Source organism: Leopardus geoffroyi, chromosome C3 (assembly GCF_018350155.1).
Source record: "Leopardus geoffroyi isolate Oge1 chromosome C3, O.geoffroyi_Oge1_pat1.0, whole genome shotgun sequence".
Classification (NCBI taxonomy): Eukaryota; Metazoa; Chordata; class Mammalia; order Carnivora; family Felidae; genus Leopardus; species Leopardus geoffroyi.
In genome coordinates this window covers 3,565,787-3,637,875 of record NC_059338.1, presented here as the reverse complement: position 1 = coordinate 3,637,875, position 72,089 = coordinate 3,565,787, and the positions used below count along the sequence as shown (strand labels likewise).

General features: G+C 42.3%; 5 protein-coding genes across 5 annotated transcripts; 2 read left to right on the top strand and 3 right to left on the bottom strand.

Moving 5' to 3' along the window:
- Window positions 1-9,484: 9,484 nt before the first annotated feature.
- Window positions 9,485-10,438, top strand: LOC123586462 (olfactory receptor 6P1). Its single transcript, XM_045455700.1, has one exon. It carries the CDS (start codon window positions 9,485-9,487, stop codon window positions 10,436-10,438), a length of 954 nt encoding a protein of 317 aa, XP_045311656.1.
- Window positions 10,439-19,649: 9,211 nt separating this feature from the next.
- Window positions 19,650-21,181, top strand: LOC123586444 (olfactory receptor 6Y1). The gene has a single exon (XM_045455668.1). The coding sequence runs from the start codon at window positions 19,650-19,652 to the stop codon at window positions 20,625-20,627; it is 978 nt and encodes a 325-aa protein (XP_045311624.1). The 3' UTR covers window positions 20,628-21,181.
- An 11,592-nt stretch (window positions 21,182-32,773) lies between these two features.
- On the bottom strand, window positions 32,774-49,421 carry LOC123585781 (olfactory receptor 10R2-like). The gene is given in 5 exon segments (XM_045454248.1): window positions 32,774-33,267; window positions 33,270-33,654; window positions 33,657-33,744; window positions 48,770-48,842; window positions 49,199-49,421. Coding segments are annotated over 5 exon segments (1,263 nt in total).
- Window positions 49,422-51,963: 2,542 nt separating this feature from the next.
- LOC123586774 (olfactory receptor 10R2-like) lies at window positions 51,964-52,906 on the bottom strand. The gene is given in 4 exon segments (XM_045456151.1): window positions 51,964-52,316; window positions 52,319-52,730; window positions 52,732-52,809; window positions 52,811-52,906. Coding segments are annotated over 4 exon segments (939 nt in total).
- A 6,702-nt stretch (window positions 52,907-59,608) lies between these two features.
- Window positions 59,609-60,550, bottom strand: LOC123586041 (olfactory receptor 10K1). The gene has a single exon (XM_045454853.1). It carries the CDS (start codon window positions 60,548-60,550, stop codon window positions 59,609-59,611), a length of 942 nt encoding a protein of 313 aa, XP_045310809.1.
- Window positions 60,551-72,089: the final 11,539 nt, after the last annotated feature.

The following is a 72,089-nucleotide window of genomic DNA, read 5'->3' as shown; positions in this document are numbered from 1 at the left end:
CACAATTGCACCAAGAAGCATAAAATACCTAGGAATAAATCTAACCAAAGATGTAAAAGATCTGTATGCTGAAAACTATAGAAAGCTTATGAAGGTAGTTGAAGAAGATATAAAGAAATGGAAAGACATTCCCTGCTCATGGATTGGAAGAATAAATATTGTCAAAATGTCAATACTACCCAAAGCTATCTACACATTCAATGCAATCCCAATCAAAATTGCACCAGCATTCTTCTCGAAACTAGAACAAGCATTCCTAAAATTCATATGGAACCACAAAAGACCCTGAATAGCCAAAGTAATTTTGAAGAAGAAGACCAAAGCAGGAGGCATCACAATCCCAGACTTTAGCCTCTACTACAAAGCTGTAATCATCAAGACAGCATGGTATTGGCACAAAAACAGACACATAGACCAATGGAATAGAATAGAAACCCCAGAACTAGACCCACAAACGTATGGCCAACTAATCTTTGACAAAGCAGGAAAGAACATCCAATGGAAAAAAGACAGTCTCGTTAACAAATGGTGCTGGGAGAACTGGACAGCAACATGCAGAAGGTTGAAACTAGACCACTTTCTCACACCATTCACAAAAATAAATTCAAAATGGATAAAGGACCTGAATGTGAGACAGGAAACCATCAAAACCCTAGAGGAGAAAGCAGGAAAAGACCTCTCTGACCTCAGCCGTAGCAATCTCTTACTCGACACATCCCCAAAGGCAAGGGAATTAGAAGCAAAAATGAATTACTGGGACCTTATGAAGATAAAAAGCTTCTGCACAGCAAAGGAAACAACCAACAAAACTAAAAGGCAACCAACGGAATGGGAAAAGATATTTGCAAATGACATATTGGACAAAGGGCTAGTATCCAAAATCTATAAAGAAATCACCAAACTCCACCCCCGAAAAAACAATAACCCAGTGAAGAAATGGGCAGAAAACATGAATAGACACTTCTCTAAAGAAGACATCCGGATGGCCAACAGGCACATGAAAAGATGTTCAACATCGCTCCTCATCAGGGAAATACAAATCAAAACCACACTCAGATATCACCTCACGCCAGTCAGAGTGGCCAAAATGAACAAATCAGGAGACTATAGATGCTGGAGAGGATGTGGAGAAATGGGAACCCTCTTGCACTGTTGGTGGGAATGCAAATTGGTGCAGCCATTCTGGAAAGCAGTGTGGAGGTTCCTCAGAAAATTAAAAATAGACCTACCCTATGACCCAGCAATAGCACTGCTAGGAATTTACCCAAGGGATACAGGAGTACTGATGCATAGGGGCACTTGTACCCCAATGTTTATAGCAGCACTCTCAACAATAGCCAAATTGTGGAAAGAGCCTAAATGTCCATCAACTGATGAATGGATAAAGAAATTGTGGTTTATATACACAATGGAGTACTACGTGGCAATGAGAGAGAATGAAATATGGCCCTTTGTAGCAACATGGATGGAACTGGAGAGTGTGATGCTAAGTGAAATAAGCCATACAGAGAAAGACAGATACCATATGGTTTCACTCTTATGTGGATCTTGAGAAACTTAACAGAAACCCATGGGGGAAGGGAAGGGGGAAAAAAAAAAAGAGGTTAGAGTGGGAGAGAGCCAAAGCATAAGAGACTGTTAAAAACTGAGAACAAACTGAGGGTTGATGGGGGGCGGGAGGGGAGGGTGGGTGATGGGTATTGAGGAGGGCACCTTTTGGGATGAGCACTGGGTGTTGTATGGAAACCAATTTGACAATAAATTTCATATATTGAAAAAAAAAAAAAAAAGATGACTAACTAGATGGTGTCAGCCATATTGTGGGCCATTGTTTCCAGACAAGACCTCTCTGCCTCAATGTTCCCACATCATGGAAGAAGCCCCTGAGAAACATGGGAAAGAGCCAGGCAGGAGGAGTCCTGGGAGTCAGAACAAATCTCCAACACTGGCCGCTGGAGCTGTCCCTTCAAAGGAGCCCGGATTTGTTACAATTCTGTGGAGCCTTGTTTGTTTCCAGGCAGGTTGAAAACAGTAGAGCAGTCGGGAGCCTGAAAGCTGGGCGAGGTCAGGAAAAGGACAAAGTAAGAAAACGGGGTGTCTTGGACCCCGCAACAGAAGCCTTATTTTGAGGATGGCGGAGCCAATCCCCCCACCGCGGCTTGTACAACCTTGTGAAGCCGAACTGCCCAGCCAACCCTGCCGATCACAGCTGCCGGTCACCGTGCTGTTATAGGAGAGAGAATTAAATTCTTTCTTATTGAAGCCATTTTAATTTGGGGGTTTCTGTAGTCGAAACTGTAGCCACATGGTATCGTTAATATAATTGAGCTTTGACAAAATGCCTAACGAAGTGCCCACTACATAGTAAGTGCTCTCTACATGGCAACTGGGCATTTTTTCCCTGATCCATAGGAAAAAGTGTAAGAGCACCTCATTCCATTTCTTTTCACTACGAAAAGTACTTTCTCTGGTTTTTCCTCACCCCTCCCCTTTCTGAAACTATCTGGCCCCTTACCCTCCAGAACTGTCTGCCTGTGATTCCTTTCCTGGCCGGGTTTTTGGTCTCTTTCCTTCTTTGGTCTGCCAGTGGCCATTCCTCAAGCATTTCTGTTCATCTTCCTTTCTTTCTCTAGATTCTGTTCCTCTGGTTAAATCTATCAAATGTATTTCTATCATATTTATGACTGACTTTTATTACTTCCAGGTTTATACTCTAAAGACAGACGTAAAGACAGCATTTCTGTCTAAAGACACTATTTCTAATATTGCCGCCTGTACCTGCCTTTTAGAAGGAGAGATCTCTTTTCATATGCTAAAGAGGACTCGTAAGATGCCAGAGGGCTTGCTATTGTCAAGCTAAGGTTGTTTTCCCTCTAGTGAGGCATTAACATTAAGACCAGAGGGGGTTCCTGGAGAAATGTTATACTCTGTATTTGCCTCAAGTATTTGTCAATGGGCTGCCTGCAGGTCCTAAAGAAATTTAATTTTGCCTGCCATTTCCTTCTTGCCTTTGTTCCCCACAACACTATGGAAGGGAGGGTGACGCTGGGGCTCCAGGAAACTGAGTTTGTAGGTTTCTGGAGATTCCGCTGTTGATGAGATTGCCTTTTCCTTGTAACTTACGAAGACATTTGCAAGCTGATGGAGACTCCTATCCCTCATGACTGAGATCTCTATCAGTTAGCCACTTGTTTTCTTTCCTTTCCTTTGTTCTTGGACACTGGGAGTGTCTGAGAAATGTCACGTATATCCCACCTGCAGTGCTGGTGTTTGCAGATGTCAGCTCACCTTCTGCTCCCTTGTTACTTACAGCATCATCTGCTCTTTCTTTAATTTTTTTTTAACATTCATTCATTTTTGAGAGACAGAGACAGTGTGAGCAGGGGAGGGGCAGAGAGAGAGGGAGACAGAATCTGAAGCAGGCTCCAGGCTCTGAGCTGTCAGCACAGAGCCCCACGTGGGGCTCGAACCCACAGACCGCGAGATCATGCCCTGAGCCGAAGTGGGACGCCCAACCGACTGAGCCCCCCCCCCCCAGGTGCCCCCAGCATCATCTACTCTTTTGCAAAGTACTGTTGTTTGTAACTCTACTGATTTGCAGGGAAAAGTGGGAAATATTGCAGTGTGCTCCTTTCCCAATATCGCATCCTGAACAGAAGGCCCCTTGACCTCTGCTGGAACATTTCCAGTGAGGTAACCTGTCCCTTTGTGACAGCTCCAGTAGGCAGAGAGGCTCAGGAGCTGCCTGGGCATGAAAGGCAGGCCGGAACCCAGAGTTGTGGGACAAGGAAAACCCCTCATTTTCAGAAGCAGATACGGATTTGAGCCCGGGATTCCAGCATCTGAGATGACTCCCCTGCACGGCCTTAGTCCCACCGTCTGGCGGTCTCCCCTGTGGCCTCTTCTAGCCCAGTGCTATTCACAAAGGGACATAAAAAGGGACGAGCGGGGAAAGTTGCTTCCCCCATTGGAGCTTGGGGATTTACGGACCAGAGACGAAGCGTCTCTTCCTCGCACATTAACAGACAAGTGATACTGAGGTAGAGGTTGTCAGAGTTTGACAAATTCTCCAAAAAAAAAAAAAAAAAAAAAAGCCTCTAGAAAAGAGTCAATCCATTTGTCTGTAGCTTTCTTACTTTATTGTTCTATTTCCTCCACGGAATTTTAAACTTGAATTATCATTGTATCCACTGTTTAGACAGACAGCCTCCTTAGCTCCCCCGAGAATAGGGGCAGTACCTGGGTGAACTCAAGAACTTTATTCTGCTTGCCTCCAGGGCTCTGCCCTGCAGACGTCCCTCTTTCATTGTATCATGTATGGCCTCTGACTGACTTGGACCCAGTCTTGTTAGGGAGACTCAGGTCGCCATGACAATGTGTCCTAAGGGGCTATGTCTCCAATGATGAGGTAGATAAGGGCTGGTTACGGCTGCCCCCATCTGCCTCAGGGCTCATCTGCCAAGCCTCTGTCCTGTCACACCACAGAAGACGCAGGGACCAGCTTTACTGACTCTGGGGCTGACTGCACCTGTCCAGAAGCAACAGGTAACCAGCCCGACAAACATCCAAAGAAAGAGCAGATGAATGGATGCAGAGGTCAGGCAAGCAAGGAGCTAGGCAAACCTCCATGAGAAATTTTTGCCTCATCCAGGTTAGAGGTGCGGGATCCTTCATTCATTTCCTATGGCCTCCAGATCCCTCACAATCCTGAAAATCTCTGCATTTGTTCCATTGGCTTACCATCTGAAAAAAGAAGTGTAGCCACGCAAACATCTCATATTGAGTCCCCTGCTGTTTGAATCATACCCAAATGTTTATGGTTATGGAGTTGACGCCCGAGAAGGCCATTTAAAATGTTCACGAGTATAAGGAATGTTACTCAGTTCCATTAAAGTGACATGCTAGGGCTCTGTGGATGTGTTGGAAAGGACAGGAAACTGTCTGGAAACGGGGAATCCTGAGAGCAGAGGCTGACGGGAGGACAGGTGGGGACCTGTCTCGTATGTTTGGAGAGTAGTCCTCTCCTCACCCTACAGCAGGACCAAAGCTGTAGCTACCATATTCCGCCCAGAGCTTCCCAGCCCAAGTTCAAATGATGCTTAGAAACTATTGTTTGAATTTGACTGCTCGAGCACAGATGAGCCAATACAAACTTCTGTGTTTGCCCAATCGAGCCCCTCTGGCCGCACCAGTGGACAGTCACTTAGACCCAGGGGGCGTGTGCGGGACGGTGACTCAGTCTGCTGCCGTATCTCCGTGGCCAGATTTTCTGGGTGTATCCTATCCCAGCTCCACAATTTCCTAGATCTGTGATCTTGAAGGAAAAAAAAAATCTCTCATCTCTCTGTGCCATCTATCAATGGGGACAAAGATGCTTGCACTCACTGGGACTGTTGGGGGGACTAAGCCAGCACACGGAAGGTTCTCAATGCCTTGCACATCCTATCAGTTTTGTTATATCTTGTCTACGAGTCATGTGGACACAGACTGAGACAGGAATTACGATTCCAGACGGAACTCAGCTTTTGATTCACCAAATTCTTTACTAAGTGAGTTATGGTTATTCAATCTGTGATAATCCAGTGGATTTCAAGGAAAACAGAAGAAAGAATTTTCTCTAAAAATGGGAGATGGCTGTGTGCAGGGCCCTGGCCGATGGTTTGTGTGGCTCCCTAGGGGGGCCACTGGGGACCAGGCAGGTGCCAGTCTGGCTCCACGTATATAGCACCGAGGAGGTGGTGGGGGGGGGGGGGGGGGTGGGGGGCCGGGGGTAGCCAGGAGTCCAGACAGTGATGCTGCTATAAATAGCCAGTGGGGTTGTCCCAGTGATGTCTGCATGGTTTTAAGCCCACAGACCTCTGGAATCACTAACGTGTTTTAAAATACTAAGTATGTTTCACACTGTGGGCAGATCCTTCTCACACAGATCATGTCTTTGACTGTCACACAGCCTAGCAAAGTCAAGATGGCAGATATCACCAGCAGGAGATACCAGCATCCCTGTTGGATAGACCAGAAAGCAGGTTGAGCCTTCTACCTCCGAAACAGAGAAGCATCAATTTCCCAAGCTCCTAAACTATTACTTTATTTATCTACTAACTCGTTCAATAGAGATTTATTTGTATCTTTTATGTGCCAAGTACTGGACTTAATGAGGGTAGAGAAGCCAGTGAGAGTTTCTGCTCTTGAGGAAGGAGAATCCAAGTAAATGCAAAACGAGCCCAATCTGTTAGTAGATCTGGCCATAGATTTGTAGTCTCCATAGGAGAAGTGAGGGACTCCTGGACAAAGTCTTCACAGAATAACTGATGTGAATGGTGTGTACTCATGTGCAAAAGACCAGAGGTAGAGCTCACAGGTGTCTTAAAGGGCTCTGGCTTACCTGGAGGGGGTGACAGGTGCTGGGTGAGGGAGGGGACGTAGAAGGGATCAGAGGAGCAAAGGGAAGATGAATGTACAACGTCACCCAGTTCTGAGAAGATCGATGGTAACGAGCTAATCTTGGTTCTAAGGGGAAATGCAATGGAATCCTCCTAGAGAGCTTCCTCATTAGTTATTTTCTGGAAGCTCTGCTCTAGAACTTCTGTTTAACTTCTGCTCTAGAAGTTCTGTTTAAAGAACTTATCGCTGTGAACGCTGACATTTCGGGCTCATCTGTTCCATTCTGTCTTCATGGTAGAATGCTGCCCTGACCTCACGAAAACATGGAGATAGCAGCAGAGGAGGACAGTTGTTCCAAGACTCACCACGGGGACAAGACATAGCCCAGAAGTCAGAGGAAAAGGGGTGGGGAGGTAAGGGAACAAAGGACACAGGAGATCAGTGCACACAGCACACAGGTAACTCAGAGCTACCTGAGAAAGCTGAGGGTCCAGAGTCAGAAGCCGTCAATGTAGAACAGCCTCCTCGGAACGGGAAGGCAGGTTTGGAGCAGGGAACAGAAGGGTGGGGTCCTGCAGGGATGAGGGGCCAGAGTTGCTCTGGCTGCAGGAGAAAGTCCTTGGCAACAGCAGGCCGGTCTGCGGAGCAAAGAGCATTTTGTTTCCATCCTGGAAACCAGGATGATGGGAGTGATATTGAGGAGTGGGCAGGAACTAGGGTCTGGGCACCTCTGGAGGCAAGAGGCACAACTTGCGGGCTTGTGTTGGAACCAGCAGACAGCTTAGGACTGCAGAGCAAGTCTGGCCTCAAACATACTTGAAACCAGTGTATTTTTCAGCCTGCCCCCCGCTCTGCACCCCGTTTCTAACCGCTTCTTTCCCAGGACCCTGAGGTGCTGCAGCTAGAAAGAACTCTAGTTTGTATTCAGTATGTGTACGTTACAAAATACGTATCCAAACGGAGTAGATGATTCAAGGTCATACAGACCAAGGCTGGAACTTAGTCCACTGATATTTTAGGGTTCTAGGCACCGCCCTGTCTACTGAGAAGAGAGGGTGAGGACAGTTTCCTTTTCAGATTCTCTGTCCTTGCTCAGTCTAGGGCAGCATCTAATGCCCTTGACTTGGTCCTCGGGCATTTCCAGCCAACCCGTTTGAGTTTTCCCCATCCTCTATTACATTTAGCCCCGGGGCTGCTGCCCTTCCTTCCTGTCCTGCTCCCCTCCCCTCCCCCCTACTTGCTGCCCAGTCCTCTGCAAACTTGCTCTCAGAAAAGTCTCTGACGCATGAAGTCCACTTCTCAAACCCAGGTTCATGTCCGGGAGAGTACAAAAAGGCTTTCCAAGATCCAGGTTGGAATCGTTCGTTCTAAAGGGATCAGTCCCTGGTCCTCAACTGTCTTATCAGATCTTTTTAGAATTAGTCCACTAGTCAAAGTACTTTTTTTCTCCTTTCCCACTCTCCTTTTCAAACCCTCTGTGCAAGGCGAGGCACGGCCCACTCACTGTGCCAAAGTGCCGCACAGGGAAGTTAGTGCAGGTGCCAGCGTCCGACCCGCGGGGAGACGGAGCGACCTGTCCTGGGCCACACGGCCTCTTCAAAGTCTGCCGTTTCCAGCCGGTTCCTTTCAGCACAACTGAATGGACGCTGAGTTGTCAGCTAATAGATCAATAAAAATCATCTCGAGGAGAGATGACTGTGCAATTTCTGGCACATAACTAGTAGAAAGTGCACATAATTTAGCGTTATTGCTACAACAAAGCGGCTTCCATTCCCCGAGCGGCGGTGTGTCAATGCCATTTATTTCTGGGAACTGGCTTCCTCAGTGTTTATCTCTCCCAAATAAAAAAAAGAGTGGATGCTGAAGCCACTCTCATTCTGATGATAAGTAGTCCTCACGGATGCACACAAGAATTGAGAACAAGGGCAGTACGTGTTATAAAACCATCCGCAAAAAAACCCCAACATTGTAAAATTTGTCACGTATTTTTATTGCTTTGGTGAAATGTATGCTGATTACCGAATAAAATCTAATAGAAAGTCTTTTCAAAACACAGCCTCAAAAGTACAGGAAACCCCAAAACATGCAGATAGATACAGAGAAGTCAATAAAAGGCTTGTAATTATAAAAATATATTACAATACTTTGAATTACGAGTTCAGTGAGACAATGTAAAATGTCCATAGTTTGAAGACATATGTGCTTATATAATTTTTGAAACAGGTACTGGTGGGTATCATAGCACCAATATTTAGATTTCACTGAACATACAAAAGAGTGACATAGGAATTTCATTTAACACGTCAGTACTCACACACAGTGAAAATTAGATTCCAGGCAACTATTTAAATGCATGACCAAAAGTACATGTCAAGTTTACACTATGCAAGCTAATGTATTGTTATTTTATTTTATTTATTTCATTTTATTTTATTTATTTTATTTTATTATTTTATTTTATTTATTTTATTTATTTCATTCTATTTTATTTATTTTATTTTATTATTTTATTTTATTTTATTATTTTATTTTATTTCTTTTATTATTTTGTTTATTTTATTTTATTGTTTTATTAATTTTATTTTATTAATTTTATTTTATTAATTTTATTATTTTATTTATTCCATTGTATTTTATTTTATTTTGTTTTATTTATTTTATTTTATTATTTAATTTATTTTATTTTATTTTATTTTTTAATTTATTTTATTTTATTATTTTATTTTATGTTATTATTTTATTTATTTCATTTTATTTTATTTTTATTTTATTTTATTTTATTTATTATTGTATTTATTTTATTATTTTGTTTATTTTATTTTATTGTTTTATTAATTTTATTTTATTATTTTTTATTCCATTGTATTTCATTTTATTTTGTTTTATTTATTTTGTTATTATTTTATTTATTTCATTTTATTTTATTTTTTAATTTAATTTATTTTATTTTATTATTTTATTTATTTCATTTTATTTATTTTATTTTATTATTTTATTTTATTTATTTCATTTTATTTCATTTTGGGTTTTTGTGTGTGTGTGGTTGGGAATGGCTTTCTCGTTCTTCCTGTTCTTTTTTCAGGTGGTCACGTGGACAGAGACAATGGGAAATTGGAGCAGAGGCCACATAGCAGAGTTTGTGTTGGTGGGCTTCCCTACCTCTCCGCCCCTCCAGCGCCTCCTCTTTGTCCTCTTCCTGGCAATTTACCTGTTGACATTGTTGGAGAACGCACTCATCATTTCCACAGTCTGGCTCACGCCAAGCCTTCACCGCCCAATGTACTTTTTCCTTGGCCATCTCTCCTTCCTGGAGGTGTGGTACATCAACGTCACAGTTCCCCGGCTTTTGGGAGCATTTCTTACCCAGGAGCGTAGAGTCTCCTACGTAGGCTGCATGACTCAGCTCTACTTCTTTATTGCCCTAGCCTGCACCGAATGTGTCCTGCTGGCGGTCATGGCCTATGACCGCTACCTGGCCATCTGTGAGCCCCTCCGTTATCCCAGTCTCATGCCATCCAGCCTGGCCATTCGCCTCGCTGCTTCCTCTTGGGGTAGTGGCTTCTTGAGCTCCATGATGAAGCTTCTTTTCATTTCCCGGCTGTCCTACTGTGGACCCAACATCATCAACCACTTTTTCTGTGATATCTCCCCACTACTCAACCTCACCTGCTCTGACAAACAGCAAGCAGAACTAGTAGACTTCCTCTTGGCCCTGGTGATGATTCTGCTCCCTCTGTTGGCCGTGGTTTCATCATATGCTGCCATAATGGCTGCCATCCTCAGGATTCCTACTGCCCAGGGACGTCGCAAAGCCTTCTCCACCTGTGCCTCTCACCTGGCAGTGGTTGTTATCTACTACTCCTCCACCCTCTTCACCTATGCACGGCCCCAGGCCATGTACACCTTCAACCATAACAAGGTCATCTCTGTGCTCTATACAGTCATTGTACCATTCCTCAATCCAGCCATCTACTGCCTGAGGAACAAGGAGGTGAAGGATGCTCTCAGGAAGTCAGTCCTGGGCAGATGCCACTATCCGAGGGATGTCCCAGATTGATGTGCAGCAGAACCTAGGAGGCAGGAAGAAACAAGGTGGCAATAATACCACCTGAAAGAATCATAGAAATAGGCTCAAAGAGAACATACATATCAGTTAGTACACAGTTTGGCTGAATAGTGGCTGGGAATCTCCTGATACAAACAAAAATTTGTGAACCATTGATCTTGTACAGGGTTTCCATACTAAGTTTGAATTGGCTGCAGAAGAGTCTCCTGGGGGCTGTTAAAATGCAAATTCCCCGAAAAGAAAATCTGTAGAGGGTCCGATAGGGCATGTCTAGGTTGCAACTCGGCCATGCATCACTTTCAACTTCCTAGGAACTCTTGTTTCATAGCCAGTTTGAAGTTCCCAACTCTTGATCAAAGCCTTTTATTTTATAACTGAGAAAGTAGAAGAAAGGGGATTTACTGGTGGATATGTCAAAGTGATGTCGGCTGTATTGCAGCAATGTCAGAGATCAAACTTCTCCAACCCTGCTCCCAATAAGAAATCACCAAAGTACCATGATACCCCAAGAACTGAAAGTCATGTCACCTACCTAAACAATATTCTGTGCCTCTCCCAGTCTTCCACCCACTGCAAGTCAAGGAAGAGGAAAACGTAGTGCTGGTATTCACCTATGTGTGCACCAAAGAACATGGCTAAATATTCATCTGAATCTCCCTTCTTTGACTCCAGTGGGTTACCAAGCTGGTTGACCTAATGAGGGTTGATTCAGTAGTAAGTGAAATGCCTTAGAAAGCGTTTATATCGATTGGTCCCAGAATCTTCGCCAGCACTACGGGCAGCTTCTGTTTTAATTAGTTGGTGCCTGGGTTATACCAGTTGTGAAATATTTTAAGTTTTGTTTCTGGGGCAAACGATACAAGAACAGAAAATGCCTTTTTTTCCTTAAACCCACGTTAGTTAACATACACTGTAGTATTGGTTTCAGGAGTAGAATTTAATGACTCATCACTTACATACAACACCCCGTGCTCATCCCAACGAGTGCCCTCCTTAATGCCCATCACCCATTTAGCCCATGCCCCCCACCCATCTCCCCTCCGGCAACCCTCAGTTTGTTCTCTGTATTTAAGAGTCTCTTATGGTTTGCCTCCCTCTCTGTTTTTGGAGACAAAATAAAAGAATGAGAGGTGGGATGCAGGTATCTCTAGAATGAGTGAGATGTCTCAGATTCAAAGGCTGAATTATAGACATTCTTCCAAGTTCCTCTGAGTTCTGGGAACTTGCTTGAATTGCTTAGGGAGATTTTCGCAGCCCGACTTAAGGTTACTTTCTGCACATTTGAACCGTGTTCTGTGTTTCTTTAGTTGTAGGATTTTGTAGAAACATAATAAAGAAAGCGCTGTTGAGCAAATGCTCAGAAACACAAATTGTTGGGGCGCCTGGGTGGCGCAGTCGGTTAAGCGTCCGACTTCAGCCAGGTCATGATCTCGCGGTCCGTGAGTTCAAGCCCCGCGTCAGGCTCTGGGCTGATGGCTCAGAGCCTGGAGCCTGTTTCCGATTCTGTGTCTCCCTCTCTCTCTGCCCCTCCCCCGTTCATGCTCTGTCTCTCTCTGTCCCAAAAAAATAAATAAAAAACGTTGAAAAAAAAATTAAAAAAAAACACAACACAAATTGTCACGACGGATGCATTAGCTTATTCTGAACTAGGCTTTGGGGAAGAAACAAAAATGATTTTGTATTAAAGAAAACTACTGGGTCAATAATCATTTTAGGTTTTCCAGGGGGTAAAAGGAAACAACAGCAAAAACAAAAAGAGCCAAGGCATTTGACGCTTTTAAAAGTATAAGTTGCTTGATGTTTATAAAATGTCTAAATAGTCTTTTAAAGAACCGTCTCTGAGACTGTCTCTGTTTACCCTCCCCTCAGTGTATTCTCTTTTCCTTTCCTGGAGTTATGGAAGGCATGGCCTTTTACTGTAAGAATTCTGCTCCGCGAGCCAAGAAATTTCACTAGTTTCACTCTAGTGAGTCCCTGTTGCAATGAAAACATTTTCACCTACCTCATGTGCTTGCTGTGAACATTACATAAACGATGCATGTGTGAGTAAAGTGTTAAAATCTTTTCTCTTGAAAGATCAATTTTGCTGTGGATTCACTTCCTTTTCCTCCCCAGCTTTATCGAAGTATAGCAGATGGATAAAACTCTAAGGTACGTAAAGTGTACCACGTGACGATCTGAGACGCATATGAACATACACTGTGAAAGCGTTCACCTTTGGGTAACTCTCCAGCTCCGGACCCTTGGAAGCCTGATAAATGTTATTAGGCAACACGGCTTGGGGTACAAACGGCCCCTGATGAGTAAAAGTCCTCTGGACCGGAGAATAATGCAAGTATTCTAAGTATCTGGGGAGAAGTCACAGCTTCAGGCTACTTTTGTGACTTGGCATGCCTTTTGCTGGGAGCCCTGGAAGCCAAGGATGCCAGGGACCTGTTAGAAGAGATGATGGCTCTTTGGGGACTTCAGGGGTCCAAGTCGAGGGGGACCCTGTGCCCTTGTGTGTGAATCTCATGTCCTCACTCCTGCCCTGTGACTTTGAATCCCAGAGACCAGCTCCTTGTCTGTTTTCAGCACCCCTTCCACAGACGAGAAATTCCCGATGCTGCCGTGCTGGGATGTTGTGGCTCTGTCCTATATTTCTCTAGGGGAAACTGATGCCAAGTGTGTCCTTTGGGGGGCTGTGGGTTGGATTATTTGGTGATTCCTAAGATCTTTGGGCATATAATAGCTAATCACATAAATAGTCAATAAATGCGATGCCTCGTCTGTATTATCATTTTGTCAAAAATAATATGACTATGGGCTTCTAACCAATGTGCCTGTTCTACTAACCACGCCTCAAACTCACTCTTACTCAAACTGAGATTGGAGGACTGACCAGGTTCCCTAGAACGTACATGGAAAGCTGGGCTCTGATCACCCTTCGTAATCATGTGGAGAAGGTGCTATGTTAACCAGAAAGTTTAGGGTTTCCACTCATCCGACCTAAAACTATTACAGCACACCAGCGTGCCATTGGGTAGACTCAGTGAGGTTCACACTCCTTTTAAAAATGATCAGGATGGGGGCATCTGGGTGGCTTAGTCGGTTGACCGACTGACTCTTGATTTGGGGTCAGATCATGATCTCATTGTGAGTTCAAGCCCCATGTCGGGTTCTGGGCTGACAGCACAGAGCCTGCTTGGAATTCATTCTGTCTCTCTCTCTCTCTCTGTCTCTCTCTCTCTCCTCTTTCTCTCTCTCAAAATAAATAAAAAATAAACATTAAAAATTTTTTAAATGATCAGAATGTATCTTAACTCTTTTTTTGGATGTTAACATAGAACATAAATGTCCACCTGGGATTTTAGTCTTGGATTTTGGGCTTGATACTGACCCTCTGGGTATCTACATAGTACCGAGGGAGGAGCTAGAGAATGTCAGCTGGTACAAATGCCACCATTAGGGCCCTTGTCATATCACACTCTTTCCCGGCGGGGGCAGTAGCCCTCCTAATTTGTTTTTCCCCTCGTGTGAGAGGTTCCCACAGTGTGTTCATTGGCGTAGATAGCTGACTTTCTTTGCTGTGACAGCCCGTCTTTTTCAAGCTGAAAATATGCCCAGCCCCGGCAGTAAATCCACATCTCTGTGTCACATGTTTGATTCGTCAGCTTTTCTTGTATCTGGCTGGGAGTGGTCGTATATCTCGTTTTTGTCCAATAAACGTAAGTAGAAGTCCACTGGAGAGGATCTCCTTTTCAGAGAAAGATGTAGCTGGCACTGGTGCTTCCGCTTTCCTTCTGTTGAACTTGGCTTTGATGCCCGGAGCTCCAGCAGCCATCCATGAGGTAACAGACATGAGGAAGGAAGTTCAGCACTGAGGCTGGAGGCACAGAAATGCATAAAAATCGTGGGTCTTCGATAGCATGCTTGAGAAGTTGAACCAACACGAGCAAACACCTACATCCATGTTTATTTTTTATCAAATGATAAAAAGTAATTCCCATTTGTTGGAGGCCCTGTAATTTGTGCTTCCTTCTTATTTTCAACCTAATATGCCTGATGTGATACATTTACCTAGCTTTTTTTTGCCTTGCATCGTTTTAGAATTTTCAAACGGTTTTTAGTTTTAGAGTCTCTTAAGTTTGTCAAATGAAATCTATTTTTGTACGTTGCCAGAGAAAGATCAGGACCCACCCACCCCCTCCTGCCAAAGCTCCTATTTTGCCATTCCACGAAACGAAAGAGTCACTATGCCTTTAAAGCTGTGATTCGCAGGTTAGCCAGAGAGAGGCTGGTTATTTCTCAGACGCTACACCTGCAATTCAAATAGCTCCTGCGAGTCAGTCTTGTATTCTCCTATTTTGTCATAGTTTATTTTATTTCACTTATTTATTTTTTTTTTTTTTTAGGTTTTGAACATGTACTCAGTGGAGCCAACTTTTCACCAGAGAGGCATAACAGAAGGGAAGTAAGGAAGGAGCATGTGTTCAAGTCAATTACGATTCTTGAAATACAATTAATTCGTTTCAAAACAGGGGTACCATTCATCACGATTAACTAAGAAGGTCCTTGCATTTAAAAAGGAAACATAAATTATGTGATTTTTTATTCATAAAACGCCACATAGAAAGCACAAAATGTGATTATCTGCCTCAAATTTTTAAATAACTTGAGAGGAAATGGGAAACACACAATTTTCAGAAATAATTATAAAATACAAAGAAAAATGTGAGTTTCCCCGGTAACTTTAACTTCTACATTTAAAAATTACTCTATTTCTCCTTACCCAAGCTAAGTGTGTATTGATCCGGAATATTTTTCCAGACTCAGACATATTACAATTTGTAAGCTCTGCCCTTTTTCTCACTCAGCTCAGAGCTGTAGTCTCTGCCCATTTGTTCAATAAGATCCTTAAATTTACTGTGTTCTTTTCTTCCATGACAAGAAATAGTCAAGAGTGAACTTAGAATTCCATTTTTGCTTTAAGCGCTCAGCGTTTTAACTACCGCTGTTTTCCTTTGTACCAAGGAATGATTGTAAACAGTTACCACCAAAAAAAGATGGTATTTTGTTTTACTAACTTCTGGGTTACCATCATACCAAAGGTAATGTTACCATCGCCTTTTAAAGATGAGGAGTGCGGTACTTAGAGAGACTTGGGAATTTATTTGCCTCACAGAGCTACCCAGGAACAATAAAAACTCATGTTTTTCTTTTTTTTTTTTTCTTGAATATATTTGACATATAACATTGTCAAACTGATAGCAATTTATTTATCAGATTTAAGGTGTACAATGTGTTACTTTGACACGTTTATGCATGGTAATATAATTGTCTTTGTAGCTGTGTTGATCACATTACATACATACAGAACCATATTGCTGTCTATATTCATCACACAGTGAATTGAAAACTATGGCTTTTTTGTTTTCCGTTCCAAGTGTATATCCTTCAACGCCCTCAGTTCTATTTCTTGGTTCTCCACTCCTTGGTGACAACCATTTTGTAATCTGCCTTTTATGACTTGGACTTTTTTTTTAAGATTCCACATATAAGTGCTTGTCTTTCTCTGCCTCCCCTCACTTAGCGTAAGGTACTCAAGGTCCGTCCATGTTTTCTCAAATGGCGGGATTCCCTCCTTTCTCGTAGCTGAATCCCGCTGTGTATGCCCACCACCTCTTTCTTACCTGCTCATCCATTGAGGGGCATTCGGGCTGTTCTTGTGTCTTGACTACTGTGAATAATGCTGTCATGAACACGAGGGTATATATCTCTTTGAAATACATGGATCTTTTGTATCTACTGAGTTACTGACCCATGAGAGTCATGTAGATGTATACAGCTGATACTTGTGTGCACAACATCTAAGAGTGTTTGGGGTTTGTATACGTGTGTGCGCGCATGCTTGGGTCCCCGAATAAGAGCGGGTAAATGCCATTCTGATTTTCTGCTGAATGACTTTGGTTATAGCGCTCTCTTCCCCCAGAGGATCCTATTATTTGTGAGACCATCCCTCAGAAAGAGAAGAGCCCGCACACACACAATTTTCCCTCACCTTCCTCTGCCCCAGAGTCTGGCAGGGAGGAAAGCAGTGTGCTCCAAGCCTAAGGTCCCTCTTGTGTCATTTATCTTGCCAGCTCTTCCCTTAGTATTCCCCTGGGGTCCCCTTGGGCCCTGGAAAGGCCAAATACATTCCTGAGGGCAGTATCTGTGGGGAGGTCCCCTGTGGGTGGGAGTTGGTACCTGCCCCTCCAGTAGCTTGGAGACAGGCAGAGAACAAATAGCTCATTCTGTGCCCATCTTCAAGCTGAGCAGAGACACAGCCAGTCTGGCCCAACACCTCTTCGAGCTTAAGGACACCGCCTTCCTCCTCTTGGTCTACATGACCTCTCCTCTTTCCTCGGTTCAAGGTGGCCATGCCTGACAAGGCTGGGAGAAGAGCCATAAGTTACGTCACTGAGACAATGGTGGGTTGAAAAGACTCTCAGGTATTTCCAGGGGATGGTTGAACATCATTTTCATTTAAATCACTGATTCTTGGGAGCTTTCATTTTATTGATATTTTAAAATAGTTTGTCTTCTTTGAGCTTACTACGGGAAGTGTAGCTACAGGGCACAGTTGGGGAGTGAACTTAGGACATATATAGATTAATTTCACTCCAAAATATTTCTTTTTGAGAGAGAGAGAGAGAGAGAGAGAAGCAGGGGAGGGGAAGAGAAAGAGGGAGAGGAAGAACCCCAAGCAGGCTCCATGCTGTCAGTGCAGAGCCTGATGTGACGCTGGGACCCACAAACCGTGAGATGGTGACTTGAGCTGAAGTCAAACACTTAACTTACTGAGCCACCCAGGCGCCCCTAATTCTTAGTCTTAAATTCCATGGGCCACATTGATTTCCAGCTTCGGGTCTGAGGCATGCCTTCTGAGAAGGACAGTGTCTGTTGCTGAAATCCTGAAAATATATTGCATTGTCGCAGTGCTGGGGGGCACTGAGGAGGAGGGGGACATATTCCAGGAAGAAAGGACTTCTGGGTGTGATTCCCTCCTTACATATTCTGGAATATAAAAACGCACGAGGGAATGAACCCAAGGACACAGCTGTGGAGACTGGTGTCCTGTTACTGTGAAGGAAGTGCCTCCCAAATGGAAATGCTACCCCCCCTCCTCCAGTAGCTGAAGACATGTCGATTTCATGTGTCCATTGGCAGGGACAGAGGTGCTGAGGAAAAGCCCGGCTGGAGGGGGTATCTAAGCTGTTCATTAATGGGTTTCAGGTTGGTTGGACTTTCAGACTCCGAGAAGAGAGGAAAGCTGCTGAGGGAGCTTGGGGCTCACAGACCTTGCCTTTTTTTCAAGTTCCACCAACCCCCCACTGCCTCCTGAATCTTAGGCCACGGCACACAGGGACCTTGCATTGGGTGTGTGTGTGTGTGTGTGTGTGTGTGTGTGTGTAGCTTAAAGGCTGAGTTCCAACAAACAAAATTGTTTGTCGAATTGGCATTATTAGACCTTATTTGCTTTTTTGTTTATCTGCGTCTGTGTTCTTCTCTAACATGGATATCTAAGGGGTGGCTGTTCTGCTTTCCTTTAGGGTCCTAAAGCGAGGTCTGAGCAGCAAGAGGGAAGTGGATGGGGTGGGCGGCCATTTTCCAACTGTCACCCTAGGACCATTTCCTCAGGAAAAGCAGAGAGCCTCCCCTGGCTGCACCCCTATGTCCTACGCATGAGCAAGGTTGTTGAGAAAAGGAGAGTAGGGGGGACAGGCTCTGGAGAAATGCAAAAGGGAGGAATCAAGCCGTAGGTCACAAAGAAAGTCTGGCAAGGGTAAGGTACTCAGCATGGGAGGTTCAGAGTGATTCTCAGATGGCTGGTTGGAGACTGTACCCTGGGCGGGAATGCAGAAGGCTCAGTGATGGCAGAAGGCATCTGGGTCCTCCATTTTTTCTGGTATTATTTTCAAACAACTTGTGCCTCCTTTACTCTAATATCCCTGGAAAGGTCCTACAGTCCCCTCTTTTCTGATTAACAATGGCTGTTGTTTAAGGGTGCCCGGGTGGCTCAGTTGGCTGAGTGTCTGACTCTAGATTTCAGCTTAGGTCATGGTCCCAGGGTCATGGAATCGAGTCCCACATTGAGCTCTTCACTGGGTGTGGAGTCTGCTTGAGATTCTCTGTCCCTCTTCCCCTCTCCCTGCTCATGCTTGTGCTCTTTCTCTCTAAAATAATAATAATAATAATAATATTTAATAATAATAATAATAATAATACACAATGGCTGTTGTTTCCACCATGTAGATCTGTGTTGACTTTGTTGGCAGGGTTTTGGGAGAATTTAGCAGTGTATCCTCGAAAGGTCACAGAAAATGTCCATAGGAATTTGATTTAAAATCTAAAGTTCATTAGATGTTTACAGATGTGGTGAAATTATATTATATCCACCTTAGAAATAAAAGAACTAACATTCTGAACATTAAGTAGTAAGCTCACTTAGGTGGAGTTAGACAAAAGTGGGATTTGATGTACTTTTCCTAAACTCCTAATCCAGCACTCCATACAATGGATCGGATCAAAGAAAACATTATCTTTTAGATTACCCATTCGATTTTGTTCTCCAAGAAGCTGGCAAACATTCATATCATGTTTGCTATTAACCCTGTGTGTTTGCTCAAATATTGCTTCATTCAAGATTTACAACCTTGTTAAATAGGAAACAAACCCACAAACAGAAGAATTCTTTCCGTACAGATAAGTGGAGTCAGAAGACTTCTCTGGAAGTTATGCCAATTATGCCTGGGGCGGGGGGCGGGGGGGGGGGGAGCCCGCGGTGAATACCTGAGTTTCCGGCTTCTTTACATACATAGCAGATGGGATTTCTTGCTTATGGTGAAGGGGTGATAGGAAGGCCATCCTCCTATGACCAACAGGGATATACTGCAAAGGCACAGAATTAATTTGGAGTCAGAAATTTCCAATTTCACTTGTGTGTACCTTGGATGAGTTATCTCTCTTGGCTTAAGTTGACAAAAATTAAAATATAAGCTCCCCAAAATACATGATGGCTCAAAAGTTCTGGTTTGATCATAATTTAGGATGAAGTAAGGTATAAAGGCAGGAGAACTTCTCTTGTGATGACTTTGCTGCTGGGGGGGTTCTATCATTGGTGGTTGGCTCGTGCTCAGGAAGTGGAAAAATCTGATTCTGTCTGTGCCCACAGCCAGTTATGATCACCAAAGTTCTGGAAGCAGGTAACCACACAGCAACCATACATTTCATTCTTCTGGGATTTCCAACACGGCCAGCCTTCCAGCTTTTCCTCTTCTTCGTGTTCCTGGCAACCTACCTACTGACTCTGCTGGAGAACGCTCTTATCATCCTGGCCATTCGCGGTGACAGACAACTGCACAAGCCCATGTACTTCTTTCTGAGCCACCTCTCCTTCCTGGAGATGTGGTATGTCACCGTCATCAGCCCCAAGATGCTGGTGGACTTCCTCAGCCATGACAAGACCATTTCCTTCAATGGCTGCATGACTCAACTTTACTTCTTTGTGACCTTTGTCTGCGCAGAGTACCTCCTCCTCGCTGTTATGGCCTTTGACCGCCACGTAGCCATTTGTAATCCACTACGCTACCCAGTTATCGTGACCAACCAGCTCTGTGGTACCCTGGCGGGGGGATGCTGGCTCTGTGGACTCACAACTGCCGCGATTAAGATGGTTTTCATAGCCCGACTCCACTACTGTGGCAAACCTCACATCAACCATTATTTCTGCGATATTTCTCCGCTCCTCAGCATCCCCTGCGAAGACTCCTCGCAGGCGGAGCTAGTAGACTTCTTTCTGGCCCTCGCGGTTATTGCCATCCCCCTTGGTGCGGTGGTGGCGTCTTACGCCACCATTCTCAGTGCCATCCTTAGGATCCCTTCTTCACAAGGCCGCCAAAAGGCGTTTTCCACCTGTGCCTCTCACCTGACTGTTGTAATTCTCTTCTATTCCACAACCCTTTTCACCTATGCCCGCCCCAAGCTCATGTACACCTACAGTTCCAACAAAGTGGTATCTGTGCTCTACACGGTCATCGTCCCCCTCCTCAACCCCATCATCTACTGTCTGAGGAACCAGGAAGTAAAGGCAGCCCTCAAGAAGACCATACTGTGCAAAGGAAGTCGTTCCAGAGGGGATGTGGCTTTGAGCAATTAAACACTTATAGACTCCCTTCAGGCCTGAGTCAGGAGGTGATGGTTCCACATCCACACCCCACACTCTGGCCTTTGCTTATCTATCCACATCCAGTACTTTAACCCTGCTCCCCTGTGTGTGCGTGTGTGCGTGTGTAGACGCAAACGTGGCTAAAGAACCACATTCGCAAGCGGCAGCCTCTACCTCTAGCCCAGCAGACCAGTTTTAGACATTTCCCCAAACTTCCTTGAAACGAGGGCAGATTTTTCTCTCCCACTAAGATACAAACCCCACGAGAGGACAGATGCGTCTGTCACACAGTAGGTGCTTATTGAAAGGATCGCTGAATAAATGCATTGAGTGAAAACACTGAAGATGAAGAGGGGAATTGTGAATACGTGTTGGTGGCCTCTGTTCCACCTGCTCGTTGTCATTTCTTTCTCTTCCTCGCTTCTCTCTGTCCTGTCTTTCCTCTTACAGACTCATAGATGTGCTCGCTCTCTGCCCTCCTCCTTCCCTTCCTCCTTCCCTCCTCACGTCCTCTCCCCACCCCCTATTTTTCCACAGAGACGCTGGCATGCATTCACCCAAAAAAAGTCACCACCTCATCTTACCTGACTCGTTTGCTGATTCAAAAGTGCAAAGCCAATGAGCGGCCCAAGCTTTGTGAAAACCTCAGCAAAACTTTAGGAGGCATACCTTGTGTTTTCAAGATGTTAAGCATTAAAAACCAAAAGCTTTTCTGTATTTCCGGAGCACGGATTTTAGCAATTTAGTAATTTAGCAATTACTTTTCACTTCTTATTTTACGGTTAGCTTTTTTAAAATCAGCTTTGTGGGGCACCTGGGTGGCTCAGTCGGTTGAGCGACCGGCTTCGGCTCAGGTCATGATCTCAGGGTTTGTGAGTTCAAGTCCCGCATCGGGCTCTGTGCTGACAGCTCAGAGCCTGGAGCCTGCTTTGGATTCTGTGTCTCCCTGTCTCTCTCCCCTTCCCCCACTCATGCTCTGTCTCTCTCTGCCTCAGAAATAAACAAACATTAAAAAAATAAAATAAAAAATAAAATAAAATCAGCTTTGTAAAGTATAATTCCATTCAATAAATTTCACCTTTTTACTTTTAGTTTTTATTTTTTCTTAAAGTTTATTTATCCAATAGAGAGAGGGAGGGAGAAAGAGAGAGAGAGAGAGAGAGAGAGAGAGAGAGAGAGAGAGAATGCAGGAGGGATACAGAGAGAGAGGGAGAGAGAGAAAATCCCAAGTAGGCTCCACACCATCAGCACAGAGCCTGATGCAGGGCTTGAACCCTCGAACCTGAGATCGTGTATGAGATCATGAGATCTCATGACCTGAGATCATGACCTGAGCCAAAACCAAGTGTCAGACACTTAACTGACTGAGTCACTCCTAAATTAGGCACCCCTAAATGTCACCTTTTTAAATCGTACTGAATTTTGGAAAAGTGGGCAAGTTGTCAAACAACAACAATCACTAGATAGAACATTTCCGTCATCCCCCAAAGTTTTCTTGCACCTTTTTTCATTAAATCTCCTGCTCATACCCCCAGACCTAGCTACTGGGGAGTGGTATGCTTTTTGTCACTTTCGCTTTGCCTTTTCTAGAAATTCACATAAATAGAATCATACAATCTGTGGTCTTTTATGTCAAGCTCACTTATCATAATGCCTTTAAGTTTCTCAAAAAAATTTTTTCATTGAAGTATAATTAACATACAGTTTTAGATCAGTTTCTTTTTTTCCATTATATTGCGTTTATTTTTTTTAAATATGAAAATTATTGTCAAATTGGTCTCCATACAACACCCAGTGCTCATCCCAAAAGGTGCCCTCCTCAATACCCATCGCCCACCCTCCCCTCCCTCCCACCCCCCATCAACCCTCAGTTTGTTCTCAGTTTTTAAGAGTCTCTTAGGCTTTTAAATCCGTTTCAAGTGTACAATAGAGAGACTCAACAATTCTATGCATTACTCAGTGCTCATCATGATAAGTGGACTCTTTGTTTTAAGCCTTTTTTTTTTTAAGTTTTATCTATTTATTTTGAGAGAGAGAGAGAGAGAAAAGAGGAGGAGCAGAGAGAGAGGGAGACAGAGAATCCCAAGCAGGCTCCAGGCTCGGCACAGAGCTCAACGTGGGGCCATGGGTCTCACGACCCTGGGACCATGACCTGAGATGAAATCATGAGTTGGATGGGTAACCAACCGAGCCACTCAGGCCCCCCTGATAGGTGGACTCTTAATCCCCTATATCTGTGTCCCCCAAACTCCCACCCATCTCCTCTCTGGCACACACACACCAGTTTGCTCTCTAGATTTAAGAGCATTTTTGCTTGTTTGTCTCTGTTTGTTCACTTGTTTCGTCTCTTAAGTTCCACGTACAAGTGAAATCATATGGTATTTGTCTCTCTCTCTGTCGAACTTGGTTCATTTCGAGGTATTCACTCCAGGGCCAACCAGGCTGTTACCAGTCCCACCCACCAATGACAGCCTCTCAGCGCGGTATTCCCACAGGGGCAATAGGACAGTCACCCATCTGACTGCTGACCCCACCCAGCTACAAGCCCACAGATGCCCTGAAGATCCTTGCATATTGTCGCACGTATGGGTTACATGGAACGGCTGAGTGCTGTCCAGACAGAGCACAGTTTGTTTTTCTAGGCACCGGTCGACAGACATTTAGGCCCTTTCTAGTTTGGAACGCTACTGTTATCAATAAAACTACTGTGAATATTTAACATAAGTTTTGTTGTGATGGTAGACTTTAATTTCTCTTCAGGAGATGAGGGTTGTTACGGTATCGTTACCGGGTAAGATGACACGTTTCTGCTTAAGTTTATGCAAAGATGATCCAATTTCCCAAAGTGGCCCAACTATTCTTACATTCTGCAAGCAACGTATGAGAATTCCAGCGTTTACAACATCATCAGTGGTTGGTAATGTCAAAGTTCCCACGTGGTCATTCATCCCACCAATGGTCATTCCCATTGGTCATTCCCAATGCTTTAACTTGCATTGTCCTAACGTTGAGCACCTTTTCATTTACTTAGTTGCAATTTTGAAAACTTCGTGCTGGAGCGCCTGGGTGGCTCAGTCAGTTAAGCCTCCAACTTCAGCTCAGGTCATGATCCCATGGTTTGTGGGTTCGAGCCCCATGTCGGGCTGTATGCTGAGAGCTCAGAGCCCGGATCCTGCTTTGGATTCTGTGTCTCCCTCTCTCTCTGCCCCTTCCCCTGCTTGCTTTCTGTCTCTCTCTCTCTCTCAAAAATAAACATTAACAATAATTTTTAAACTTCTTTGTGCAAGTGTCTAATCACGCATTTTCCCCCATTTTTAAACTAAGTTTTTTGTCTTGTTATTATCAACCTTTAAGAATGTTTCAGATACTCAGATGCAATTATTTGTCAGTTATACAATTTGCTAATATGTTCTCCCACTTGGAGGAGGGTCTTTTGAAAAACCATTTAATTTTTCATAGTTTTGGAGGCTAGAAATCCCAGATCAACATCCCAGCCAGTTCAGGTCCTGGTGAGGACTCCTCTTGGCTTGCAGATGAGCACCTACTCACCATGTGAGGAGAGAGGGAGAGAGAGAGATAGAGAAAGAGAGAGAGAGAGAGAGCACAACCACCTTCAGCCTTAATGACCTGCATAAAGGTCTGGTCTCCAGATACAGCCACCTCAGGGGGTGAGACTCCAATGTGAGTTTGAGGGATCGGAAACATTGAGTCCATAAGAAAGAGTATGTAGAATTGACATCACTTTCCCCTTAAACATTTGATAAAATCCACCAATGAACTAATCGGGACTAGGGAAGTTTATTTGTGAGAAGTTATTAACTATACAACCTATGTTTTTTAATAGATATAGGAACAATCAGGTTATTGGTTTATTCTCTTTTTTTATTGGCTTATTCTCGAGTGAGCTTTGAAAGGATGTCTTTCAAGTAACATGCCCTTTGATTTGTCAAATTTGTTAGCATAACGTTATTCATGGTATTCCCTGAAATGTCCATGGTATATGTAAGGAGGTACTTATTTATTGTTTAATATTTGGGTAACTTGTGTCTTCTTTCTTTTAACCTGTTCCGTCTCCCTAGAGATTTATCAATTTTATTTTTTAAAAATCAATAAAATTGCTGGAGTCTGTTGGTCTTGGGTTCCTTTTCTCTTTACTATTTTATTGTGTGAGGAAAATATATAATATCCTTTCTTCTGCTTACATTTGATTTATTGTAATCTGTTCTTTCTCTTGTTTCTTAAGACAAAAGTTGAGCCTACAGACTTGAGTCTCTTTTGTACTGTAAGCATTTAATGCTATAAATGTTCCCTTGAATACTGATCTAGCTGTATCCCCCAAATAATTTTGATACATCATGTTTTCACTTTATTCAGTTTAAACTAACTCTAATTTCCTTTTTGATTCCCCGCCCCACCTTTGGCCTATCAGCTACTTAGAAGTGTGTAATTTTAAGTGTTAATCATCTGGTCTGTTCTAGATATCTCTTCGTCCTTGTTTTCTTGTTTAACTTAATTTTAATCAATGAACATCCTTACATATTAATTAAATCTTACAAAATATTCTGAGACTTGTTTATGGTCACGCACGTGATCTATCTTGCACACTTGAAAAGAATATGTCGTCTGTTCGGGCGTACGATTTCCAACACATATCAGTTAGATCATATTGGTTAACAGTATCGTTAAAATCTTCCACGTTTTAATTTTGTCCTTATATTATACATTTTGTCGATATAGATATGGCACATCCCTATCCTTCTATATCTTTATTTTAGGTCCTCTTGTTCTTCCAGTTACCAAAACTAAAGTATTGAACACCTCAACTATCACGGTGGATTCATCTATTTCTCGTTAATTTTCATCAGTGTTTTACTTAATACATTTTCTATTTTTGTAATTATATGCATATACATTTGGGATTTTTATGGGGTTTTTTTTCTGAATTGAACACTTAACTATTCTGAAATGTCACCCTTTGTCTCAAGGAATGTTCCTTGTTCTAAAACTAACTGCAGCTGATATTAATAGGGTCACTATAGCTTTTATTTCATTTGGGTGTCCTGGTATATATTTTTCCTGTCTTTTTACCTTCAACCTACCTGTGGCTCATAATTAAAGTAAGTACTTAACAGACTGTGTATAAGTAGATATATTTTATCCAGTTGGATAATCCCTGGTCTTAAATTCTTATCCCATTTTTACTGCCTTTTTAAATTAATTGAGTACATTCTAACAGTTCCATTTTGTCTCACTTTGGCTTACAAGTGTTTGTTTCGGGGCAGGTTTCTGTGATAATGGAAACGTTATATCTGTGCTGCCCAAGACAGTGGACACAAGAACATGAGGTTAGCAAACATTACGATGTGACCACTGGGGCAGGAAAATAGAACGTTTAATTGTATTGAATCTTAATTGAATTAAAAATTCAATATCCACATGGAGCTAAAAGCTGTCTTATCTTAATGTTTTTTATTTATTTTTGAGAGACAGAGAGAGACAGAGCCTGAGCAGGGGAGGGGCAGAGAGAGAGAGGGAGATGCAGAATCCGAAGCAGGCTCCAGGCTCTGAGCTGTCCGCACAGAGCCCGACCCCCGGCTCGAACTCACAGAGTGTGAGATCATGACCTGAACTGAAGTCAGACGCTTAACCGACTGAACCACCCAGGCGCCCCTAAAAGCTGTCTTATTGATAGCGCAGCTCTAGGCACACAATATACATCTCTAACTTATCAGTGTCATTATTCTAACAATATTATATGATGACATGTATACTGAAAAGCTTCTTAATCCATTCTTTGAACTACATTACCATATATCTTACCTCTCTTATTCTAAAACCTACAATTCACTGATATTACTTTTTTGCTTTAAGCCACTATATTTCAGGGAGACTAAAAAGTAAAGGAAAATAAACTTTACCCATATACTTAGCATTTTATTTTCCTATCTAAACTTTGTGAGGATCCAAATTTTTATCTGGTAACCTTTTTTTTTTTTTTTTATGCCTGAACTGTATCTTTAATATTTATTTATGGTGCAGGTATGCTAATGATACATTTTCATAGCTTTGACAGTCTGGACAAGGCTTTCTTCACCTTCGTTTCTGAAGATCGTTCCCCTGGGTGAAGAGCCTGAGCTGACAGATTTTCCACGTGTTCCATTATGGTGTAATTTCCAGAATTTCCAGTAAGTCATCTGTTCTTAACTGGGTTGCTCTGTAGGTAATGTTCCTTTTTTTCCTCACTATTTTTACGGGTTTTATCGTTGATTTGCAACAACTGGATTTCTATATACTTTGGTGTGATTTTCTTTTTCATTCTGCTCGAGAGGTGTTGAGCTTGGGTCTATGAGTTTATAGTGTTACCCGATTTAGAAAAGTCCCAGCCTTTACTTCATCAAATATTATTCTGACACCCTTCTCTCTCCTCCTCCTGGGACCTCAGCTGCATGCGTGTTTGACAGCCTGAGAGTTTCCCACACATCATCACCGAGTCCCTGGGTTCTTGTCTTCAGTTTTATTTCTGCGTGTGCTGTGGGAGGGACAGCTCCTATTGCTTTGTGGTCAAGGTGACTGATTTTTCTTCCAAGCGGTCTGCAGTTCATGCTACGCACTGTATTTTTTTCACTCTAGACAGTATGTATTTTCATCATTGTAATTTATAATTTGTCTGTTTTACGTGTTCCATGCAGGTCCTCATCATGCTCATTAGTTTCCTCTACCTTCTCGATCATACAGAATACATTTAAAATGACCATTTCAATGTCCTTTCCTGCAAATCCTCTCATCTCTGACATTTCTGGATCTGTGTCTACTGGACAGTTTTTCTCCTGCGTCTCTGAATGCCCAGTACCTTTGAACCGGATGTCAGAAACTCTAGATTTTACGATTTCTGCTGCTAGACTTTGTTGCATGAAGTGTGACTGTATCCCTTTTCGCTGCGATGGTGTTTCCTTTATTTATTTTTCTCATCTTCACAGTTTTGATTTGAAGTCGTGTATAAGATCACTTCATTCCTGCATCTTCTCAATGGTTTCTTCCTTGTCTTTTCCCTTTTCCATTCCTACTTGGCGAGACTGGGCTTCCCATTCAAGGATCCTTCTCCGGTTTTTGTCCAGTTTTAGTCTAGTGACGCCCACCTCGCCACGTGGTATTTGCGGTCGCTTACTGCACTCGCTTTTCAAATCAGTTCGATGCCCTCACGCCGGGTTTCAAGTGTCTTAGGGTGCGGAAAGGAGCTTTCATCCCCCCGCTGGGTGACCGCATCGTCCTGGGCGCAAGCGTGCCAGGTGCCTGCACCTGCCGCGGGACGCGCGCCCCGAGGGGGCGCCCGGGGACCTGCGCCCCGAGGGGGCGCCCGGGGCCCTGGCTTACCGCTCGCTCCCGCGTCTTTCCCGAATTTTCTCTCGTAGGTGCACAAGTCAGCTCTGTGCCACAGGCTTGCTGGGGTCCCTTCGTGCACGGCAGAGCCCTCTGTGCCCAACCCTGTCCTCGGTGTCTGGGAAACGGCCTCACGGTCCTGGGGCCCCGGTCGTGCCTCCTGAACCCCAAGGCACCGGAGGGCCCTCTGCGGTTTCTCTCGTTTGAAAGGTTTAGTAACAGAACCTCTCACTTTTAGTACTTAAGATTTCAAAGCATATTTTTGTCTCACTTTCATCATGATCGCGGAGTAACGTCCACCGTGAGCGCTCTGTAAAATTATTTAACTTCCACTGCTTAACCCCCAAACCTAGATGTGAGGATAACACGGCGCCCAGGGCAGGTGGGTCAGAGATCCTGCTTTGCTCCCCACGTGCAGCATTTTTAAAAACCAAATTAGGCTTTCCCTTGGGGGCCTGTGATTGGGGTCCGGGTTCTGCGTTTCACACTCTGGACACTGTGTCCGGTCACACGGAGGCGAAATCGTTCACTCTTCCACTCTCGGGGGACGTTACACTGCCTGTTGCCCAATGTCTGAAAACTGCGTTCTACGTGTTTTTTCCAGTATTTAGTTTGTTACGGTGGGGTCCAAGCCACTTTATGTTAACCCCTCTTGGTAGGAGCAAGACTTATTTCCTTCGTTGATATTCATTAAGTTACTCAACATCATATCTATCTATCTATCTATCTATATCTACATGTATATATATGTAGATGTATATGTACATATATATGTATATATATATGTAGATATAGATAGAGAGTAACTTAATGAATATATATATTCATATGAATATATATGTGTGTGTGTGTGTGTGTGTGTGTGTGTGTGTGTGTAGGTATATATACACATGATATTTTCATTTACAAATGTGTAGGAAGGGGATCACCCCTTCTCGACGTGAGGAGTTTGGGGCACTAAGTACAGATTTAACATTTGGACAGCAGGAATGATGTTCCTTTCACCTCTGTATCTTTCCCCACGTAGCAGGTGCTTAGTAAGTAGGTGAGGAAAGAGTACGTCACCGGGGCGCCTGGGTGGTTCAGGGGGTTAAGCGTCTGACTGTTGATTTCGGCTCAGGTGGTGATCTCCCAGTTCATGGGATCCAGTCCCGGGTCAGGCTCTGTGCGACAGTGTGGAGCCTGCTTCGGATTGTCCCTCTCTCTCTGCCCCTCCCCTGCTCTCTCTGTCTCTCTCAAAGTAAATAGATAGAGTTAAAAAAAAAAAAAGAGTAAATCATGGATGGAGTCTGAAAGCTGGTGTGTTAATTTCCTGCATTGATACCACTCAATTGACTCCTTCCCTCCTTTTCCAAGATCTTTCCTAAGGCCACTTTTCCTGCCTAAAACTTCACAAATCGAGGGGAAGGGAACAGGTCTTTTCTGGGATCAGCTGTCTGAGTTCCTTCCAAACTGCTCCAGTTCTCTCCACGTGTTGAAGGGCGTGTGTGCTTTGGCATAAATACGCTGAAAGCATCCAATCTGCAACAACCTCAACACAGTCTTATTTTGTGTCTATTCACATAATGTCAGTTCCTCGATCCCTGTTGTCCAACATGGGCGGGGGGAAGCCCTGATTACATAGAGAGGGATACTGGAGCACCAAATAGGGAACAAAGAGAACACAGGGAGTATGAAAAGGAAGTATGTTGGAGAACACTGAAGGGGGGGCCTTGTGCTGTAACAGGAATGAAAAAAGGTATTGGAATAATTGTGGGGCGAGGACATGTGTAAAGCCGGTGACAAGAGGAACAGGGAGATTCAATCTGCTACCTGGTGTTTTTCCCAAAGTATGATGCAATGTCCTGGGGCAGCAAGATGTTTGGCAGGACTGAGACAGAGGGCTGCGGAGGAGAGCAGTTAATGGATGTTTTAATTAGAAGTGAGCATAGGTACAACAGCTTCTGTGGAGACTAGGTTGACTTTTTTTTTCATTAAAAAATGTAAAAATTTTACCAAGTAGTTTTGGGCATTCATTTGAAGATGTCGATTATCACTTTATTGTAATAATCTGATTTATGACACAATTTTCTCCAGCAACATTTAACTGCAAAGGTAATGATGATGAAGTCAGTTAAATAGCTAGATTTTTAACATATTCCTCTCCTCTTTTATTATATAAACTAACATTTAAAAACGACCAGTGTCTATAGTGAAACTCTGAGGAGAATAATCAGGTGAGATCGCTCGAAGTTCTGACTGTAGAATTAGGAAAAAAAGTCTGATGAGCACGGAGAGTCTTGTAGGGAAGAGCCGGTCTTCCGCATCATCTCTGGATCTAGAAACTCTACCCTCTGCACCTTTTATGCCCTCTTAATCTAAAAAAAAAAACAACTATGCTGAATTAATATAAATCCTAGTGGGGTTTTGTTAAAATGGATAAGATAGGGAAGTCCTGACGATAAAGCAAACACCACAAGCTTAAGGGCAGTTATAAATAGCATCAATGTTATTGGGGCATCGTTGCCATGACAGTGACTTGTAAGAGGGATGTGGTGGGGATATGAGAGACCGGACAGGGAACAAAACTGTGAACACCTGTCTCTGTGACCATAGAGGGGACTTTTCAAGAACCTCAAAAGACTTCCTGATCTCACTTCAGAAAGTCATGTCCAATTTCCCTCAGGCTTCTGCTTCTCCCAGCTGACTTTATAAGATTGCCCAAGCTCTGTTGCAACAGAGGAAACTTGTACCGCGTCCCAAATCATCTTGCCTGCCTGCCCACCAATCTGGCATTCTTTCCCAGAGTGTACTTTGAGAAAGGCAAGAACGATTCCTCTTTAGGACTCACAGATGTTGGAGGAGAGCATGTATTCTGTGATCCCCGTGGAGCAGAAGTCAAGTGTGAGGGCTCCTACAGGGGCCTTCTAGAGATCAAGCAAATGATTCTGTTCTGTGGAGCACCCAGGACGAAGATGGGAAACATCTGAGCATGTGAACCATCACGGTGGGCGCTTGGCCGCCATTTGTATCTAGTCATAGATACATTGGGCATAAATCGGTATTGGAATCCATGCAGCCACTGTTAATTGTGTTTCTACACAATACATATACTCTTTAGCCTTCAAATCCAGAAGAAGGAACAGAAAGGAGTTATGAGAGAGATAACCAGTAGGCTTGATGTTATAAAGTATGAAAAGAACTGGATATTCTGGCCTAAAGTCAAAGGCAGAGATTTAAGGGGAAAAATATGAACTATGGGCTTGCCTTAAAGAATAATACAACTAAACCAAACTAACCAAAATAGGCTTTGCAAGGATAGGACTGGGGATAATACAACATAAAACCCCTTAACCTAAAGGACATATGAGTCCAGAAAGAGCACATATGTGACAGAAATTACCAGGAAATGAGAGGGGGGAAAAAAATCTACACTGTATTAATATAAAATTGACTTCCAGAACAAGGCAGATGACTATACTGCCACCTGGAATGGTGCACCCATTTCCTGGTGACCCATTTGAAGAATACTGTTGACAAAATGGGAAATACCTTGCGAAAAACCCAGAGAACGATGACCAGGATTTTGAGGGGTCTGTAACCTGTGATTTGCCATGAAGGTCAAAAGAGTCACCCGCTGAGTTAAAGGTGCTGCAAAGGAAACACGTGCTATCGTCTTCAAATATCTGAGTTGCTGCTGTGTACGTGAGATATTAGGTGCAAGATACGCATCTCCAGAGGTAATAACTAGGACCGGAAGGAGGAAGATACACAAAGGTGGGACTTGATAACACTTAGGGATGTTGGACAGTGTCTGGCCCCTGTTTAGCAGTCAGGCAGAGCCAGGATACTGCAGGTGGGACTCCGGAATGACAGGGCAGTGGAAGCGACAGCCTTGGATCCTTTCCAACACCGGTGGCTCATGGCTGTAGTAATGCTTCTCCGTTACATGTATCCTATTTACCCACGATTTTTGTGAAGGGTCCTACTGAGATTTTCTTAAATCACTGAGAAGCTCTGATGGTCAAACCTCCTAACCCAAGTTACCTATCTTTCCTGGAATGGAATAAAATCAGTCCCAATTAAATATTCTGAAAAAGCAAAATACTTGTACAAGTGTAAGAGTGTTTGAGGGGTGCTTGGGTGGCTCAGCCGGTTGAGGGTCCAACTCTTGATTCCGGCTCAGGTTCATGCACGATTGCATAGTTTGTGGGATGCAACCCCAAGCAGTTTCCATGCTGGGCACGGGGCCTGCTTGGGGTTCTCTCCCTCCCTCTCTTTTGGCCTCTCCCCCACTCGCACTCTGTCTCCCTCGAAATAAATAAATAAGACTTAAAAAAAAAAGTATTTGAGGCTTGTATCTGACTAACAATCAGCCCAGGTTTACGGCTGTGCTCCACAATGCCTACCAAAATAATACCCTGGGGAAGCTTGTACTGTGAGGTTACCCGTGCTGTGTGAATGGAAGATGACAGTGCCATCAGCTTTATAATTATAGCCGTGTCCTCAGAAACGTTGGTTGCACAGACATGAAGTGTTGTCATCACAACGCTTTAGGATCAGGGCGCCTGGGTGGCCCAGTCGGTTAAGTGTCTGACTTCGGCTCACATCATGATCTCACAGTTTGTGAGTTGGAGTCCCACGTTGGGCTCTTTGCTGACGGCTCGGGGCCTGGGGCCTGCTTCGGATTCTGTGTCTCCCTCTCTCTCTGCTCCTCCCTGACTTGTGCTCCGTCTCTCTCTGTATCTCAAAAATAAATAAATGTAAAAAAATTTTTTTTTTTAAAAAAACAAAGCTTTAGGATAAAATTCTCTTCTGCCAATCACTTTCCAAATGGCCATCTTGACAGCCTGGTTTCTGAGGCTATACACCACGGGGTTCAACAGCGGAGTCACAACTGTGTAGGCCACTGTCACAAGCCTGTCTTTGCTGGATGAGAACTTGGCTGAGGGCCGCAGGTAGACAGAGGAGGCACGGCCATAGTGGATGACGACCACAGTGAGGTGGGAGGCATAGGTGGGGAGGGCTTTCTGCTTGCCGTCAGGGGATGGGATCTTCAAGATGGTGTGGACAATGAGGCCATACGAGATGCAGAAGAAAGTCAGGGGGATCATGAGTGTTGGAACCCCACCAATGAAGACAATCAGCTCATGGATGTAGGTTTCAGTACATGCAAGTTGGATAACTGACAAGATGTCACAGAAGCAGTGGTTGATCTTATTGGGGCCACAGAAAGGGAGTTCAAAGACTAAGAGGGAGCCTATCAGTGAGAACAAAAGCCAATCACAGCACAAGTGGCTTCCAGCTGTCTGCATATCTGCCAGCTCATGAGGATAGGGTACCGAAGTGGATGACAGATGGCAGCATAGTGGTCATAACCCATGACCCCCAGCAGCATGCAATTAGTGACAGCAAAACCAAAGAAGGAAAGCATCCGGGTGGCACCGTCGACAAACGAGGTTGTTCTGAGCGGGGACAACAGATTTATGGGCATCTTGGGCAGGATGACCAGAGTGTAGCATGTCTCAGAGATGGGAAGGATCCCCAGGAAGAAGCACAAAGTTACGTGGAGGCTGCGAGCCAGGCATACGACAGTGACAATGGTGATGTTCCCACTGAGAACGATCAGATACAGGCACAGAAATACAGCAAAGAGGATGAGCTTTGGATTTCTCCGAGGTTGGAGAAGCCCAGCAGCAACCTCTGTGACAGAGGAGAAATTAGCTTGGTTGACTTGGTCCCCAAGATTGACCTACAGAGAACAGGAATGAAGAAGCAAGATTGTTTACTCTGAAAGAGGCGGGCGGCTTGTCCCACTATGATAGAGTAAGCACGAATAGAAGGAGGAAGGCGAAGGCAGGCAGGAAATGCCCAAACGATCACGTCCGTTTATGGAACTGTTTCAAAAAATGTAGAATTACACCTGTTTCCAGGGACATTTTGGCATCTCTTACGGTGCTTAAGTCTAGGTAATGTTTTCACACTGCCTAGTTCAAACGGAGGCGTCTGAAGAGTTCCTGTGTGACAATCCCAACTCTGTCATTTTTCGTCTGTGCCTGTCTTCCCATCTGTAACGTAAAGATGTTAACGGCACCTCTCTCCCAGGGCTCTTATGGCAGTGAAAGCACTTTGCACAGCACATGCACATTGTAAACTGTTAGTAAATGTCAGCCTCTGCTACATATGTTGTTTAATCTTCAGGAAATGGTTGCTAGTCCTTCTTAAGTTTCCTTTTGGATGTGCTTTAAGTGTATCTCCACCTGTTTTGTGTGTTTTTTTTTACCGTTTTATTTTTAAAATAACTACTGAGCCAACATTCAAACCCAACTCCTATTTGTGCATATTTTTAGTGATGATAATAATGCGTTGACATTAGTGTATCTTTGGACCGAATCCCGCAACCTGTTCGACCCACTGGAGAGAGGGGTGTCGGAAGGAGGCTTCGTGCACCGAAATAGCTCTAAGACCATTTCAGGTTCTTACGGTCACGCGGGGCATTGGTCTTACCCCCTGCTTACCACTTTGCCAGGAAGAGCAAACTGATTTAGAGTTCTTCTATAAGTAATTTGAAGCTTCAAACAGAAATCAGACCTCTCCTCGATCTGAACCATTATATTTCTGCACGTTTTCCTTGGATTTCCAACAGAGCTCACCTCTGCGTTGGGCACAACTGTCCTCGAGGGGTTCAGCTCCCTGTAATTTCTCCTTGCTAAAGGATGGACAGATCTTTCCCCTCCATTCAACTGAAAGCAAGTATGAATTTAATAAAGTAATAAAGAAACATCCAGACCAACCAAATAATTGAAAACAATAAAAGCACAGAATAGATTGCGAAACGAAATTCTTTAGCTAATGTAGCTCAATTCCAGAGACCGGCTGACTGCTGATCCCACACCTCTGGGGGATCGTGCCTTCACCCACGTCAGCTCTGAGTGCATTCGTGTCGGGTTCCCTCGATTTCACGAGAGCACTGGAAGTGCGAGTGTCCGCTTTATTTTTCCATCTATGATTCTGGATCCTCAAAACCCTTTATGCAACACTTGATGGCTAACAAAAGATCACCACCAGGGTCTTCCCTGAGGAACGTAATTCATTTACCTCCTCAGTTCCCATCTCTGAGGCTTAGATGCTTTGTCCACACAACGTTTGGGTGGTGAGGTCTAAAGACAGCAGAAGGTCTGTAAGGAAAGACATCTCAGACACTTGCTTCTTTCACTCTTTGGGCACCCATTAGACTTTTCTGGTATACCACTGTCGCTAGAGAATAGTTTCATGAGACATTTGAGAATGGAAGCTGAATGAACTAAATGTTGAGTGATGCCCTATTTTATTTTCTCTCCCCAAAGCCCTATACTGTCCTCCATTTTTCCAAGCTACCATACATGTGCGTCCCTTACTCTCCTCACATGCTCTTTGTAACCCTCACTAACGAGACAGACAGACTGAAGCTCATGGGATCATTAGGACTTTTCTAAAATTATCGCTGGTGCCTGGCACTTGTCTATCACTGGACCCAAACTCTATCTTCACTTGATTCCCCACGTAAAGTAACCCAGCGGGGGTTATTTCCCTTTGCTCCCTTAGCACACAGCGAGTAGAATCCAGTGACACCCAGAAATCTCATCAAAGGAGACTAAAAAAATTAATGTTGCTATAATCATTTCTATCCTGAAATGGCTTTATTCTCTTCCTTTCTACTACCGACATCTCCATGCGCCAAACTGTGTACTCCTACTTCCTCTACTGAGAATTCTGGGAAGTATCCCCTGAAACATCATAGAAGAACTTTTCTTTTGTCTCTCATTAGCTGTGGTTCTGACATGCTGATTTATATTCATACTTTCCCAAGCTCCTGGGAGCCATTATTACAATTTTATTTTTGGCACGGTTCCAATCCTTACAATGAGGAAAGAGGATGCAAGCAACCCTGTGGACTCAAATCTCGCAGGGCCAGTTGGATAAAAAGAGAACAGGAAACAAACCCTGACGTTGGCAATTAGTTGGCAATTAGTCCCAGGTTGCCTCGTAGCTCATTAGGAGCTGAAAACCGTGGCAGGTGAAGGACAGAGATGTGCATGTGAAAACCCATATGGTAGGAGGCGACGCAGGGCTGTCTCTTCCGGGGTCTTTCACGTGAGGGAGAAGCCCCTTCCTTGGACATCCCCAGGACAAATCAAGTCTTGTTCTGGCATTGCAAAAGAAGAAACAAAGCTCTCTCTGTCAGTCAAGGTTCCTCTGAACCTCTCAAATTACGTTTCTGCACCAAGGAGAGGGTGTGGGAGCACGGCGTGGTGTCTTAGCTGGCAGAACTGAGACCTCCACGAGCAGCAGTGAGGAGTAGATTTGAGGACCGAGGGAAGGGGTGGGGTGTTTACACGCAGGTCACATATGTGACACCACACTTTTCCTAGCTTCCTGGAGATGACAAGGTCTCCAATCAGTGTCAGCCCCAAGGGTAGGGAATAGGACCCAAACCTGTGGGTAATACCTTCCAGGGCTTGGCGAGCCAATGATCTTCATTCTTCCCTGTAATTCTCTCTCTTTTTTAAAAAATATATTTATTTATTTTGAGAGAGAGAGAGAGAGGCAGAGAGAAAGGGAGACAGAGAATCCAAGCAGGGTCCACACCGTCAGCACAGAGCCCAACGTGGGGCTTGAACTCACCAACGGTGAGATCGCGACCTGAGCCGAATGACCAGAAATCAAGAGTCGACGCTTAACGGACTAAGCCCACCCAGGCACCCCATCTTCCCTGCGATTCTCTGATAGCTTGACCCAAGACAGACAAGTTCCTTGGGAATCATTATTCTTCCTCTTCAGTGACATCATATAAAAATTCCACCGTCTGTACCTTCCCTCATGAATCATGACTGAGTCACACAGGGATGTCTGAGAGCACTGAGTGTACTTGACAGGGAGTGTTGCTGCAGGTTCGGGAGTGGCCCTGGGCAGAGATGTTCCTATTGGCAGGTCCCAGCCTGCAGAGCAGCAGAAATTCCTAAGTGAGCTCATTCCTGACTCAGACTCCTCGTCTTTCCAGTTAGATCATTTTCAGAGGCTACCAGCTGAGATCTGACAACAGCTACTGCTGCTTCCAGTAATTGTCAAATGTGCACATGAGCCCCTGGCAAGAGCTGCTGAATCCCAGGGTTCCTGGGACATCTGGTCCGCTCAGCGCGTCTTCCTGAATAAACGTTTCTGCACAGGGACGGGGCCCTCGCTGCGGCACAACACCTGTTCAAAGACCTCCAAGTTTCCAAGCAGGAAGAAATCTGAAAAATACCGCCGCTAGTCACATTTCTGGGGTCACTTTTGGACACAGTTATGGATTTAGTCCCTCCCTCAGGCACTGGAAGATACTTTTTCAGGAAGTTAAAATTAGCCGTTATTTTTTATTAGAGTTTAAACTCAGGTTTCCAGCAAACGTAGAGGAAACATACTCCATCTCAAATATTTCAGTATGGTCCATGCATGCAATCAAAGCAATAGCCCTGGACAGGCTAATTGCACATTCACAGGAAAGATTATAAACTAAATTCAAATGGAGACACTTCGTCTTGAGGAAAGTTTTGTTTGCAAATGCTGTGTATCACCCCCATTGACTTCATCCCCAAGGCTCTAGATCCTCGCGACTACAATGGTGGCTTTCGTGGCCATGGAAACACTGTTATCAGGCACCAATCCCAAGTTTGAACAATGTGAACATAGGAAGCATAAGTTTCAGTTATATTTTCCAGCAACTGCTGTAGGAAATTACTTCTAATTTTTATATTTACATTCTTTAGGATTCCGTGAGACGAAAGCTCTCAAGAATCTGCATTTCTGTTGCTTCTCTCTCTGCACCTTGCCTTGTATTAAAGTAAAGGGAAAAGATACAAAGTGAAGAAAAAGAGGATAGTATATAACAAAGGTACAATTTAAAATCTTTTTAAAATATGGGATCTCAAAGAAGAAAAAGTAAAATGAGAATTTCTAATACATAAAGTTGTAAACAGTTTTGAACTAAGAAAAACATCTGTGTTTTATATAATAAAAGCAGCTGTTAGAAGAAGCTGTTAAACTTTTTTTTAATTTTTACTTTTTTAATGTTTATTTATTTGAGAGAGAGCGCGCGTGAACACGCATGAGCGGGGGAGGGGCAGAGAGAGAAGAGACACAGAATACAAAGCAGGCTCCAGGCTCTGAGCCATCAGCATAGAGCCTGATGTTGATGCGGGGCTTGAACTCATGAATAATGAGAGCATGACCTGAGCTGAAGTGGGACGCCTAACTGGCTGAGCCATTCAGGTTCCCCAAAGCTGGTAAACTTTAAAATTACTATGTAATATAAAAACTAACAAGATATGATGGTTACTTTTTTCTATGTAAATTTGACTGGGCCACGTGGTACCCAGATATTTAGTTGTATATTATTCTGGGTGGGTCTGTGAGTTTTTTCTGAATGAGAATAACATTCGAATCAGTAGACTGAGAAAAACAGATTGCACTCCCCTACGTGGGTGGGCCTCGTCTAGTCAGGTGAACGTCTGAATTGAACAAAAAGGCTGAGTAGAAGAGGTTTCTTTCTCTGAGCCTGGCTACCATAGAGCTAGGACATTAGTCTCCAGCCTTAGCATCTGCACACGGACTGGAATTTACACCACTGGCTTTCCTGGTTCTCAGATGTTCAGACTTGTACTGGAATGATACCATTGGTTCTCTTGGTTTTCCAATCTACTGACTGAAGATCTTGGGAATTCTCAGCCTCCATAATTGCTTCAGCCAAATCCTTATAATAAATACCTACGTATTCATCTATTTGATGCATCTAGATGATCTATCTATATACGATATATGGATATTCTACTGATTCTGTTCCTCTGGAGAATCCAGACCAATACACAAAACAGGCTATGCACATAAATCATAGAAATAAAAATAGAAAGAAAAAAGAAAAAATCTTTCAAATTACACTATAAAAAGAAGACTGTGTTATGTTAGTACCTTTGGCTTTCAACAGAAAGAAGAAGAACATGATTTAGCATAAGGAAAGGGAATCTGTTAGCTTAAACAATGGGGAAGTTCATGACAAACCTGATCAGATATGGCTCAATTCAAGAACTTGCATTATGGGTTATTCTGAGTCTTGACTCAGAGGCCAACCTCAGAGAAATATCTTTATACATAATTTACTTCTCTTTAGCACGTCCCACAATTTATGACTATTGTCTATTAAATAGACAATATAATGTCTGTGATTATATCTCTCTTTTCCAACCCTGTGGGGATCTTTCCCTTTGTTCTACTAAATGTTTAGACTCCATATCTAAGATATTGCCTGATACACAATAGACATTCAATAAATATTTGTTGAGTGAATGCATTTTGATTGAAAAAATCTTTTTCCCATTCTCTTTCACTTGACCTAGCTTTACTCCTTGTGCTAGATTTCTTTAAAAAAATTTAATGTTTATTTATTTTGAGAGAGAGAGAGAGAGCTAGGGAGGGGCAGAGAGAGCTGGGGAAGGGCGTAGAGAGAGGGAGAGAAAGAATCCCAAACAGCACAGAGCCTGATATTAGGCTCGAACTCACGAACCGTGAGATCTTGACCCAAGTCAAATCAAGAGTCAGATGCTTAACTGACTGAGCCACCCAGGTGCCCCTTTGTGCTAGATTTCTTACTCCATGAGCTGGCTTTATCCAAATAACAGGATAAAAATGGAGACAAAAGTCTTAAACCTCCATTTTTAGTGATGCAATCCAAAAGACTGAGAGATTCAGTCTACACAGCTATATATGGAATTTAATCAATGTTCTTCCTCTATAGAAGAGAAGGTGGGACACTGTGTGATAGATTTCATGGACCTTTTTAACCAGCCCTATGCTGAGGAATGGAGGGGGTAGGGTTTGTCTCAATAGGAACTCTTGAAGTGGTTCCTAGATAAATTGTTTTGTTGTACTGAAAAAAGTGAAAAATAAAACCCAATTTAAATTGGATTCACTACATAAAAACGAAGAACCATCCATCACACCCATATCTGAACACACATCAGCACATCAGGAGATTAGCTCAGGCAAACTGTGAGTCACAGATCATGATGTCATCAGCCCGTGAAGTCATCAGAACTCAGTCTGTTTTCCTAGCTCTCCTTTTTTCTCTATTTCAACTTCACCCTCCCTGGGGTTTTCCTCATTATACTGAAAACGGGAGGCAAAACTGAGGTCATCTTTCTTTTATATTGCTTGTACAGAGAAGCAAAATAGTAAGAATCTGAGTATATTGTAGGAATTAGATTCAGTTTCTGCTCCCAAGTGTTGTACTCAGAGAAAGCAGTTAAATAGTGACAGCAGCATTTCCTTGGCTACAGATTTCAGCTATTGTCCTGTGTCCTTGAATCAATGATGCCAGTGACAGACTCTTGACCTTTTCAAACATTCCGATCATTTATAGTTTTTTAATTAAATTTTCTTCTAACAATACTTACATAATTTCCTATTTCCTGCATTAATTTCCAACTGAATCACTGATTAAGTAGTAATTAGGGAACAATTTTATTACATAAAAACATTTCATTTCTATTATGAGGTTAAAACTTTCTTAAAAGTAAAGGCAAGCAGCAATTCTGCTTCTGGTCTCACTGAGTAAGTCCCTACAAGATCAACCCTCCTGAAGACAATTACTACAAAATCTGGAAAAAACACAAAGGGCAACTACCTGAAGGCACTAAAGATAGGATAACAGCAGGCAGATCCAGAGTGTAGTCAACACTTGGAAGTAGGTAAGTACACAGCGTAAGTTTTCAGTTTTAATGAAGGCCACAGTCAGCACTGTTTGTGAAAAGATTAAGATTCAAAAAAGAAACCAACAGATTTCCCAGCACAAAGAACCAGGGGATAGCGTTTGGGGTAACCAGAATGCTGGGAGGTGAAGATAAAATCCTGAAAATGGGAGAACCAGAGAGAGCTTCCTTCCACATATATGTTCTGCCCAAATGTCTAGCTGATCCCTGAAGTCCATATGTGTGGGAAAGACTCAAAGCAGCCCAGAGTCTGAAAGGATTAAACAGAGATTTGAACCACCACCCCAGAGAACAAGTGTTGAGTTTTAGTCCAACCAAGTTACTTGCCTCCTAAAACTAAAAACATCAGCAATTGTCAAACTATTTTAGCCGAGTCTCTACAACATAATATTCATCAGGTCACACTTCATAAAAAATTTAATATTTATTTGTTTTTGAAAGGGAGAGAGACAGAGCATGAGCAGGGAAGAGGCAGAAAGAGAGACACAGAAACTGAAGCAGGCTCCAGGCTCTGAGCTGTCAGCACAGAGCCTGACGCGGGGCTTGAACGCAAGAACCGTGAGATCATGACCTGAGCTGAAATCAAGAGTCAGACACTTAACCGACTGAGCCATGCAAGCATCCAATCACAGAGTTATTTCTATCGCTCAGTAATAATGTTCACCGCTTCCTTCCTCTGTTACCTCCATTCTGATGTTAATTTCATCCTTTGAAGTTTTTTTTTCTTTTTTTCAGATAATGTATTTTCAGTTCTACCTTTTTTTTTGGTGGGGGGGTCTTTTTTTGTAGTCTCTGTTTCTCCTCTGAGACTTGTTGGATGGTCAACATCACAAGAACATTTTATGTACGTTACTGGATATAGTTATCATAGCTGATTTAAAATCCTGGCCTACTAATTTCAACATTGAGTTACATCTCAGTAGGTTTATATTGATTGTCTTCTTTCTCAAGAATGGCCATATTTTCCAGGTCTCCTATATGGAAAGTAATTTTGGATTTAAAGTGTGACTTGATGGGGGCGCCTGGGTGGCTCAGTTGGTTAAGCGTCCAACTTTGGCTCAGGTCATGATCTCACAGTTCTTGAGTTCAAGCCCCAGGTTAGGCTCCTCACTGACATCACAGAACCTGCTTGGTATTCTCTGTCTCCTTCTCTCTCTCTGCTCCCCTGCTCATACTCTCTCTCAAAATAAATGAAAAAAAAAAAATGACTCAGTGCAAACAAGACAAGAAAACAATGAAAACAGACACACAGAACCCCAAGCATATGGGGAACCACACAGATCAGTCTGACTCATGTGTAATCCGCACTCTAGAAAAGAATGAGCTAGAGAATAAGGCAGAAAAACTATTTGAAAAAATAAAGGCCAGAAATTCCACAAATATTTTTCAAGACACGAATTTACAGATTCAAGAATCCCAACAAATCTCAAGCAGGATAAATATGAAGAAATCCATACCTTGGTGCATCAGAGCCAAACTGTGGCGGCAGAGAGGGGGAGAAGCATATCTTGAAAGCCGATCCCTCCTCCCCCCTCCAAAAAAAATTAGGGCCAGAAAACAGTGGAACAGAAATGTAAAAATGGTAAGAGAAAAAAATTAATAAAACTACTAGTTTGGAATTATATTTCCATTGAAAATACTCTTTAGGACTGAAGGTAAAATAAAGACATGTTTACATAATGGGAAACTAAGAGAAATTGTCCCAATAAGCTTAGATTGGGCTAGCTTGAATACAGAAGGAAGGTTTTCAAGCTAAAGGGAAGTTGTACAAGACAGAAACTCGAGTAGCGGGGTGTTAGAAAGTACAAATGTGAATTTTCCCTCAGTAAATAAACCTGGCACCTAGCTTGAGGGACAAGGCTTGAAATCTAGAATATGCTAAATAATTAGTGACAGATTGGCCTTCTTGGAAGTATGTGTTTCCGTTCAAAAGTGGAGGAAACCTAAGACCTTGGAACTGGGTGTTCATCTTCCAAAGGACTGCAAATAACAAGGGAACAAATGTCCTTCTCCCTCTGTTAGGTTGGGAGGGTAAGAACTGTTCCACTCCAAATAAGCTCCCAGATTCCTAACTTCAGGGTTATTCCTATGCCATACAGACCTTAATGTGTGTACGTCAACATCTGGCTCTCATCACACAACCCAGAAGGATTAGGTCAATAGAAAACTCGTCAGTTACTGCTGTAAGTAATCATCTATTCACCCTCCAAAACTTCCTAAAGGATAATATGAACAAATATAGATATTAAAGATCTATCATCAAAAAAAAATCAATATTACAATTATAAATATTTGGGTAAACATAAAAGATAATTTTTTTCTTCTTAATCTCTTTAGAATACTTATGAATAAAGCCAAAATTACTACATTTTCCTATGAGTTTTTAATGCACACAGAAGTAATAGACTAGCATAAGGGATGGGGTGGGGATAAATGGATCCAAGTAATTCCAAAGCTTCTCCATTTCAAGTGTAGCCACAACATTAACTCTAGTGGGCTGTGAAAATTATGGATGGAATTGTGTTTCAGCTCTAAAACTTCCTCTAATTGCTCTCATTGTGATACTGGAACACTTCTCCCTTGTCAGCCAACATGACACTAAGTTTTGTCAGTAGAAGACGCTGAGGGGACAGCAGCACTAGATGGGGACCCTGTCCCTGGTTCTGCTGTGCTCTCTTTAGCTTGGAGGCCTACAGTGCAAGGGACACCCAGTGGTATTCCCTCCCACCATTTCAGCTGCACTGTCCCCACCAGCAATTCTCCCAGAAATTTCCATAGCGAGGCACTTCACGTGAGTGGCTTCTGCAGTGCCACCAACAGTGGCTCCCCAGCAGGTTCAGAGGTGTAACCCTTCCCATGGATGGCTTCCCTGAGAAACCTGGAGGGCAGGATCCAGAGGGAATTGCACTGATTCCAAAGCTACCTCTAAAAAGACAGTTTGGTATTAATAAATTTAGGCAAACTGATCCAAATAGAGTGTCCAGAAATGGATCCACGTTTGTGTAGGCAATTAATATTCTGCAAGGCTGCCAGGAATTCAGTTCAATAATCTTTCCAACAATGATGCATTTGGGTAGAGAAAGAATCTTGCTGTCTTCTCTTACCATATAAACATTTAACTGGAAATGAATCATACCCTGCCTGGAAGAGCTGATATTATAAAACTTATAAAAAAATCACATTGGAAAAAAATCTTAGTGAAATTGGGTTTTGCAAACATTTCTTAAATAAGACTCAAAACATATGAGCTATAAAATTCAAAATCAATAAGTTAGACCTTACCAAAACAAAACTCTGTTCTTCAAAAGACACTGGTAAAAAAAATGAAAATAGGGGTGCCTGGGTGGCTCAGTCGGTTGAGTGACTTCGGCTCAGGTCATGATCTCAGGGTTGGTGAGTTCAAGCCCCGCGTCGGGCTCTGTGCTGACAGCTGGGAGCCTGGAGCCTGCTTCGGATTCTGTGTCTCCCTCTCTCTCTGCCCCCACTCATGCTCTGTCTCTCTCTGTCTCAGAAATAAATAAACACTAAAAAAATTTTTTAATTAAAAAAAATGAAAAGTAAACCACAACATGACTGAAATATTTTGATAATACATATGTGACCAAACAAAGTACGTGGAAAATAGAAAGAACTCACACAATTCAATTAGGAGACAAGGAATCCAATCCAAAAATTGGAAAGGCAGATGCATTCCAGTTCAGAAATGAGTACAAGATGTTAGAAAGAGGCTCAACTAAAGAAAACACAGAAATAGCCGATGGACACACAAAAAGATACTCAGCATCTTTAGTCGTGAAGGAAATTCAAATTCAGCCACAGCCAGTTCCATTACGGATCTACCCGATGGATGAAATTAAGACCGATCCATTGTGTTGAGTGTGACAGGCAGCTGGTACCTCTCACACATTGCTGTGGAGAAAGTTGGACGGCAAACTTCTTTGCCTAATTGTCGGGCAATCTTTTAGAAAGCTAATTTATATGTGATACATGACTCAGCAATTCCACGCCTAGATATTTGTTCCACAGAATAAAAACATCCCATATGTTACGGAAATGTGTGAAAATTGAGAAGGGCACCATGATCGGGTGCCTGCACAGACACTCTGCAGTGTATTTACACAAAGGAACAGAAACAATGAACTCCTAGGTCACACACAGTGTGGCTACATTTCAAAAAATGTGCTTCACGGAAGAGACCAAAAAAGTAAAAAAAGTACGCACTATACGATTCCATTCATATGAAATTCTAGTATCATTGAATGCGGTGGTGTCTAGGAGACTGATCAGGAGAGGGCACGAGGGACAATGTTGGGGTGACGGAATGCTTCCTATGGATCATGGCAGTGGTTACATGGTATATATATTTGTCAAAACACCTAAAACCATACACTTAAAGTGGGTGTCTTTTATTATACATAAATTATGTCTCAATATCTTTCGTTAAGAGATGGAACATAAATGAACCCAACACCATGTATAAAAGCTCATGATAGAAACTTGCTACCAGCAAATGCAAGAGGAGTTTTCCCCAACCTTGGTTTAGGAAAATGTTTTTTAGACAAGACCCAAGAAGCACTAAAAATGAAAGAATAAATTTATGAGTAAATTTAAGCAAAATGAAAAAGCTCACTTGCATTAAAAACATTACTGAGAAAATAGAAATGCTGGCTACAGACTTGTTTAGAATATTCACAATACACGTATCTTACAAAAAAAAAAAAAAACTTTAACCCAGTGTCTGTCAATAACTCCTGGAACTCAATAATTAAAAAACCAGTCTTATCAACATAGAAGACTAGAACAATGTACTAAAAAGATATATAAATAGCCAATCAGGAAATGAAAAAAAAAAGCATTCAGCATAATTAGATATCAAGGTGATACAAAATAAAACTAAATGAGATGGCACTTGCCCCACTAAAGCTACCTATATTTAGAAAAACAAAACAAGAGCAAAACAAAACCCCTGTCAATACCAAAAGTTGGAAAGAATGTGAAGCAACTGGTAGGAGTATCACGTGCCACACCCACTTTGAAAAACACTGGGCAACATCTTATAAAATTAAATATGTATCTACCCAGACATAGGAGAGAGGAACAAAAGCAAATATCCACCAAAGACTTTTACAAAATATGTTCATGGCAGGTTTATTCATAATAGCAAGAAGAGGCAACAACCTAAATGTCTACCAACAGATAAATGGATAAGCCTATTTTGGCATATTCTTACCAGAGAATTCTAAACAGCAATGAATGCCATGAGATTTTTTTTTTCAGCAATGAAAAAGGAGATCCTGCCATTTACAACAATGTGGATGGACCTTGAGGACATTACACTAAATAAAGTCAGACAAAGATAAGTACCATATGGCCTCACTTGTATGTGGAATCCCAAAAAGCTGAGGTAACAGAGTCAGAGAGTAGGAGGGTGGTAGCCAGGGGCAGGAGGGTGGGGAGGAGGGAGTTGTTGGTCAAAGGACGCACCCCTGCAGTTATGGGTAAGTTCTAGGGTCCAAGGTACAGCTTGATGACCTTAATTAACACCGCTGTATTATATACTTGAAAGTCACTGAGAGAGTTGATCTTAAATGTTTTCACCACAAAAATAAAAGTAATTTGTGAGGTGATGGAGGTGTTAGCTAATCTGACGGTGGTAAGCATTTCTCAATATACACGTATATATCATTGCATTATATACCTTTACCTTACACAATGCTGCATGTCAACACAGCTCAGTAAAGCCGGAAAAAACAAAATCACTACTCTGCTGTCTCAGGGCAGGAAGCCAGCTGGAAAATGGCATGGAATAACGTTGACGGTGACAGATCTGTCGTATTTCTTGGTTGCTCTGGTGGTTAAGTGGGTGGATGTATTTGCAAAAATTCATAAATAACTTACACTTTAAATATTTGCATTTTATTTAGGTAAATTATTCCTCAATTTAAAAGTAAGTTAAGGGAAAAGTGAATGCAAAAGGACGTTAAAACTCCCATGACCACATTTTAAAAAACTCAACCCACAAAATATACTCAAGAAACTAAAAATACAGCATCAAAATTTTTGAAACAGCAGAGGAAAAGAATGACTGTGGGGTTTTTTTGTTATTGTTTTTTGTTTGTTTGTTTGTTTCTGGTAGTCCTAGTATCGTGAGAACAAGAACAAAAAACAGCCACCAATGGTAAGAACCTAAAAACCAACTGGCCAACGTGAAAACATGATACCAAACAAGGAAAGCTTATTGCTGTCTTAACAGTTGGATCCTTTGCGATGGCAGCACAGAAGGAGCTCTTGTTACAAGACTAGGAGGATAATGGCGGCCCAGCCTCCCGTTTGGGAGGGCAGGTAAACCAGTCTCACACCAATGAACTTAGACAAAGATCACCAGAAAAACCCAGCAGAACAACATCCCTAGAGGAATTAGGGGAGCGCCTGTGTAGTGACAACCCGGATGCAGACTCTCCTCCACAGAAAGGCTGGTAGGGATGACGGGGATGCAGATTCTCCTCCAACTAAAGGCTTGTAGGGATGACCCGGATGCAGATTCTCCTCCACAGAAAGGCTTGTAGAGATGACCCGGATGCAGATTCTCCTCCACAAAGGCTTGGTGCCCCGGGTGAGGGCCGTGCTGTGGGTGGGCGGACTTCAGCTGTGTGCGTCTCCCGGCATTTCTTCAGCAGCTGAGACACCTCACCCTAAGTAACAACGTCTCCTGCAGCAACGCAGAGCCAAACCCTGACTGATGTGGGTTCATAAAGTCCTGGCCATCTTGGCCCAACGCAGGGGGCCCCCCTTGCATGGCCATTGTACCACAGAGTTCACACACACACACACACACACACACACACTCCCAGGGATGGCTGACGCTGTCACTGGGAGTCCCTCCAGCCTGACCTCTTCCTCAGCCCAAGAGCCCCATCCCACAGGTGTTAATCCCATGCGTTTACTAATAAGCATCGTACATGGCCGCACCCTTTCCCAGTGTGCTTCCCGGGGAACTCGCCTTGCAAGAGCCTGGACGTCCACAGAACGGATGGAGACTTACACCCAATATTTCAGAATACGCTGGAAAGAATTAAGTAATAGAATGTGCAAAATAATAGTCAAGATCGGCATTTAAAAGAATTCCATTACGGGTGACTGGAGGAAGAGAAGTCTTGGAAAGTGAAAGGACAGATTAGGAAGCAGCTAGAAATGAATGAAAAACCACTTCATAAATGAGGTCTAACCTTGAAAGGGCATACGCGTGAATGAACGTGACAGATGGGGCCATAACCGGAAAAGCAGATGTGAGAGAGGGAAAACTAGAGAAAGGATGAAAAGAACTGCAGAGACCGCATCCTCTAAATTCTATCCTTATAAAGTGTGAAGCCAGGCAAACCCTGAGGCTGGGAGGAGAAGCCACAGGAGGTGTTTCTCGTGGAGAAGGCAGAGCAACCAGATGTTTGCGATGGTCTATTTTTGACCTGTGTAGGTTCACTCTGAAAATGCGTTGATATGCCAATCGCGATTTGTACGTTTTTTTCTGTTAGTGAGTTTTGTTTCTGTAAAAAGTGAACATGATACACCGTCCTTTCATGAATGCAATATGCTTTATATAGAGGTGTCAGTGTTAATATTTTTTGGTCCTGTGCACTTTTAGATTTCCTCTGAAAATGTTTTGCTCTTCTGTTTTGACCTCTGTGTTTCACGTTCAAGCCTTCTTCAAATGTCTGGCAAGCCTTGGATGTTGAAATCTACTCTGGGCTGTGGCACCAAAAAACTTCTAGAAGCTCTCCGTGCGTGGGTGAAACTAAGACTGGGGGTGCCCAGCAGGAGAGCCAGGCAGAGCAGAGTCACTCATTTATTTTGAGCTAAGTGATAACATCCAGTCACCTTGGGCGGAAAGAAATCGTCCCGTTTCTTAAGGGACTCGTTTAAGATAGCTGTCACCTTCTGGGAGTTGAGGGGGGAGAGGCCGGCGACACCCTGTGCTGTGATCACACTCAGGCTCACGCTCACCGCGGCTTCAAGTGGAGCTCCTCGAGTGAGGCCTGGTGTCTCTGCTCCGGAAGGGAAACCTTCCCGTCTGACCCTGGCACGGAACAGAAAGGACTAGAGGCCAACACTCTCAGGTGAAGAGTCTGCAGTCTAGTCCCTGAGCTCTTTGTTACCAACTCGTGGTGAGACGGGTATGAAATGCGACAGGCTGGGCAACTGTTCCAGAACCTGTTATCACTGAGACATCCCATCAGTGGACACACCTTTCGAGAGACGGAACGGGACACTCAGATGTTTTCCCTTTCATTTTTCAAGTACTTTGTTTTTATTGTGTTCACTGAAGTATCAGTTGGTGATGATATGGACCAAGGAAAGAAACTGGTCCTTCCTGCAGATCCTCTGAGCCGCATGGGCTGAGAAGCCGCCCTCCTTCCTGGGACATGAACCAACCTTGCTCTTTCCCGAAGCAGCAAGGAGGCCTGATTGCGAGGGGAGAGTCCGCCCACAGGCCTGTGCTGTCACTGGTTGCTCTCCGACAGTTTCCCACCTTCTGCAGGTTTCCCACCACCTTTGTGCTTAGAACCGCTTTTTCTTTGGCCTCTATCACTTTTTTACCCCTCGTGTATATTATTCTCTCCTGTTTGCTTCTTGACGAGTGCTTTCGTGTTAGCATTTTAGTGGGTTCTGGAATAGAATATATACGTTGGATTCCAAAAGGTTTACTTAGCATTTGAAACAGACAGATTCCGGGGGTGTCTGGGTGGCTCGGTAGGTGGAGCATCTGACTCTTGATTTCAGTTGAGGTCGTGATCCCAGGGTCGTGAGATCAAGCCCCATGTCAGGCTCTGTGCTGGGTGTGAGGCCTACTTAAGATTCTCCCTCCCTGGGGCGCCTGGGTGGCGCAGTCGGTTAAGCGTCCGACTTCAGCCAGGTCACGATCTCGCGGTCTGTGGGTTCGAGCCCCGCATCGGGCTCTGGGCTGATGGCTCAGAGCCTGGAGCCTGTTTCCGATTCTGTGTCTCCCTCTCTCTCTGCCCCTCCCCCGTTCATGCTCTGTCTCTCTCTGTCCCAAAAATAAATAAACGTTGAAAAAAAAAAAATTAAAAAAAAAAAAAAAAAAGATTCTCCCTCCCTGTCCCCTGCTTGCACTCTGTCTCTCACAAAAGTTTTGTGAATTTAAAATGAAAATAAAAAACAGATTCCGTAACAAAATCCCCAAGTCAGTATCGCTAGAAATAGAATAGGGAAGTATTTGAAATCAACCCAATGAAACCATGACAAATCGTATATACACACAGCAAATAATGATTTTGCATACTAAAAGGGTTTAATTACAAAATTAAGATAACACCCATACTATGCGTCCTATTTCAACCTAAATAAAAATACTTCATAGGGAATAATTCAGAAAAAAATAATAATAAAACACAATGAATTGTAAACATAGAACTTAACACCAGTCACACGGTCTCACATAACACACACAAAAGCTAAAAATAAATAACAGAAGTTATTTGAATATTAGCCAGGACATATCTATAATAAATTAGCAAATATTCCACTTGTAAATAATATTTGGTCAATCAATGACAGTTGCAAATGTGTTAGGAAGAAAAGAAAAAAGAATGGAATGAAGTAACAGAGACGGACCATCCCATACTTAGGGATATGTTGTGCTTTAAAGGCCTTGGTTATTTAACTAGTAAGAATGAAAATAATACAAGACTTAATCCAAAACCTGAAAAATGGGAAACAAAACCAGGGAGAGAGATAGTAATTTTGAAATAGAATTATTGATGATTATACACTCTAATTTGAAAGCCTAAGTAAACTTAACAAGAGAGAACACAGTTACGTTCCACCTGAAAATGCAGTCACACGTGAACTATGAACGTCACTTTCATTCGGTATGCTTTAAAGAGAATACTGATAAGCTGCTGTGTGTCCAGAAGCCTGCACCCAAGGAGGCACGGTGTCTGAAATTCAGGTGGGCAGTGGGAAATGTCCCGATTGTAACTATTTCCAACATCTGGGAGCCAAGACTGGACTCAGGGTATGACACGAGACAGAGAACGTGAAAATCATAGAAAGGTTGAGTATCCACTACAACGATGGGGAAACAACAGGTACCCAGGCAGTGCAAGCTTGGTTCCCCAGGAGGTACTGGGTTTCCCAAGAGGTACTGAGGAAGGACCTCTGAACAGGTGAGACGTAGGACATGGCTACCCAAGTCATTCTCTTGAAGTGCCTAGTCTGATGACAACTTTGACACTGGGTAGCTTCCTCTCCTTAATGGATTCGGTGTGCAAGGCCACGTAGACCCCTCTCCTCCAACTTCTTCATGGAACTGGATGGTTGACTGTTTTTTCCACGCATTTACATAGCACTTCTATGCTAAATAAGAAATGGTTCAAAGGGGTGGTCAAAAAACCTGTGAAGTACAATAGGAAAATTATCTTTATTTTCCATATTTTAAAATTTAGATTCAGAAAACAATCATAACTTTCTTTTTTTTAAAGTTTTTAAAAATGTTTTTATTTATTTTTGAGACAGAGAGAGAGCATGAGCAGAGGAGGGGCAGAGAGAGGGGGAGACACAGAATCGGAAGCGGGCTCCAGGCTCTGAGCTGTCAGCAGAGCCCGACGCGGGGCTCGAATTCACAGAGTGTGAGATCATGACCTGAGCCAGAGTCGGAAGCTCAACCGACTGAGCCGCCCGGGCGCCCCAATAATCACAACCTTCTTAGAGTCGCGACTTAACCAGTGTCAGGCTGAAACCTTATAATTCCTAGTACAGTAAATGATTTCCCCATCATGTCACACCCCCACATCTAAGCCGCCTTCAAACCCAAGCACCTTGTTTTAAGCTAGACGTAACCTTAAACAAGGAGTATAATCAGAGCTTTGGGGCAAACAAGCCAAAGAGAGAAGAGGTAAAGGTTTCTAGGAGCCTTTGAGAACTGTAAATTGGAAGAAAGAACAGGAGGAGGAGACTTAACCTCCAGCGACACACACCGTGCTGTCTCCAGTAATCTTTCCAACCATCTTGAGAGGCATAGATTACCATGCCTGCTTTACATAAGAGAACAGATAGGCCCTGCAACGTCAAACAACTCGACCAAAACCACACACTTATATAGGCGAATATTACCAGAAACTTTATGACTCAGTGGCACATTTGGCCCAAATGTGGGCGTACCGGATAAAACATTCCAATTATAAAGTCTTAAGAGAAAACCCCGTCTTTGCGATCATTTCCCGAATGGCCAGCTGCACACCTCTGTGCCTAAGGCTGTACACCGTAGGGTTCAACAGTGGGGTGACGATGGTGTAGGTCGCTGTCACTGGTCTGTCTTTGCCTGATGAGTATTTGGCTGAGGGCCGCAGGTAGACAGAGGAGGCACAGCCATGGTGGACGATGACCACAGTGAGGTGGGAGGCACAGGCGGGGAGGGCTTTCCGGTTGCCGTCAGCCGACGGGATCTTCAGGATGGTGTGGACAACGAGGCCGTAAGAGGTGTGGAAGAAGAGCAGGGGTACAACTAGCACCAAGGCGCCACAGACGAAGAGACCAGCTCATTGGTGTACGTTTCAGCACAGGCAAGTCGGATAACTGGTGAGATGTCGCAAAAGTAGTAGTTGACCTTGTTGGAGCCACAGAGAGGGAGGCTGAAGACCAAAGTTGCTCCCACCAGAGATACTAGGAAGCCACTAACAATACAGATTGCTGCCCGCTGGGCACATACCCTCCAGTTCACGAGAACCGGGTAGCGCGAAGGCTGGCAGATGGCGGCATAGCGGTCATAACCCATAACTCCCAGAAGCAGGCAGTTGGTGACGGCAAAGCCAAGGAAGAAGAACGTCTGGGTGGCACAGCCCACGAAGGAGAGTGTCCTGAGGACAGAGAGCAGGTTGATAAGCATCCTGGGCAGGGTAACAATGGTGTAGAAGACCTCCGAGGTTGAAAGGACACAGAGGAAAAAAGGACATGGGGGTGTGGAGGCTGCGGTCCAGCCGGATGAGGGACAAGAGGGTGCGGTTCCCACTCGGGATGATCAAATTAGAGGCCGAGAAAGAGGACAAACAGGACAGGCTGAAATTCGCCAAGGCTGGAGAAACCCAGCAGCAGGAATTCAGTGACCCGGGAGGAATTGGCCATGGAGAGCAGACGCCACAGCCAGTGTAATCAGGTCCAGAGACCCTTGGGACGGAGGAACCAGGGAGACTTACCCTTCATACCGTAGCCAGCACCAGTCTGGGGCGAATGGGAAACAACTGGCAAGAAAGAGCAAAAAAGGATTATAAGTCAACCAAAAATTATCCTAAATAGATATGCACCCACAGTGCTGTTTTTCTGCCAGTGGTTTTGGCAGTGAATCTGGGGACAAGTGTCCACATGAAGGCACAGACATTTGCTCCAATAAAGCCTATCCTACAGCCCCCCGCCCCCCGACTCTGCTCTTGCAGACTTATGTAGTTTCCACTTGAGTTTTTGGTAATCTAATATTCCAAAGAAACCTTCCGCTAGTTATGATTTCCAGTGGTCATCATTTCATCCATATTACTAATCCGTGGATTCCACTAGCAATGGTACCAATGTCTGAGGGTCCACCTCTCACCTGCCTCTAACACATTCCTCAGCTGAGGAAGCAATCTTGCCTGTCTTTGTGCGGTTGGCCTCTGAAGAATACAGTTCCTTTTCATGAGTAGCCTCTAGCTCCCTTTCCATGCAGTTATTCATTAAAAGGTAATTTGATTGAGGGGCACCTAGGTGGCTCAGTTGGTTAAGCGGCCTACTTCGTCTCAGGTCGTGGTCTCACAGTTCGCGGGTTCGAGCCCCGCGTCAGGCTCTATGCGGACGGCTTGGAGCCTGGAGCCTGCCTCTGATTCTGTGACTCTGTCTCTCTCTCCTTCAAAAATAAACATTAAAAAAAACTGTTAAGTTAATTTGGTGTAGAACCACTGTTGCCGTCTCAGAAATAGCTTTATGATTCTTCCACACACTCTTGTAGGACAGTAGGGCCTGATTTCCCTAGCAGAAAATATGCAGCTGGAAGAATTTAGTTTTGCTTCAACATTCACTGGCGGCACATTTGGTTGCACATCTTACCCTGCTACACCTAACTTGGAGACTCAACAGACCAACGTTCCCCGGATGTCCCTGAATTCCTAGTAGGGAGGCTTAGATACTTCCCCTGATGCTTCTGATAACTTATTGTCACTGATGCTAGATTACATACATTTTCATTAAAATATTCTTGCCCTTTCCCCTCTTTCTCCCAGATCTGGTCCTTCACCTGGATCCTGTATCTCAATAATGAGTTTCAAAATCCTGCTAATCACATCCGCTGTGGATTTGTGAGACATGTTGAAACACGGAACTTTTCTCCTCGGCCACATCCAATCTGTTTTTGTTCTGCAATACTTCTAGGATCCATTTCTTCCTTTCTTTAGGAACTTACCACCTGTCTGGACTGCTCCAAGAACATGATAAACCGACCCTCTGGATTTTATCTTGTTCCGCTCTAAGCCATCCTCCACTATGGCCCCAGAGTTGTCTTCATACAGGACAAATCCTAACCTCTTACCAAAATTAGATGACCCTCAATTATCTATGAAGTTAAGACAATCATGTTCTGTCTCTCATACTTTTCCCAAATGTAACTTTCCACTCGTAACTGCCACCGTATTCCCCCACATGTACTTCAGCATTGAGGAACTTTGAACAATCAGGTCATTTTTCAATCTACCTTCTAAATCTGGAAATCGTCCATGCTTTATGTTTGTGGGGATTGTTTTCTTCTTCTTTTAATTGTATGAAATTCTCAGTTAAAGTAACATGCACACATTGACTTCTCCCTACAACTTCCTAGTCATGCTTTATTATCACTTTGTCTTTGTCTCTTCAGCTATCCCTAGAACCTGATTATCACCACCGTTATGAGGTCATCTTTGATTTCACAAACTGCAACTTAACCAGAGACCAGAACTTGCCTCTCTATGCATACAGCAATGTCTAGTTTACAGCAGGGGCTTGAGAGCTTACTGAAAAAATAAATAGTCGTGATCCCAGGTTTTCTTCTGAATTATTTCAGAATGCCCAGGAGGTTTGATTTCAGGCGTCTTCCAAACTTGTTCCCTTAATATTAATTTAACATATATTATTAACCTTCGGCGTCAACATTTTGGGATGAAAAATGTCTCTGAAGCCATTCTCTAAATGCAGAGACAAAAGAGCCATTAAAAATTGTTGCTTTTTGGTTTATCAAGTGATTTTTCCCATTATCTCAATTAGCTAAAGGTTTTGATTTTCATTTAAATAACATTTAGTCTTGAAGATCTTTTCAAATACTAAAATTTCTATCATGGTTTGCTCTTTTGCTTAGACACAGTAGCAAAAATTTGAAACGGGACTAAAATCAGGAGCTTTCACTGGAACAAAGTCCAGTCAAAAGTGAAATGTCAACTCCACTTTTCCAATGCCCAGGCTCCATTCTTTAGTGCTTTCTCTTTTATGGGACCATCCCCAGGAAGAGCAGTGACTAGTTAGCCGAAGACCGTTGGGGTTCTGAAAGGAACGAAAGGCCACATTACTGAGTGACCATGCCAAGACCCTCCCCTGTAGCACTCACAAGACATCATCTGCTTTTTCAGACTCATCCTTGGAACCTATGCCTGAACTCAAATTTGAAAATAAATTCACTATAAAAAACTTCATTTCTCTTTATCTTGGTTGGTGATGCAGCATACAATATTTGATAAATAAAAGACAGCGCCCTGAGCTTGGAAAGAAGGATGCCATGAGTTCAGAGAAGAGCATTGGGAAGATAAGGAGTGTGGGGGGTGGGAATAAATACAAGGAAAAAGTGGGTAATTCAATTGTATTCTTAACAAGTGGAAAAGGTGAATTGATTTTTCATTACTTTGTTCAAGGACTTCATCAGTGTGGGTGAAGCCAGTTCCTTGAGCGGGTTAAAAAGACAGCTAATTCTCCACTCTTAATTCCATTTACAGCTTCCTTTTCTAAATTTCCATCACACAGGAATTAACTGACATACTTACAGTTTTCTATATACACTCTTGCGTTTCAAGACTTTATGCTGAGACAGTGGGTGTGCAAGACATAGAAACAAAGAGGGAGGGAAGGAGAGAGAGAGAGAAAGAAGGAAATCTCAGCCTCTAACATTCTCTCACCTTCATCTGTGGCCCTCCCATCATTCATATTTTTTAAAGTCACTGAACTTCCTCTAATATGTATAGGGAGAGTTTGCTGTTTCTACTATATTTAATATTTAGTATATTTCAAGCTTGTTTCCTGTGTCTTTATCAAAATACTCAACCTGTTATATCCAAACTATTTCATCTTGATTTTGTCTCCAGTAGATTTGAAACCCTCAGGGATAAGGACCATGCCTTATTCCTTCTGTATCCTTGAAACTTAACCCAATATTTGAATGAGACATAAGTGCCTGATGAATAAATAAATTGAATAGTCCATTAATGGATTGTTTCCCTGTTGACCTCCACCTTTATCCCCAGTTTCCACTATCCACTTATCCTTTCTGTCATTTGATCACATTTCCTACTACTGATGATGGGGGAAACTCGGTCAAAGATTCATGAGACAATGCCACGATTTAAATATTTACATACAAGAAATGACTGGCGTGTCACTGCTCTTTTCAATAAGGAAGTCAAGGTCTCTAAATAAAGATAAAGATTTTACAATCCCTCAAGTCAGAGGGCTCTTTCCCAGTGACATCCTGGTGTCTTCAATCTCAGACACTTCCTTGAAATGTCTATAAAGGTTTCTAGGTGAAATTTGCCAAAACTATCTTCTCTGTCATAATGTGCCAGAGGTCTTCTTCCATTTTCCATAAACTCCCTGGACCAACATGAGAAGACTCTCTACCTGACTCCACAGAAAAATATAACCTTTGCCTCTTCTCTGTGGGTAGTTTAGCTAATGCCTCAATGAGTATCACCGATGGTCTTTTCTTTCTACGTTGGCCTCAGTGCCTTGGTGGTAATTAAGATCCTCTCCTCCACAGGGAGCTAATTACCACGTTGTGCCCGATGCTTGTCCATAATTTCCCCCATTAGCAACTATAGTAATACACTATGAGAGTTTGTTGGCCAAAGAGAAGGTCTTTTCTAATACCCCATAGGGATTAGTCAGGTTCCTCTTAGAAATTCTCGGGGGACTTATTGAAAGCTGGAAGTTTTCTGGGAGCCATTTGTTAAAACAAACATCAATGGAATGGCCTCCATGGAGGTTCCTTCTCTAATGACTCTAAATTTTCATTCTTAGGTGGAAGAAAAATGTAAATTTTACATTTTCATTTCTGACATCTGTAAGAGTTGAAGAGAGATACAAATTAAGGACAATATTGGAATGGAAGAGGTAACATAAGTGTTTCAGACACCTGTTAAACATACGTGTTCCTAGAATACAATGTGAACATGATCAGTATTTGTTCAATAAATAAATAAATTAAATTTGGATTACGGAGAAGAATGTGGTAGTGCCCTGGTGTAGGTAGGTTTTTGTTAAGACGTCTCCTTTGGTAGAACTTCCTCCTAATTTCAGATTGCATATTTATTCCCTCTGCCAGTGAGTCCAAACACTTGGGCTGGAAATAGGGCACATGCTAGAGACTGACAAAAGTGATTCAGAAAGACTAAAAATACAGAGTTGGGAAATTATGTACAGCACTCACAAACCAAACAAGCAAGAGAGGTATCTCCACGTTTGACAATTTAAGGTTCAGGCCGGGAGTATTAAATTAACAACGAAAGACAGTAATAAAACAAAACAAAAATACTTTTAATGCCAGCAAGTACAATTCACAGTGAAATTGTAATAGATGTGAATTTATGTCCTCTCCAAAAAACACTGATGCAAACTTCATAAGAAACTATACAATGTTTACAAGGACACACACTAATAATGGGTAACTTTTATATACCACTCTATTCAAACAGGTCAGGAAGAAAAATATAGCTAAGAATTTAGAAGGCCTAAGCAGCAAATTAGTGAAGTACATCTGAAGAGCATTTATTGTACTTTATGTTCTAATGAAAAAGTACACATGTTCATTTCAAGGCACACGAAGTAAGTAGGTATATTGGCTGTGTATTAAGCCCCAATAAAACCTTGAACGAAGGTCATGAAGTGGTAAGAATACAAACAATATTCCTTAATCCCAGCATAATACACTGTTAATGAAAAACAAAGTTAAAAGGCTCTTCCAGGGGCGCCTGGGTGGCGCAGTCAGTTAAGCGTCCGACTTCAGCCAGGTCACGATCTCGCGGTCCGTGAGTTCGAGCCCCACGTCGGGCTCTGGGCTGATGGCTCAGAGCCCGGAGCCTGTTTCCGATTCTGTGTCTCCCTCTCTCTCTGCCCCTCCCCCGTTCATGCTCTGTCTCTCTCTGTCCCAAAAATAAATAAAAACGTTGAAAAAAAAAAAAAAGGCTCTTCCATCTGAGAATTTAAAAATCTATTAAATAATTATTGGTCAAAAGGGAAATACAAAGCAAAATGAAATAAGGTCCCATAAATAATACCAACTACATACTGTTTAGTAGAATACATGGGTAAACTTTAAATGTTTTTTTTTAACATTTTACTTACTTATTTTCGAGAGAGAGTGAGAGAGACAGAGCACAAGCAGGGGAGGAGTGGGGGTGGGGGTCAGGGGACACAGAATCCAAAGCAGACTTCCGGCTCTGAGCTGTCAGCACAGAGCCCAATGCGGGACTTGAACTCACAGACTACAAGATCATGACCTGAGCTGAAGTCAGGTATTTAACTGACTAAGCCACCCAGGCGCCCCTACATGGGTTAAGTTTAAAGCAGTGATAAGAGGAAATTTCACAGCCTAATTATATATAAAAAATAAATCAAAAAATAAAAGTACATAGAAAGGATCAGAAAGTTAGAAATAAAACAACAATTTACAGGAAAATTCAAAGGAATAATAATACAAATAAAATTTCAAATAACGATATGGGGGGAGAAACAACCCTAGAATTCATCCATTTATTCACACATACATTAGCTCTTTGAAAACAATAGACAAAACTTACAAACTACTATATGAACCAGAAAAAAAAATTTAACCCAAATATACATAGTATAAAATGACACAGAAAATAACCATTTCTAAGATATTTTCAAAAGTCAGAACATTTGTGCACAAATTTTATAATTTTCAAAGCCTAGCTGAGATGAATAATTTTGTAGAAAACTGAATTCCAGATGTGATCTGCTCAAAATAAAAATGGTCTTAGAGGTCAATTTTCTTACAAGGAATATTACTATGGCGCTTTCCCTCAGAAGAGACACTCTACCTGTATCTTTCACAGAATTTCAACAAACTTTCAAACATGAGGTGATCTCACCTAACATACAATAGCAATTCAATAAATACTTCTTTAAGAAACAGGGAAAACCCCGTTTTAATCTTCAACTTACGTAATGCTAAAAAAATCTTGTGGCTATGTTAGTAAAATGCAAAAAACTAAGTGCTTAGAAACAATATATATCACTGAATGAAAAAATTGGAAACTAAGCTTAAAGATAATGAAAGATTCTCAGAGTAGCAAGTAACCAAAACTTTGACTGTAAAATGAAAAATGTCCTTGAAACAAAAGCACGATGGAAAATATTAGAGAACAACAAATGAAAAATTCCTCAAAAATAATTAAAATGTGAATACAAACTTATTACAAGCTGATGGATAAAATGACTAGAACTGTAAAGTATGAAATGATTCTAGGCATCCCATTTATAAAATAAAAGTTGCACAAAAGGCATACAATTCACTGAACAGTTCAAATTTAATTTTAATGAAATCGTTTAGTTAATAGGATATGAAGTATGGCCCATTACCCTTCGAAGGGCTGACTTGAACTCCTGATTTCTCAGACTGTAAATCATTGGATTGAACAGCGGAGTCAGGATGGTGTAGGACACAGATATGAGGGTGTCTTGACTTGAGGAGTAGCTGGACTTGGGCCTTAAGTAGATGAAAGAGGCACAACCATAATGAACAGTTACCACGATGAGATGAGAGGCACAGGTGGAGAAAGCCTTGTACCTGCCGGTGGAGGATGGGATCTTCAGAATGGCGGAAATGATACGAATGTACGAGATCAGGATAAGTAGCAGGGGAACGACCAAGACAAACACACCAATCATGAATATGACCAACTGGCTGAGGCGTGAGTGGTGCGATGCCACCGTGAGGACAGGGGCGATGTCACAAAAGTAGTGACGGAGCTGGTTGGAGGCGCGGAAGGGCAGGTGGAATACCATGGACGTGATAATCTGTGCAATAGTAAAGCCACAGGCACAGGCAGCAGCCACGAGTCCCACACACACCCCGTGTCCCATGAGCTCCGTGTAGCGCAGAGGGTTACAGATGGCCACGTAGCGGTCATACCCCATGGCCGCCAGCAGGAAGGAGTGAGAGCAGCCGAGGAAGAGGAAGGTGAACATCTGGATGGCACAGCCCAGGAAGGAGATGGTCTTCTTCTGGGCCAGGAGGTCAACCAGCATCTTGGGTACGATGACGAAGGTGTAGCAGGTCTCAGAGCAGGAGAGGACAGCGAGGAAGAAGTACATGGGGGTGTGAAGGGCTCTGTCTAGCACGATGGTGGAAACGATGATGGCATTGGTGCCCAGAGTGAACAGGTAGAGGGGCAGGAAGGCAACAAAGAGCAGCCGCTGCAGCCCAGCCAGAGAGGAGAAGCCGAGGAAGACGAACTCTGTCACCAGGGTCCCGTTGCCCCACTCCATGGACAGCACCTGCAGAAAGGAGAGTCATGGACAGAGACAGAGGCCAGGATCCGGGAAATGTATGGGAAGCTCAGCGCAAAGTCTGCAGGCAGCAAGAACTTCATTCCTCCTCGGAAAGCTCTGCTAAGAAAAGGATTAAGGCGAAATATACAACCAACGAACTGACGGCCAACTAGGAGGCATTCTCTAAGACTAAGACCATGTTATCTCTCTAGCCAAGTATTAAGGAACTGTCTGTTTCCTTTTGCGTCTTCCTTAGGGATTATTGTGTTTCTCTTGCCCACTCCAAGCCCAAGGAAACTAGCTCTCCAAAAGGAAAAACTAAGTTTAACTTCAGCCATCTGAACTTGGAATGTGGAATGAAGGAATGAGTGGCGTTGGGACACAGCGTACGAACCTCAGTTTATCCAACCATAGGAAGGGAGAGGAAGAATTAGATGATGTCCAGCAAATGTGTGAAGGGAATTGTGTTTGTTGATGACTTATTATATGCTAGGATGTGTGGTAAGCACTGCATATATCCATGTCGATTATTCATTACAACAATCTTATGGCAGTACCCCAAACAATAAGGAAAGAAACACCTTTAGTGTTATCTCTGGCAGACTAAGCCAGCGATTACGGACATTACTGGAGGCTCCACACTGGAACCCCGAGCCAGGGCGGGAACAGAAGACAGCACTGCTTTAAAGAAGGTCTCCTTTCCTAGGAAGAGAAGAGTCACCAGGGTGGTGAAAAGAGATTCACTACCTTTGTGGCATTTGCAGCTCGCCTCCCTTTTCCCATTTTCCATGCCTCAGAGAAACTCAGAGAAGAGAATTCTCCCCAAAATGGCGCAGAGGTTGTCACAGAGCATGAAAAAGAATGCAACAATTGGTCTGTTTTCCAGGTTCCCGTGTCCCATCATAACTCACAGGCTTTATGTCTTTTATATATTATTGTCAACAAGATTCCTTTTGAATATTTGGCTACTAAACATGGTCTGCAAACTACTAGAAAGGAGCATTTCTAAAGTCATTTTTAGCGCTTATATCAGATCATTTTTTACTGGGTGTATTTCCCAACTTTCTAAGCCTAGTGAGTGAAGAAAGTGTTCTCAGGAAGCAAAATCACCTAGCCTTTATTTAGATTGCATCCAATCTTTATTTACACACCTTTCGGTGTATTTATATACTTTTAGGTTGAGGAATTATTTCCATCTGCCACCAGAATTGTTTGTTTTTGTGTTCTTTTAGCCAAGAGAAAACCTTAGATTCTTAGATTTTAAGGTAAATGATGGGAAATTTCTGAAACTCATTGTATCTATGCCTAGAATTTAGAGATAATACATTTTTGTTCTTTCTTACATGATAGAAACTGGTTCTAAACTTCAATAGATATAATCATTCATTCATTTGAAGTTAGTATTAGGATACTCACATATGCTGGTTTTAAATTTCTTTAACAAATAATAGGAATTTTTAATTCTGCAATTATAAGGATATTTCTGTTAAATAAAATATGAAATATGTATATACCCCATCTATCCCCACTATATACATATGTATGTAATAGCTGTATGTTTACTATACTAAGAAAAACAAAACAATGAGACAATATCTGTACATGACACCCTCACCAGGACAAATGGATTTCCATCTATTTCAAGACACTGAGGCAAATCTGAATTTATGCTCATTAGTTATCCTTGTCTTAGCCCCTTTCAAAGATCTTTCTGGATCTTTTTTTACCTAATCCATGCTGAATTCCCACTATACCCTCACTCCACTCATATGATATGTAGAATTCTGGAGGCTTGAATTTCCTTGATTGTGAAAGGGTACCCAATACCAAAATATTCAATACCAAATACCCAGTACCCAATACCAAATAATCTACCTAATTACAAATAACGAGATAATTTTTGGTATCTACCCAACACCAAAATAATATTTTGGGTTATTCGTCACTCAGACCCATGAGAACAGCTGATTTCAGTCAAGTGGACTTTTCTTATATACTATGAATATAACTGCACCATCTAAGTGAGTTGTGTGATCAGCATATATGCCCTTTTTGTGGTGTCTGGGGACCCAGAGGCACAGTCCATCTGAGAAAGCAGTGCTCGTCCGCCCAAGAAAACATCAGAGACCACCACAGTGAGTTAGGTCTATACTGTGGATGGAAAGATACAAGAGCAGAAAAATTTTAAGAAGATTTTCCAGCCCAATACCAGCATGCTATAAAATTAAGGTAAAAGATCCTTCCATTTGATGTGAGAAGACCTATATGTTAGGTCTAGCTTTGTGTGACTTTGGGCAAGGCACGTCATTTGGATATTTGGTCTCTTTAACATTAAAGGGGCTGGAGTAAGCAATCACTGTAATGAACTGTCAGGACGCATGGAAAAGTATTTAAGCAGAAATTCCTTGAACAGTGTCTTGCAGAAGGACTTTTGACTTAAGGTGAGAGTGGAGTACCGACCCCTAAGAGTCCTTTCCACTCAGGAAATCCAAGATTCTCTCAATGGTGATCCCTAAAGTGCCCTTATATTCTAGAACTTATGGATGGAATTCAGGTTATGATTCTAGGATATGACACTCGCACAGCTTATCTTTCCAACTCCTTAGATGCCTCCTTGGGATATTATGTAACCTGGATTTAAATAGTGACTCGATACATGAGGGTACTGGGTACCTCAAAAAAGAGGACAACTCTACATAAAGTTTGGACGCAAAACTTTTGAGACATTCAGATATTTATTTTAGGAAAAGCCCCAATCAATAAACTGAGAGAAACTATGGAGGCAGCATCAGATAGTAAAGAAGATCTTATCTTCTTAGATACACATGGAAAACCTGAACTTGCCCTATTAAAATGGAGTCTAAGCATCAGATTTCCAATATAGCTAACAACAGTCATCCATGAATACACGGCAGAGAGACAAGTGGAGGCTCAGTATCTGTTTCTTTTCATCCATGAGCCATCCAATCGAAAAGAAAGGAAAAGAAAATCTAGCTAGGAACAAGACTGACCCAGTCTGCTCATTAAGAAAATTCAGAGAACTTTATGGAGCATACTGAATCACTCTTAGGGCTTTGAGTTAAAAGTAGCCCCTGATTCTCCTTCTCAAGCCTGCCACTTACAGGAGCTGCCATCACTTGATGTCCTTTGTCAGGGGTGGGGTTGATGTTCACAAGCACCACTCATCACTCAGGTTCATGCACCACAAAGCCCCAGACTACGTCAACATCCCCGCTGTTCAGTAAGTACCTACATTGCCCTCTTCCTTTCAATCCAGACAGAAGGAGCTGTTCGGTATGTGGGAACCCTTGACAACTAGATCCTAAGCCAAAGATTAGAATCTGAAGAAAGGAAAGCAGACAGAGTGAACCTGCCCTACGTAGAAGCTCTTATCTGCATCAATATAGGAAGCCCCTTTCACCCATCAGCACCCTCGACCTCTCCAGCCAAAGTCACTCTCTGTAGACATTCTGGTGACCAGCAGGCAGTGTGGTTATTAGCAACATGTACTGTGATCGTTGGACTCCTGAGGCTGTATCTACTACTGGAGACATCGTCTTGGGGTTAATTAGAACATCAAGCCTGTTTGGGAAAACTAATGTCACCAATTTCTTAAAGGTACCCTTTGCTGAGGAACCTGGGGAGAAGGAGCCATGAGCAAAGTTAGCCCGTGTCTTCACTGGAAGTTCAGTCCATCTGTGATAGATGGCGAAGGAGAAACCACCATAATAAAACCTGTATTGCAGAGACCATGTGGAAAGGTTTCATTGAATTTCTGTCAGGAAAAAGAGTATCTTATGTTGGGAATAACAGTATATAAAGTTGCTTCTCAACTTTAGTGTTTGTAAGGGTCAAAATGGACTTAATTACAAATTCATCTTCTCGGGTTCTTGTCCATAGATATTCTAATTAGAGACATTGAGATATTCTGCCAAAACCTAAGCTTTTGGCACGTATCTTCAGCGTACTTGAGTTCTATCATTAAATTGTTTGTTGTCTACAAATGTTTTTTTTTTTTTTACTGGAGTGACTAAACAAAGTTGTCACTTTCAACCAAGTGAATCCAAAGTGACTGTAGCTCCAGGCAAACTCCCAGCACGAATTGTGAAGGTAGACTGACCATCAAAGTTCTAAGGTTTACCGTGGAAGAATAAGACACTGTTGAGAAACGACGGGTAATATGGAGGCTCACCCTTCCCAGGAGTAAGCCGCCTTAGAAATAAAAAGAGCATGCTGTGGGAACAGGAAGAAACCAATAATACAGAGACACAGAGAGGACCGCTCAGGAATTAATGTGTGCATATTTGAAACTCGGGCTTTGACAGAAGTGACCTCTCACGTCAGTAAGAAAACGGTGATTATTTAGTGAATCATACTGGCAAGCAGGCTCCCTCTCTGTACCCCACCACTCAAAGGAGGTGTCCTGGTAGAACAAAGAAGTGGCTTCCTGGAGCCTCACTAGCAGCACCAACAGTGTGACCACCCTGGATGGAGTTGTGAGTCTCCTCCGAACTCGCAAACAACGTACTGTGCCCCTGGGCCAGCAGCCAGCACGTGTGAGTCTGGGAATCCGTGTGAGAGGAGACGGAAAGAGTTCCTTCCTTTGCACCCTGACCGACACCCATAAGGTTGGGCTTTGTAGTTCAGAGCCATGATTTCTCCCAGGAGTGTTACCTGTGCCAGGAAACTCGAGACGGGAAATTGAGACTTGCCCTTGGCCGCTTCAGTCCGCTTTGGTCTACAAACGATCTAGAGGCAGAAAGGGGTTTATTCCTCTAGCTAGGGTAGTTGGTCCGATTTCCTTATGCTTGCCACAGAATCGATTTTATTTTTCGGAACGCGTTTCCTCAATCTAAGAATTTAAACTTAGCTTATCTATCTGTAAGTTACAGATAGATGATTTTTGCGAGTATCCTTTAGCAGAGGAACATAGCTACATATTTCAATGCATATGTAGATTTTTTGAAAGATACACTCCTCAGTGTTTAGGCTTATCAGTTCCAGAGGTTACCTGTCATTTGTTTCCCCCATGACAGAAACAATAGGTATTTTTTCTCTCTTTAAAACATTTTTAATCTATTTTCACTTTTGATTTGGAAACTTTTTCCAACTTCACAAAAAATTGTACGTATTTAAGATATACATTATGATGCTTTGATATACGTATACATTGTGAAATGGTTATCACAATAAAGCCCCTTAACATATCAGTCACGTCACATAGTTACAACCTGTGTGTGTGGTGAGAACACTTGTGATTAGCATATACAATATATATTTTTTCTTCATATATATATATCTGTATATATATACACACACATATGTTTTCTTCACCTATTCATCCATTGATAATATAATTTAGCTGTGGGCTTTTCATCTATGGCCTTTATTATGTCCTAGTAAATTCCTACTCTACCCAATTTGTTAAGAGTTTTAATCATGAATGGATGTTGTACTTTGTCAAATGCTTTCTCCGCATTTTTGTTTTGATCATGTTTTTTCTCTCCTTTTGTTAGTGTGGTCTATCACACTGATTGATTGGTGCACTTTGAACTTTCTGCATTTCAAGAGTAAGTCTCACTTGATCATAATGTGTAATAATTGTAATGGTCCTTGTATTCAGTTTCCCAGGATCTTGCTGAGGACTTCTGCATCTGTGTTTATCAGAGATGCTGGCCCATGATATTTCTGTGCTGTCTTTGCCTTTGGCGTCAGGGTAATATTACCCTCATGAAAAGAGTTTGAAATCATTCCCTCTTCTCTTTTTTGGAAGAGATTAAAAGGATTGGTGTTAATTTTTCATCACACGTTTGGTAGAAAGTACCCGTGATACTATCTGGTCTGGGCTTTTCCTTGCTGGGAAATTTTCGATTACAGATCAATTTCTTTATTTGTAATTGGGCTTGTCAAGCTTTCTGTTTCTTCTTGATACAATTTTGGTGGATTATATGTTTTTAGGAATTTATCCAATTTGTAGCAGTACGATTGTTCATAATAGCCCCCTATGATCCTTTCTGATTCTCAGGCATACGTTGTATGTGTCTCTTCTTTCATTTTTTATTTCATTTATTTGAGTCTTCTGTCTTTTACTTCAATTACTCTGGTGGAAGTTTTGTCGATTTTGTTTTTATTTTTGTTTTCAAAAAGAGTAGACTTGGTTTGGTTGATCATTCTTTTATACTGGCTTTCTAGTATCCTTTTGGTGTGTTTATTCTCTAATAATTATTATTTCACTCCTGTTAACTTTGGGCTTAGTTTGTTCTCTTTTTTTGTCTTCCTAAAAGTATGGTGTCAGTTTGTTTATTTGAGATCTGTACTTTTTTAGGCATTTATAGCTACAAACTTTCCTCTTAATTCTACGTATGCTGCAGCCTGTACACCCTACTATGTTGTATTTTCATTTTTTGTTTGTCTCAAGATATTCTTTAAATGCTCTTTTAAATTCCTCTTTGCCCCAGTGATTATCAAGAGTGTGCTCGTTTAGTTTCCATCTATTTGTGAATTTTCGCATGTTCTTGCTGTCAGTGATTTCTGATTTCATTCCATTGTAGTCAGAAAAGTTACTTGGAATGATGTTGATTCTGAATTTGTTGAGACTCATTTTGTGTCCTAGCATGTGATCTATCCTAGAGGATGTCCTGTGTGCACTTGAAAAGGCAATGCATTCTTCTGCAATTGGATGGAGAGTTCTATATATGTCTGTTAGATCCATTTGTTCTATACTGTTGTTCCATTCTTCGTTTTCTTGACCAACTTTCTGTATGAATGACCCTTTTATGGAAGGTGACACTTTGAAATCTCCTCCTATTATTGGACTGCTATCTGTTTCTCCCTTCAGAGCTGTCAATATTTGTTTTACACATTTAGGTGCTTTGATGTAGGATGCATATATATCCATAACTGTTATATCTTCCTATTAAATTGGCACTTTTATCATTATGTAACGACCTTTTTGTCTCTTGTAGCAGCTTTGACTTCAGTGTATCTTGTCTGATATGAAGAGAGCCACCTCTGTTCTTTTTCTGTTTACCATGTTCATGGGATATCTTTTTTCCATCCCTCACTTTTAGCCTATATGTGTCCAAAAAAGCTAAAGCGAGTCATTTGCAGGCAAGACATTGTTGGATCTCGTGCTTTTATTTATTCAGTCATTCTGTCTCTTATTTGGAGAATTTACTCCATCAACATTTAAAGTGACTAGTGAAGGACTTACTCTTGCCATTTTGTTCATTGTCTTCTGATTGTTTTGTGGTTTGTTTCTTTCTTCCTTTCTTCCTCACTCGCTGTCTTCCTTTATGGCTACTGTTTTTTAAGGAGCACTACTAGGGCAGGGAAGAGTGTGTCAGGAATCTAGGAGAGAAGATAGGGCATCTTTTATTACTTCATATACAAATTTTGATTGAAACAACCTAAATGAGGCAAAGTCACAATGGCTAGATTGTTTGGAAATGTTGAGGTGTTGGCTAAGTTCAAAAGACTGTTCAATAGGTGAAAGAAAAAAATCATAAATAACTATGACAGTCGTGTGATAAATTCCAGAAATGAGGGTTGCAGTAGCTGTGTTTTATTTTCTTGCTTGCCTAATGATGTATATATCTGTATATGTTAACCATACTCCCCCTTTTCTTAATAGACTAGTATATATAAGGTGTGCTGCTGGTGATAAACATCATAATTCAATATTTAAAACAAGGCCATCAGGGAATACTTAACCCGTGGCACCGTGTCTCCTTTTTTGGAAGATGAATGTGGACATACTGTGTGAGGTCTATTTGCATCATATTAGTTACTACTGTTTGGAAATGGAAACAAGAAAAGAAGGTTATGTATGGATGTTGAATATCCAAAAGGAAAAATTGGGCTGGTTATATTTTGTTTATACTTCATATCATACTTATAATTCTAAGGCTCTCTTTACTGTACTCTTCTACAAGGACAGAAACCCTCAAATTCCTGGAGTCTGTCCAGATTCTTTGTGTCAAGGAGCAAGAATTCCTATACCCTCAAAGGTCCTTCTAACTGGACTAAAGAATTGACATGAGATAGATTAACAGGAGAAAATCAATTAAAATTAATAGGTATACATATGGAGAATCCCCAAAGACATGGAAATTCCAAAGACAGTTAGGCAAAATGAGGTCTATAATGTCATTCCCAACTAAGGAGAAGGGGTAGGGGTCTGGGATTTCAGAAAAAAGGAATGCACTTCAGAAGGAAATAAAAAGAGCGGATGTTTGGTAATTACGTGTTTGCCCTACCAGGTAGATGGGTCACTCAGATCAGATTTATCTGTTAATAACCTTTATTTGGGGGAATCACCACCAGTTTAGATTCTTCTGTGTGGTTAAGGCAGGACAAAAGTTTCTATTGAGCCCACAAGGTCTCAAGTGCCTTCAGCTCAAAATAACTCACATGCCAAAATGGTACATTCTGGGGGAGTGAAGGGAAGGGGGAGACTGCCCTGAATCCCTTCACTTGCCAGGAGAATTTGAGACATATTTAGAGCTGTATAGATAATGGAAGAGAAGGAAAGGCAGTGTTTTCTGGGAACATGTTATGCCTGCAGATGGTAGGTACAGGCTTTTGCCCTTGGCATTTGGATTTCCTGAGAATCACTCTCTAGGGCTGCATCAGCCAAAACCATAGGTGGGGCCTCCCTATCATCCTTTTAAATGCTGAAAGTCAAGAACAACCCTCCTGACATTCCTTCTCTTGGCCTTCAACAGATATATATCTCTAAGTCCTCTATCAAATCTTTCATTACTTTAAATACCTCAAGTGGGTTTGCTCTCAGAAAACAGCTATGTATGATCTGACATCAATCTTTGCAGTAGATGCGGGAGCTTTATAATAATGCTATAAATGTATACTTTAATTATCTGTGGACAAGTCAATTTCTCCATGACATATATATATATATATATATATATATATATATATATATATAGTGCTTTTTCTAACCTTTCAGTTCTAGTCAAGATGAAAGATAAAAATGTTATTTGCCTCTTTTGACATTCCTTTGTTACATCTTAGTAGGGGTAAAACATTTTACAAAAATTTATCAGGTATTCCTTCAACTTTTGGAATTTTTCTACTTATAACACTGTCTTATTTTTCTTTTGCTTTTGGTCTTTATGGATTTGTCAGACTACGTGGTTCACAAATTACATTTCGACTTTGAATTAAAAGGGTTCCAACTAGTTTTTTTAATTTTTATTAAAATATTTTCTGCCATTGAAAACTAACCTTACAGAGATTCCTTTATATGCCATAAAATGTTTCCAATTTAAATGTACAGTTTGGTGAGTTTTGAAAGATGCATATACCCAAGCAATAACCACCCCATCAAGACATAAAACATTTCTACAACCCCCAAAAGTTCCTTCCCATCTGTTTATGGTCAATTCCACTCAACCCACACCTGTAGAAAAACACTAAACTTGTTTTTATTGATATGGTTTGATCTTTTCCATAATTTCATAAAAATGAAATCAAATAGTATGTTCATTTTTGTGTCTTCTATCTTTCACTGAGCGTAAGGTTTTTGAGATTCACTTATTTTGTTGCATTTATCCGTTTTCTGTTTATTGCTTAACAGCATTCCATTTACAAACACACCACAATTTATTCATTTGTTGAACTGTTGGAGGACATTTGGCTTATTTCCAGTTTGAGGCTAATCAGAGTAAAACTCTTATGAAATGAGTCTCCAATTCATTATGCAGACATATATGTTCATTTATCTTTGGTAAGTATCTACGAGGGGGATGGCTGTGCCAGCTGGTAGAGGTAAATCTAACCATTTATAAAGTGTCAAACTGTTTTCCAGAAAGGCTATATGGTGACTAATTTCTACCAGCAACGCAGGAGGGCTCCAGCACCCTCACATCCTGTCTGCTTTTTCTACTGTTCATCTTTTCAACAGCCCACAAGGGGAGTGACATTTCACGGTACCTTGATGATGCATGTACTTGAAGATTAAGTGTGCTGGGCAGTTTTTCATGTGCTTCTGGCTATTTGTAATTTCTTGTGAACCAAGTACGTGTTCAAAAGCTTTGACTGAATTTTCATTAATTGGTCTGCCTTTCTGTTTTTTCTTCTGTAAGAGATACGTTTGTATTCTGGATAAGAGTCTATTATTAGATATAAATTTTGCAAATATGTTCTCCTACTATGTGGTTTACCTTTTAATTTCATTGATTATGCCTTTGCTATACTAGTTTTAATGAAATGTAATTTGTAGGGGCGCCTGGGTGACTCAATCGGTTAAGCCTCTGACTTCAGCTCAGGTCATGATCTCACAGTTCGTGAGTTCGAGCCCCGCATCAGGCTCCGTGCTACTAGCTCAGAGACTGGAGCCTGCTTTGGATTCTGTCTCCCTCTCCGTCTCTGCCCCCAATTTCCTCTCTGTCTCTCTCTCAAAAAATAAATTAAAAAACAATAAAAAATTTTTAAATAACATAAAAAAGAACTATAATTTGCAAGCCATTTTATTTACAGCTTTAAAGTACACAGCTCAGTAGTTGTCCATATAATCAGAGTTGTGCAACCATCAACATTCTAATTTTGGAATAGCAACATTTTTGATGTAGGTGTAGTTCAATTCATCACTTTTTTTCCTTTCGTGATTCATGTTTTCTATCTTCTGTCAATCTAATTATTTGTCTACTCAAAGTTGCAGAATTTCTAAGTTTTTTCCCCCCAAATTTGCATAGCTTTGATATTTGTAGGTTAAATTGTGTATGACTTTTGGTAAAGGTCAAGGTTTGTATTTTTTTAATATGTACATCCAATATTTCCATCGCAGTGCATTGAAAAGACTATCTTTTCTTCATTGAAAAACCTTAGCATCGGGGCGCCTGGGTGGCGCAGTCGGTTAAGCGTCCGACTTCAGCCAGGTCACGATCTCGCGGTCCGTGAGTTCGAGCCCCGCGTCAGGATCTGGGCTGATGGCTCAGAGCCTGGAGCCTGTTTCCGATTCTGTGTCTCCCTCTCTCTCTGCCCCTCTCCCGCTCATGCTCTGTCTCTCTCTGTCCCAAAAATAAATAAAAAACGTTGAAAAAAAAAATTAGAAAAACCTTAGCATCTTTGCCGAAAATCCGCTGGGCATATGTGCACGGTGCCATTTCCACAGTTTGCGTCTGTTCCATTGATTCAAGTGTTCAGTCTTATGCCAATATCACATGGTCAGTGTTGCTCAGTAGCTTTTCTTGGTATCTGGGTCCTCTGTTTCTAAATTGTGTTCATCACGTATGACATTTTAAATTTTTTAATTATTTAGTATCTGGAATATAAAAACAACACAAAACAAACAAACAAACAAAAAGAAACGGAAACAGACTCGTACATACAGAGAACAAACTGGAGGCTGCCAGAGGGGAGGGGGTGAGGGAGGGGTGAAAGGGACTAAGAGATTCAAGCTTCCAGTTATGAAATAAGTAAGTCACAAGGATGAAAAGCACAGCTTGGGGAAGAGGGTCGGCCCTACTGCAATAACCCTGTGGGGTGACAGGGGGTGACTACACTTGCCCTAAAC

Excerpts from the sequence above, each read along its gene's own strand:
- LOC123586462 (XM_045455700.1), top strand. The coding sequence starts at position 9,485 with ATGGGAAATTGGAGCAGAGGCCACATAGCAGAGTTTGTGTTGGTGGGC.
- LOC123586444 (XM_045455668.1), top strand. The coding sequence starts at position 19,650 with ATGATCACCAAAGTTCTGGAAGCAGGTAACCACACAGCAACCATACAT.
- LOC123586041 (XM_045454853.1), bottom strand. The coding sequence starts at position 60,550 with ATGGAGTGGGGCAACGGGACCCTGGTGACAGAGTTCGTCTTCCTCGGC.